Here is a 72,089-nt window from a genome sequence, read left to right as displayed (position 1 = left end):
AATACAGAGCCATCCACATTTAGCGAAGCCAATGCCCAAGAATTGTGGAGAGCGACCATGGACAAAGAACTTGCTGCTTTAAAAAAGAATGAGACATGGAAAGTCGTTCCTCTACCTCCAGGCAAAAAACTTATGGGATGTCATGGACCTACAAAATCAAGTATCGCAGCGAAAGAACGATTGAACGGTACAATGCGAGACTAGTCACAAAAGGGTACACCTAGGTGGAAGAAACTGACTATCACGAGACATTTGCTCTTATTGTCAAAATGAATTCCATCAGGATTTTCGTGTCCATTGTTTCCAATCAAAGATGGCTTCTATACCAACTTGATGTCAAGAATGCATTCCTACACGAAGATCTCGAGGAAGAAGTATACATGAAGCTACCCCTAAGATACCCTGGTATGGGCAACAAGAGCCTCGCCTGCCGACTAAAGAAAGCCCTCTACAGACTCAAACAGTCGTCCCATGCATGGTTTGCCAAACTTAGTGATGCATTCACAGAGTCTGGATTTCAAATAAGTGCATTTGAGTACTCTATGTTCAGTAAAAAGAGCACCACAGGTACTGTCATCATTCTCATCTATGTCGACGATATCATCATAATGAGAAACCATCACAGGTTAATTAATGATGTGAAGTACTACCTACGTCAAAATTTTAAAATTAAAGACCTCAAAAAACTCTTCTATTTCCTTGGTATAGAAGTTACCCAGTCAGATAAAGGAATATTCTTGTGTCAAAGGATATGTCATGGATTTAGTCAAAGAGGCTTGTATGTTGGGAGTAAAGCTCGTCACTACGCCGATTGACCAAAACCATAAGGTCACCAAGAATGAGGGAGAACCCATACGTGACATTGACAGCTTTCAAAGACTCGTGGGATGCCTAATCTACCTCATTGTCACGAGACCTGACATTACATATGCGGTCAATCTCATCAGTCAGTTCATGCATGATCCAAGGTTCCCTCACCTAGCCATCACACACTGGATCTTAAGATACATCAAGTCATCACCAGGAAAGGGAATCCTCATGCACAGATACAGTCATACCAAAGTTATAGGATACTCTGAAGCTGACTGAGCAGAAGATCCAAACGATAGAAGGTCTACATCAGGGTACTACACATTTATGGGAGAAAACTTGGTTACGTGGAGAAGCAAAAAACAAAACATTGTGGACACATCTAGTACAAAAGTTGAGTATTGAGCAATGGCCACTGCATTCTGCGAACTTATATGGATCAAAGCTCTCCTACGCGATATGGAATTTTCCAACAACAAACCTATAAAACTAAGGTGTGATAATCAAGTGGCCATCCATATCAAGGCAAATCCAGTCTTTCATGAACAGACAAAACACATGAAAGTCGACTATCATTTTGTAAGGGAGAAAATTCATGCAAGGATCATCTTCACTCCGCATGTTAGAAGTGGAGATTAGTTGGCCGATATTCTCACTAAAGCCATCAAAAATGACAAACTTAAAGACATTGAGACCAAGTTGAGGCTAGTCAATATCGAATCCTAACTTGAGGGGGAGTGTTGAAAACACATAAATGACCACGACGTGATCACCCTACGCAAACACATCATGATCCTTAGGGTTCTGTTGCGACCCTATCCCACATTTGTCGCAAGCTTCCAAAAACTACCTCTTATCCATTATCTTTTGAGTTCCCACTTGTATCTCCTTTCCCCTGTTAGTTTTCTTCTTTATCTTTGTGCCTGCTAGATTATCCTTAATTATCCAAGATAATCGCTATCGTCTTACCTCCTTCTTATATTTACGTGTCATGTACCCTGCGATTGTGTGTAAATAACATAATATGTGATGTGTTTTCCTCCCGTGGATGTAAGCTCAATACTGAACCACGTTAATCCTTGTCTTTATTTTCTCCTCTCTGCTCTCCCTTTGTTTTATCAAAAACCCAACACCCTCGTTCGATTGGAGGTCAACACTACCACCCCGATCTAGATCAGACTATCGAATATCTTCCCTAAGTTGTGATCAGTCTACGTGTTCACTGGCATTGCAGACTCCTTTGGTGGTATTTTTTCGGCGTGGATGCCTTCACCAAATTGAAGGAACGAAGGCAGTTTGCAAGGCTCAAGATTGAAGTTCTGTTGGATTTTCATCCGACACCAAAAGTGGAAATCACAGTGGAAGAGGGCATGACATATCATAAAGAGATTTTCTATAAAAATACTATTCAGTACTATGCCTCATGTGGATCCATCACACACACGACCAATAGCTGTGGAATCAAATCGAAAACCCATAAGACAATATACCCACTGACTACTTAGGGTTAGACCCAAGTGAAAATCTCTCACCAACACCAACAATGACCGAAGAACATGTCCAACTCGACTACCAAGAATCACTTTGGAGTTCTTCAACTGCAGGCAACGGAGGATACCCCCACATAGTTGCAACACCAGCCAAAGATGGATGGCAGTAACACCCCAACCACTCCACACTATCGTCCTCCCTGATCCTCATGATCACTAGCGGGTTTGTCGACAGTGGCTTAGATCAACCACCTCCTGACTACAACCTCTCCATGTGATGTAATGAACCCAGATGGTGCAGGCATTTTTTTCAGACAGTGACAACATCTTGAAAGTGCCCCAATCTGGTGAGGAAGGCTGGGACATGGTAATGTAGGCCACGATGGCCCAGTCAACATCGTTCTCTCGGTCCTGCATGCATCTAGAGGGGAGGGTAGTGTGTGTTCTCTCTGAAACACAAATTTGTGTGTTCCTGTGTGTATGGAGGAATATCTTGGGACCCATGATAATTCATATGCCAATGTTGCCCACGATGACTTTATAATAAAATAACATATAAAAAAGGTAGATATGCTTTTGACAAAAATGTCCTCTGATAAGATAGATATGTGTTGGATGAAAATGTCCTGCTCCATGTAAATAGATTTGCACGTTTCACCTTTGTTTTTAGCTTGTGTTACAACACATGACCGCCTTCTCATTTATGCCTGATGAGTTGTGGAGCTTAATTCAAAGTTTTTGCCCTTGTAGAAAGGGGAGTCCAGAGGCTCCCTCGGTGTGGGTCCCAGGGGGCTCCCTTGGTAGGGGGTCATGGGGGGCAGCGCCCCCCAGAAGAATTTTTTTTGGGCTTATGTTTGATACTCAGTTTCTTATGGATCAGACCCAACTTATTTAGGTTTAGGGTTGTCGCTCTTGCCTTAACTGTTGAAAAGAGCAATAGGATTTTTTCTGAGCGGCCATGGTTTTTTTAATTCTCTCTCTGTTGAAAAAAGTGATTTGTAGTAGAAATCAAATTAGAGAGTAGCAATTTACAGTAAAAATTAAATCAGAGAGTAGCGATTTACAATAAAAATCAAATATAAGAGTAGCGATTTATAATAAAAATCAGATAAGAGAGTAGTGATTTACAGTAGAAATTAAATCAAAGAGTAGTGATTTACAGTAGAAATCAGATCAGAGAGTAGCGATTCACAGTAGAAATCAAATCAAAGAATAGCGATTTACAGTAAAAATTTGATTTCAACTGTAAATCATTATTCTCTGATTTGATTTCTACTGTAAATCTCTATTCTTTGGTCTGATTTCTACTGTAAATCGTTACTCTCTTATCTGATTTTTATTGTAAATCGTTATTCTCTGATTTGATTTCTACTGTAAATCGCTACTCTCTTATCTGATTTTTACTATAAATCGCTACTCTTTGATTTGATCTATTGTAAATCGGTACTCGCTTATCTTGTTTTTATTGTAAATCGTTACTCTCTTATCTGATTTCTACTATAAATCGCTACTCTTTGATCTGATTTTTACTGTAAATCGCTACTCTCTGATTTGATTTCTATTGTAAATCGCTACTCTTTTATCTGATTTCTACTGTAAATTGCTACTCTTATCTGATTTCTATTGTAAATCGTTACTCTCTGATTTGATTTCTACTTTAAATCTCTACTTTCTTATCTAATTTCTATTGTAAATCGTTACTCTTTAATTTGATTTCTATTATAAATTATTACTCTCTTATCTAATTTCTATTATAAATCGCTACACTACTCAGTTTGACGTTGCCATCATTATCTCTGTTGTAAATCGTTATTCTCTGTCTACTCAGTTCGATGTTTGCACCCTCGTATCTTGATGAACAATAGACAGAATGCTGATTTTTCTGGTAGTTCTACTATTTTCCACGAACAGACGACAACAAAGGGTGTTCCGGTGATAATAGACGATGACGACGGCAAAGGGTGCTCCGACGATAGCAAGCAGCAACAAAGGGTGCTTCAGCGACAGCAGACGACGGCAAAGGGTGTGTCGTCAATCAGAGCTCCTATTACAGCAGATGGTGCATCGCCAAAAGGTGATCCAGAACGTTTAGGACGACATATTGCGATGAGCTCCTGTTAAAGTAGAGGAGTTTAATCTTTAGGGAGAAAATGATGATGATTTTAACCCTTTCTGGTGGGAGGACATTTTTGTCTTTTACTCAAAATATCATTTTATGGCACTAATGGTAAGAAAGGGTACTTAAGTCTTTGCAAACACACCAGACTTCGATGCTAAGTGATGCTGACATACATGGAGAAATGAGCCCCACGTGCTTACATACATGGCACTCATTCAGACCTGAGAACATGCACTTGCGTGGTTGTAGGGGGGCATATAACCTGCTTCGCATCTAGAGATCTCCCTCACTAATGTTACAAGTGGTAGACAGCTCATGTTATAAGAACATGTTGGCCTTGTCCTTTCCCAAAAGCCTGCAAGTGTACCCAAAGAGGCTTTCATTGGCCACTCTAACCAAGGCACTTTTATAGAGGTACCCCTACCATCTTGGGTTTCATGAAACCAAGGAAAGGCATTTGGTTGTTCCCAAAGAAGCTCTCATTGGCCACTTTAACCAAGGCAGCACCTTTGTAGAGATACCCTACCATCTTGCTTTACATGAAACCAAGGAATGGCACCAGGTTGAGAATGAATCGGACGCCCCCCAAGCTTCTTTTTCTAATTCATGGGACATCTCCCCTCCAAAACAAACTCTCGTCGAGAATACCGGTCCAATTCAGGAATCCGCACATTCTCACATAACCGAACGTACGGGACCAATTCAGGAATCCAACCAAGGTGCCCATTAAGAGGGTGACGGCTAAAGAAAATATATTGCTAATGAGCCTACACCAGCCAAGCCAAGCTGAACACTCGCTGTTCATGTTTGGCGTGCGGAGCCTTTTTCCCGGGTACAAACAAGCTGAGCCATGAGCGGCTTGTCTCTTTTCCCAGCCCTATCTGTGCGACATTTTTTTTAGCGATATTCAAGAACCATATGCTATGCTGCATTGCACAGGGTCATAAAGCGGCATGTGTGGTTCTTGGCTTGTGTATTTATGCTGTACAGATTCCATTTGCCTTCAAAACCAAGAGAATTTCTCAGAAACAGGAACTCACCGAGTAGATGATGGTGAACAACTTGAGGTCCCATTCCCAAGACAAAACCCATGCTGACAGATTGCTTCTGATCTCGACTACAAACGCAACTATTGCAGATTGGACCGTGGCAGACATCAACATGAGGAAACTGCTGGAATATGGAGCTGGATATTCCTTGTTGATCTTCCTCGGCTTTTCCATGAAAGGTGATGAGGCCTATTTTAATTAGTCCCCTATTTTTGCTTGTCGAAAAACAGCCATTAACTTTTAATATGGGGCTAAAAGCTTGGCCATATTAAAGTTTCTTTAAAAAAACTTTAATATGGGGCAAGCTTTTAGTTCAACACTTTTGTTTGATTGCATCACCAAGTCACATGAGATGGAATCAAATGTGATTATGATTTTTTCTGATGGTGTCATTTGATGAGGACCCAACTTCGAGGCCTCAGGATAGTGACACCCTCTTAGTTCCTTTGATTATTGAAGATCACAACATGGAATGTTAGGTGTTTGGGTTACCGGTGAGCTCCTGACCAATTTTGAAACTTTTGAAGTTAAGGAAGATTTCTATTTTGTATAGTTTTATGACATTTTGTATAAAAAAAGCTGAATTCAAGTCCAACGTGATACCTAGCCAGCTTGTCAAATTGGTGAAAGAGGGAGTTCATAAATCTTGAAAGGACCATCCCTGAGTGAATCCCTTGGAGGAAAAATCACATACATGAATGAAAACTGGTAGGGATCTGCCTAACCTCAACTTGCCTTTCAAAAAAAAAATACTAAAAAGGAAGGGCCCATTTAGAACATGAACCTGATCCTCCACTCCTCTCAAAGTCCCAAGTTAGATGCATGGCTGTCATCTTTACCCAATGATTGTTTGGGCACATGCACAAATATGAGCTGATGGGTCCCCCACAAAACTTAGGCTCCCCATCTTTGGACGGTTTCGTCACTTCTTCCAAACCCAAAACCTTCATCCAAAATGATTGGACTTCACGTGGGTGGAACCCACAAGGCCATGCTCCCTTGGATGCCGTTGATCTCAAGATGGATGGAATTCAAACCAGCACGAATGAGATGTTCATCACTTGAATGGGCCCCATTCTTCGAATGGGCAGCATCGTAATAGTTTAAAATGAATCGCTCACAATGACCCTTCTTCACTGTTTGATGGGTGGTGTTCATCTTTAAGATGAAAGACATCTAAGCCACTTATGACAATAATAGTTTTTTTTTTTTTTTGAAAGGCAAGCTGGGGTTAGGCGAACCCCTCCCCTACCAGAACAACAGCTGCCCCGTGTGGCAGAGGGATTCGATCCTGGGCCTTCAGCTTGACACAGGACACCACTTACCACATGGGATACCACCTCGGTGGTACTTCTGACGATAATAGTAGGTGCTCCTTTTCTCTCCCAAATAAACATCATTGGCTGCTTACATGACATGGACACGCCAAAAAGCTCTCGTATCACATGAGCAGATACGGGTGCACGACACGAAGAAGGGTCATTGTGAGTGCCACACGGTGCGAGTGCCACACCTGCTGCTTGTTGAGATTGTACTCGTCATGCACCATATTTTTTTTTCTAGTAATCAGGAAAAAACTGCATTATTCACATAGTTCATTAGCTTCAAAGTTCAAACCCAAAAAACCAATGGGAGGCTCCGCTTGATTGGTAGGAACAGCTACTGCACGTCACCCACCTTGTATTGGGACGCTACAGGTTCAAAACCCAATGGTATTAGTTGTATAACTGGTAAGGGTCTGCCTAATCCGAGTTTGCCTTTCGAAAAAAGTTCAAACCCAAACCTCTGGATCACAACGGATTACCTGCAGCTTCAGTCTCTCGCCACAAAAGATGTGTGTCACTGGTTTCAAGCTTGTGACGTCCGTTCAATTTGATGACATTCATAAGTCGCCCTTACCAGATAAGCCGAGCCTAGTTAAGCATGTCCCTTTTTTTTTTTTGCTTAGAGCAAACAATATAAGAAGGTAGGGTAATTTGCATCTCAATGCTTAAACCATGGTCTCCAAACCAGGCCCTCCCTCTTGCTCACCACAGATTATCTGCAGCTTCAGCCTCGCAGCAAAATATGCTTTGCCATGGGTTTTGAACTCGTGACATCCGATCAATTTGATGACATTGATATGTCATCTTTACCAGCTTGTGAGCATGTTTCTTTTTTTCTTTTTTTCGCTTAGAGCAAACAATATAAAGGGTAAGGAGATTTACATGACCTAGGAATGCAAACAGTTCGGATATGAAACAGCTAAATACATAGGGGTTCGGATAGGAATCGGATCTCGAACAGCTAAAAATTGCAAAAACTCCATCCTGGATCCTATCAGTTTGCAACCCCATAATTACATCTCAATGCTTAAACCATGGCAAATTAACGTTTAAATTGATAGGATCTCATATATTTAGAATAAACTCCATAAAATTCTTCTAATAGGCCCCTAGGTTACTTTCCACTCAAACAGTAAAAAAGGTATCATTATATGTAAATTTACTTATTTCCCCTTGCATTTTTTATTTTTATACCCTACCACCAAAAGAAGTGATATATGACCCACTTAGAGCAACATAGGACAAGACTTGTAGGCCATCATTGAAGAGAAATTAGTATTTTCTTGTGAAAAAACCATAGTTTAAAAACTCACCGGGTCAACCCAGTGACTCGGTTGACTCGACCCGGATCGCCCTATCACTGAATCAAAAATGAGTACAAACTCGTTTTGTACAAAACTTGGCAATCACCCAGTTGACCCAGACGAATCATGAGCAAGTCATGCATATATATATATATATACATATATAATATACTTTATATATAATTACATATATTATATAAAATATAATATAAATATTATATATAAAAACATAGTTATACATATATTAATAAAATTATACATTAAATATATTATAAAAATATCATATAATATATATATATAATATTGATAAAATACTATAAAATATAAAGTTAGCATGACTCGGCCCAGTCACTGAGTTGACCTGGCTGAGTCACAGGTCACTCAAGACCGAGCCTAGTGACAAGTCAACGAGATTTAAAACCATGGAGAAAGCCCTATTCAGCACAATCATTCACTTGCTTTACAACAGCCAGCAAGCTAATGATGAGATTGACGGGTAACTGAGCCAATTTGGAGGGTCAGGTTTGGGTAGGTTCTTATAGACTCATTTTCTGAATCGGATCCAAGAGTAGACCTAAAGCCACCTCAATTTGATTCAGTTCTAGCCTAGGTCTGTCAGGGTCTTGCTAAAATTGTACAACCAAATTGGCTAACAGTCAATAAACCAGTCTGATCTTTAATTTACCTGTTCTGTAATCAGGTCTATAACTTAGACCAAACCTAACTCAATTTGATTTTTGACTGAGCCCAAATCTGACTGAAACTCTGGACTTATACAACTTAACGGGTTCAGATATAAATTGGGTTCTTTAATTTACCTGTTCTGTAATCAGGTCTATAACTTAGATCCAAACCTAACCCAATTTGATTTTTTGACTGAGCCTGAATCTGACTGAAACTCTGGACTTATACGACTTAACGGGTTCAGATATAAATTGGGTTCGGTCTCAAACAGACCCACTTTTAATATGCAGTATTTATCACCAGAAAGCATGTTAGATCCACATTGATAAAACACATATTTCAATAGTTATGCAAAAACAATTATTTACTGTAGGCTAAACTGAACATTATTCATCTTTGTCATCTGGTATTGTTCAGCTAGATGATAGAAATCTAGGATTGAGCAGTTACTGATGGAAGACACGGAGCTTGATATATTGCACATGGAACAAGAAAAGGCATGATAACGAAACTTGCTAAGTTATCCAATCCAAGGTTGTCTGTACCGCATCGTACCATACCTATCATTACTATATAGAAAAATGATACCATATGCACTCATATGTGTATCATATTCGTATAGTACGATAAGAACCCATATCATATCATCCGATACAGGTGTGGTGCACTTAAAAAAGGCCGAAAAATAATATTTTTATTTTTTTAGTTTTAAAAACCTCTTGAAGACCGACTCTCGTTTATGTAGAGGCATCCACACAACCTAAGACTCGTGACAGTGATTTGGAAGTCGATCCATGCACAAGGGAGAGGGTTTTTGCGAATTTATCAAGTAAGAGTGTATTTTTATCATTTTTCACTCAAGAAAGTGGTTTAAGGTAAAAAAAATCATATTTGCTTTTTATTGAGCTTTTTAGAGAAAGATATCATCAAATGATCTGGCATGACAACGGGACACTCCAATAATTAGTGAAAACCGGTTGAAATTCAGGTGCAGCTATTGTCATACTTTTATTTCAAGTGGTATCACTCGGTTGAAGCATCATTTAGCTGGAACACATAAATGTTGCAGCTTGCACACCAAGGACTCTGTCGAATGCCGTAAAATAACGATGTCAGCAATTGCTTACTAGTTTGAGAAAAAAAAAGACAAGAAAAAAAGATGAGTGAGGCAGAATTGGGGTATGTATAACCCTAAGAGGACGAAGATGAACTCCCTAACTTCTGATATACAGTCCCTAGTGTAGCATTAAATGTAGAAAGTTCTACAGTGAATGAGAAATGTGTGATTGGTGCTAATAGTAGTATCATGGGCACAAAAAAAAAAGAAGAGGAGAAAGAGTAGAAGGGAGTTCTTTGAGAGGCGGTAGAGCTAGAGGCTCTATTAAGAGTTTTTTTCCTCCTATGACTACTTATGGGATGCAACCCGATATTCGTACGGCTATGACTCATCAGCATGACAAATGTTGCGGTTGGGATATAGTTTTACGATATCTGCATTCCTTTCAATGTGGCAAATTCATTTCATTTTCAGGTCATGACAAATGACATAACCAATATTGGGCCTGGATATAGGATCCCTATCATATCATGCTTTAGAATAAAAGATTTTATATGCTAATGTGAATGAAGTGAAGGATTTTTGTGATGAGATGAGGAAGTCATGGAGAGAGATTAAGTGTAGCATCATAGCAGCTGAGTGGACAAACAAAAAATTCAGGACTTCGATAAATTTTCTTGTCTATTACCCCAAAGAAACCATGTTTTTAAAATCAATTGGTTTTTCTGATACGCCCAAAATAGCAGCTGTATTGTTGGGGGGGGGTAATAGATTGTGAAAGAAGTTCAGCCTCAAAACATTGTACAACTCTTTACTGATAATGCACAAATTATATGGCAGCAAGTAAAGAACTGGCAGAAAATTATAGGTTATTGCATAGACCTCATGCTTGAGGACATTAGCAGCATGGATGAGATATGACACACAGTTGAATATTGTCAAGAAATTATAAAATTTATTTATAATCATGCATGAATTTTAAACCTAACGAGAAAGTATACTAACAGTGATGAGTTGATTCGTAGCGCAAGTACTAGATTGTATACAAATTTTTTAACAGTGCAGAGTCTTGTAAAGAATAAAAGTACAATTAAAAAAATATTTTCTTCATATCAGTGGAATGTATATCCCCATTCCAAAAAAAAACAAGAGATTGTAAATATTGTATTCAAAAGTCAATTATAGGACTCATGCATGAAGTTGTTGAGAATCATTATACCTTTGGTAATGATACTTCGATTGGTTGACAATGAAGATAGATCAGCTACGAGATATCTCTATGAAGCCATGGATAAAGCAAAAGAAGTTATTAAAGATCATTTAAATGAAAAGAAAAAAATTTATTTGCTTATATAGAACATCATTGACCATAGGTGGACTGAGCAACTTCATCAACATCTTCATATTGCAGCGTATTATTTAAATCTTGTATTTAAATACTCTCCTAAATTTAAGATGGACAGGAAAGTCAATAAGGGTCTTTTGGATTGCATTGAAAGGTTGAACCCTGATTATTAATTCAAAAACAAATTAATAAGAAAAGTATTATATGGAGAGACATGCAACAATGTGAAATTGTACCACGATGCGCCTAGGTATTTTATTTGTCTATTTCAATTTTAATTTCATATTGTTATTTAGTTATGATGTTTTGTATGATTGTATGATTTGTATCGGTTATTGTCTTATTGTTTTCTCATTTTCTTGTTTTTTTGAGACATGTGGTGGACTAGGTTTGGAAGTGATGTTCCAAATCTAAGAGCTTTTGTTATTCGCATCTTAAGTCAAACATACAGTACAAGTGGATGCAAAAGAAATTAGAGTATTTTTAGCATATTCATATAAAGAGAATAAACAAATTATAACACAAAAGGCTCAATGACCTACATTCGCTATCACCTACAATTGAGGCAAAGGTAATTTTAAAATTATAAAGTTTATTTGTCATACTTATGTGTTATTTAATATTTTTTATACATACAAAACTCAACTAATTTTAAATTTTCATGTTATCTTTTTAAGCAAATACAAAAGTTGTCATCAAGGAGGCACAACGAACGGTTTGATCTTATTAGTTTAGATGAATAGATTAAAAAAGAAACAGACCTCCTGGATAAAGAGGACATTCAATGGATAAACATAGAAGGAGATCATGACATAGATGACGAGACCCCACATATATTGGAGATGATTTGAATGTTGAAAGAAGAGAAGAAGAAAAAGAAAATAGAGAATACGATAATGATGATAACGATTGTTGATGGTATACTTCTTAAAAACTTCGTTATGTATTATAATTTGTAACTGTTAAGTATTCAAAACTTGGTTTTTTTGCTTTTTGATGAATCTTGTGGCATAAGATATTACTATTTTGCATTGTTCTTGTGAGATTTGATGATGTAATATGTAGCTCATAGAAACATAAATGTTTCACATGTGATTTTATGGTTGCATTTTGTGCATTTCATCATTGTTTTGTATGTTGCAAATTTTTTAGAATTTTTGACAATTTTTCTGATTTTTTTATGATTTGTTTTTAGAATTTTAAAGTTTTTTTCAAAATTTATGATTTTTTATGATACAATACATATCTTATTTTAGGCCCAAATGACTTGATCCAATCTATGGTTCTTAGTGACAGTTAAAATATAAAGATAATTATACACAGTTCAAGTGACCCACCATAGAAACTCACCCAGAGAGCATAGACAAAGTCAAATTAAATGCATTAACACTATGTGGATGTAAATTGATGCAACACACTAAGTAAACGCTTCATAAGTTCACAGTCGAACATCCAATGAAATTTCCATTTTCAACAGGTTTACAAAATTCCCAATATGTAAGCCTTTACATGGATCTTTTTTTGTGATAAACATAGTACACATGAAACTTTCGTCATAATTTATAAAGCTTAATGAATTGCGCTTCTCTTGAATGCTACAGAACATTTTTTATAATGTTTGGTGTTGTGGTGTTCCTTCGATGTCTTCAAGGTAAAAGATAAAATTTTCATTTGCTTTAACAGCAGCTTACAACATAAAGCAGGAAAGTAGCAATTGAAACAGAAATGTAACATAATTTGCTACCAAAATTCCTATAAACATAATCAGCTGCTAATGTACAAAAATGAAACTCTAATCCAGTAGCACGTCAGAATTATGACCTGGAAGAAAATAATTCAAAGTGAAAGAGCTTTATGTGTGTTAAATGATGATAATCTCCTCTTGCAAAAGAGAGAAGCTTTGCTGCTCTAACAATTGCGTTGCTAATTACCATGTGCCATGACTCATGAGTTATGGTGTCCTTTTGATATTATTGGTTGCAAAATTTTTGTATTTCTAAAGTCTTCTGGAAGTATAATGCACCCATCCTTAATAATGACCTTTATGTGGCCGGAAAACCAATAATCTCCTCTGCAAAGGCAAGTTGTTAGTTTTGCACCTCCAACGTTTGGGTTGCTAACCAACAAGCACAATGAACTATGGCATCCTTTTAGTATTATGTGTTGGCACACTTAGATAAAATTTTGTATTACTGAAGTCCTCCAGAAGTGGATTGTACCCATCCTTCGTTCTTGTTTTTGACGGAAGTCCAAACTCTTCCATAAAAGCAGCAGAGTCAAGCTACAAAACAGAATGCCAAATCTGAGCTAAAATCTACATATCATGACAGGTATGGGAAGTCCATCATTCAAATCTGAAATCAATGACCAATGAACCCTAGGGTGGCCCACTAATATAAAGCAATCATTTGCAATGTTAAGAAAATAGAAAAAGTAGACATGAGAGGATATAACAAATATAAAAAAAAACTTAACATAAAAATTAGGAGGATGTAACATCTCTCTCTCTCTCTCTCTCTCTCTCTCTCTCTCTCTCTCTCTCTCTCTCTCTCTCTCTCTCTCTCTCCACACACACACACACACATACACACACAAGCATAATGGCCCTTTAAATGGTCTCATCAGGTTGAGCCAATGAATAGCAAAGCTTGTGCATAAAACAAATTGAGGTCGGTCAATTTGTTTTATGTCAAACCCTATGAGCTTGAAGATAATGGATGAGAAATTACTAAAATTGTAAAACATGAACTTACTATAATTGTGCGCCTTTGTTTTGTTTTTTTAGCTGAATCAGCTCCAGCCTGTTGGCCATGAGCACAATGATGATCAATGAGTTCCAACAGCCAAAAATCTGTGGGAAAGAAAATATCTGCATACCCCTGCTTATGGCAAAGAAAAATCAGTGTATGCAAAGTTGCAAACTTACAGAAAAGACACCTGAATTTCTGCTTAATACATGATCTTCCTGGAAGATAAACTAAAAATTATTGATAAAATGCCTCGGCTACAACCAAACTTTTCAACCATAGAAACCAAGTGAGAAGACAAAAAAAATGGACAATTGCAATCTTCATGATACCTTCACTTAAGGGGAAAAAAAAAAAGATATGCCAAAATGGCCAATTCTCATAAACAATCAACAACTTCTTGGAATCACAAACAACAACCATAAAGTGGTTTTTTTTTTGTTATGCCATAAGTTCAATGTAAGGGTAGGAACATGCATCATGAAAGGCTTCACACATGGTTGTACGTATTGTATCGTACCATATACGTATCATTACTTTTGTGTTTTGTGATACGATACACACTTATATCGTGATATGAGTGTGTATCGTATCCGTATCGGGTGTATCGTACGATAGTCGACGCACTTAAAAAAGGCCGAAAATTATCTTTTTTTCATTTTGGGTTTTAAAGTCCTCTTGAGGGCCGAGTTCTTCATATGTCTAGAGTTCATTAGAAGGAAACCCACGCACCCTAAGTTTCGTGAGATCGATTTGGGGAACGATTTGTGCGTAAGAGAGAGAGATTTTGCGATTTTATCAATTAAGAGTGTATTTTCACTATTTTTTCACTCAAGAAAGTGAGTTAAGGTACAAAATCTCTATTATTTCCTTCTTATTGAATGTTTTTTGGGAAATGTGTGTTTGGTGCTTCTTATTTTTTGCTTCTTATTGAGTTTTTAATTGGTTTTGTTTTACTTTAGATCCTCCGATATCGACTTCACGTTCATGTCATATTAGAGATGATCCTGCATGGCAATACTGCAGAAGCATTGATGATGTACCATGACTAGGGTTACTTTTAAATTTGAGATGTTTGTTTTGTGGTGCTATTGTTAGAGGTGGGCTGCATAGATTTAACATCATATTGCAAGTCAAGATCAAAATATATGTCCATGTCATTCTCCATCTATTCCTGCAACTTTTCGTGTTGATGTTATTGCTGAAATAGAAAAAATTTAAAGAAGAATTTTGCAAAAATGCAAAGATAAAACTTTCAACTATTGTTTCAGATTCTGAAAATGATGATGATGACCCACTTGCCAAAAAAATGGCTCAACATAAAAAGATCATCGAGCGACAGTTGGATGCAGAACTGAGGAAATACTATCCTAATGTTTGACAATAAACTCTAGAAGATAGTTTAGTTTTAGGATCTTTATAGTCTAACTTTAGAGATTTAGAACTTTAGAGATGAAGATTGGCATGTAAGACGGTTAAATGTAAGTTTTTAGTTATCATGAACTCTTATTGGTTAAATGTAAGGCTTTAATTGTTTAAAATTTAAATTATGTAGTTGTCTTTTATTTATATTGTCAGTTATCACTTATCAGTTGCATGGTTTGTTATTAATTTAAATTATATAGTTACCTTCATATGTGAATTTATGGTTGTATTTTGTGCAATTCAGCATTGTTTTATGTGATGATTTTTTTATAATTTATGCTAATTTTTTCTGATTTTTCTAGATTTTTTTGAAATTTTTAGAATTTTTTATTAAAAATTTACAATACGTTTACGATACGATACAGTGTTACTTTGGGCCCGACCGATACGCGTAACGATAAGATACTTACAACCTTGGCTTCACAAATAGGTAATATCATCATTTATGCAATAAAATCTATTAGACCAGGTATACCTAGATGGGATTATTTAACACACTTTTAAGTTTTAAGGACTGGATGCATCAATTTTCAGAACAGAAGCATGCATACAAGCAATCATCCAAAGAAGTATGATCAAAAGCTTCTCTTTCTTTTCTATGCCTTGTGTTTCTTCTAACCTGATCAACTAAGAAAGCCGATATTTTTCCTCTCATAGCAATAAATATTCAGAAACAGTTGCATGTGATGCTGTAGTAGACCCCTCATATATAAATTTATGCAAGTTCAATCAAGATCAACCTATTATTTCATACTAATATCTCGATACATAATCATGTTAGAACAGTTTATTTCTAATCACTGATGCTGCAGCAGATATAGCCATTTTTACGGAAAGAGATTATAATTCAACTAATTGGTGTAACAATAGATCATGCCTTAGAATTTTAAATGCAATCTCACTTAGGGACTAGGGACTATGTTTTCAAAATTTCAAATGCTGCCATACAATTATAACCTATCTTTGCTCAGTGAATAAAACATCCATGCTTTAGCATCTGGTGCACACAAGCATCGGCTGACTCGAGGGTTGGACTTAGAGGCACAAGAAGACAAAATAACTGTGCTATCCAAGTCATATGTTATGACAGTTTTTCTAATAGCTACAAGTGTGACTGATTACCTTGGATATGAGATCTGAGGATCAGATTTGGCATGGGTTCCATGCCAAATCCATGGTTTTTGCAAACATAGGATCAGAAAATACCCCTGATTCATGAATTTATGACCCAGTGGGGGGAAGGTCAGGCCAAAACATCAGACTGGATCCTAGGATCTGACATCACCTCATATATGAGATCCAAGATAATCAAACTCAGCCTATATTTCAGAAATACAAAAGTGTTCTCAAATATCAATACCACACATATAATGAACCACAATAAATCCACCAAGTTGGCATCATGAATTTTGAGAATTTATGTTAGTTTTGCCTGCCAATGCCTTTAAAAGAAAAAGAGCTGAGCATTCACTTGAAAGACAAACATGCTATTATAAGGATTTGCACCAAATTCAAATCAGTGGAAAGAACATACCGTTGCATCTAAGTAGCTGCTACAGTCTGTAGTGCGACCATCTTTCTGTAGGTAGTAAGAGTGAGATATCAAATAAAAATAAGCTCACTTTTATCATAAGTACAATGTAAAGGAATAACACAATATAAATGGCAAAAATCAAATATGTATCTCATGTATATCTTCATCCATCATATCTATGCACAATTTGTACCTGGATATCTGATACAGAATCCACCAATAGATGTAATAAAAACTACCTAAAATGACCCAGTGACCCATGACCATGTGATTTAAATAAGTGCCCATGATACTCCAAAGTATGCAGATCTCACTCGCTCGCTCGCTCACACACACACACACACACACACACACAAAGAAAAGTGCATGTACAAGTGCGCACATAAAGAACATGAAACTGAACCATCCTTTAAGGACCCTTGGAAATCCTTGTAAGAAAACAGAAAGGAAACATAGAGATTGCATTGGATTTTCCAAAGAAAGATAGGCCCAGTATGTTGAACACCAGAAAATTAATAAGGTAACTTTTGTGCTGGAAAAAAATTATGCAGCACCACAATCAAAACAACTAATGCCCAGAACTTTTTTAGTTTAAATACCAAAAATAATAACAGCTATTTTAAAATAGTTTCTGAATGCATTTCTTTGGTTTGCATTCAACTGCATCTTTGCCTATTAAATGTATAATAACCTGATTATGTCAAGTGGGCTTCACACGATATACCTTAGCAACATTTCATGATATAGTAGGGATTTTCAAAGTAATTAAAAGAGCTTCAAAAATATTTCTCCATTTAAGCATTTTTTATAAAATTTAAATCTATGTCCCCTTGATGAGTTGAATTAGCACATGATGCCAAAAAAGCTCAAATCCCAACTCACTCTCCCTATCCACATCCCCTTCCCCCCTCCCACTCCCCCTGCAACACAAAAAGAAGGAAAACATAACCAAAAAATTCGAATAGGGGAAGGATAAAAGAGGAAAAGGAAAACTAATATAGTTCTTTAGCCATTCACATCTCCACATGCAAGAGAAAAAGAAAGGAGATGCAATTTACCACTAGATAATAAGGCACCGATGACATGACCAAATATTATCTATGGCATACTTCACAGTTTATCCTTCCTAGGTACATCTCTTTTATTTGATCATGAATCTATTCTAAAGAATCCACAAGCACCGATTATGCTGAAGATTCAGGCTATGTTTCTTCTTTTTTCATTAGTTTACATTGATTATATATTGCAAATTATTGTTCAATTCAAATTGAATAATAGTTAGCAAAATATATATTTATTATAGTCATAATTTTTTAGTCAGTTTAGTTATAATAAATAATAAGATGAAGATTAGAAATCTGAAATAAGGAATAAGGTGTCGTCTATAAAAAAAAGGAATGTGTAGTTCCATTGAAAGTTTAAATGGACATCAACTTCTAGTAGCCAAAAGGATTATTCTGGATAGGCACTTCATGACAATGACAAACTAGTATGGAGACATCATTTCCCTGCCTATGCTAGATTACCTTAGAGTGAGGAATTATCAAGAAAGAAGAAATTGTCCATGCATGGTCTTAATGGCTTAGTTGTCAAAAGCAGCGCCTAGGCAGGCTAGCCACACTGCCTAGGATTATGGGTCTAGGCAGCACCTAGGCTATCCCCACCTAGGCCGTAGGAATATGGTTATCATTTTTTTTGTCTCCTTCCTTTATTTTTTTTTCTTCTTCCTCCTTCCCCAAAAGCTTCCTTTTTTTGTTCTCTCCCTTTTTTCTTCTTCCTTTGCTTTTCTTTTTTACCATTGTTTTTCTTCTCTTTTTCTTCTTCCTCTTCCTTTCACCCCTCCGACTTTTCTTTTTCTTCCTCTTCTTATTTCCCTTTTCTTTTCTTTTCTTTTCTTTTCATTTCTTTTCTTTTTCTTTTTTTCTCCTTATTTTTTTCTTTTCTTCTTCTTCTTCCTCCTCCTCTCGCCCCTCCACTCTTTTCTTTTTTCTTCATTTTTCTCCTTTTTTTTGTTCTTTTTTATTTTTGTTGTTTACATGTATGCCAATGTTTTTTACTCAAACACACACACGCGCACGCACACATATAATATATATATATATATATATATATATATATATATATATATATATATGAGAATGGGGTTCATCCTGTCCCCTTTTTCTTTGCATCACCGTTAAGACCCTCCAAATATCAAAGTTTTAGGTGTTTTATGCTCAATTTGAACCATGAGATGCGTTTATCAATATTTATTTATTATGAAACAATCTTTGTTTCAAATTGATTTGATGTAAAAAATTGAACATTTTATCATGAAATTTTAGTATGACATCAATCGGTGATTTTTTTTACCTCTTTAAAATATACATCTGTGCATAAAGATGCTTAATCAATTACACGTTCTCTATTCAACAACAATCACAAACACATCTAACAGCTCAAATCAAACATAAAACATCTAAAAACTATGATTTTTGGAAGGTCCTAACAGTGATATGACGAAACAAGGGCAGGATAATCCTCTCTCTCTCTCTCTCTCTCTCTCTCTCTCTCTCTCTCTCTCTCTCTCTCTCTCTCTCTCTATATATATATATATATATATATATATATATATATATATATATATATATCAGTGTTGTGAAAAGCGTTGAGGCGTAGCGAGGCGCTCCACCAAAATCTGAGGCGAGGCGTAAGCCTCGAGGCGCAAAGCGTAAGCCTCAAAAAAAAAATTTAAACTTAAAAAAAACTATAAAAATGATCTAAAATTATAAATAAATAAGAAATGCTTTATTGATGTCAAGGAATAATTTAAACATCAATCTTTTGTCGGATTTTTGTAATTAAGAAGCAATTTTCTAAAATTGATGCATTGTTCAAACTTATTTAAATTGCCACCGACCAGCACATGCACGATGATAAGAAAAGTGAGTTGAAAATATGACAGTTGAAAATGTAGTGTACAGCACAAGGTCATAAGCACGATATAATCAATCACCTGCATATATATGGATTCATGAATTTCTTCTATTACTAATATTCTTGGAATTAAGCCCCACCCCATGGGGCCATGGCTGAGGCAAAACTTGTTTGGGAGCCCATGTTGGAGTGGAAATGAAGACGCAGTTGGTCATGACATGTAGTTTTAACAGCGTTTCACCACTCAAAAATAATGAGAATGTAACTGCCCAAAAAAGAACAGGAAGTTCCCCCAAACCATTTCATTTTGACGACATGAGTGCTGATGCACTGAGCTCAGATCATCAGATGCCCTTTTCTTGTTAGGCAATCAGATCATCATGCGATGATATGATCATCAGACCCATTGAATCGATCGGTAGATCTTCACTGTCCAGATAAACGGTCCCCACAAAAATCCATCTTTTTTTCGGTTTGAGTTCAGGGTTGGGAATCGGTGAGGGCGGAGGACTTGGCCATCACGCACGCGAACTCGGGGAAGCTGATGACAATGTCGCCGTCGGAGTCGGCCTCCCGGATCATCTCGGTGAGCTCCCGCAGGGTGAGCGCGTGGCCCATCTTGGCCATCGACCGAGCCAGCTCGGCAACGATGATGTAGCCGTTGTCGTCCTGGTCGAAGGCCCTGAAGAGTCGGAGCAACTCGTCCTGCCTGCCTAGCTCGGGCGCGATGGCGTCGACCAGCTCCTGGAACTTGACATCTGGTATCTCAGCAGAGGAAAGAAGAAGGTGGAAGATGCGATGATCGGCGACGGGTGGTGGCCGGCGGCGAGTGGTGGCCGGCGGCGAGTGGTGGCCGGCGATAGCAGTGGCGGTGGACGAGAGGGGATGGAGTGGAGAGAGAAGGGGCGAGGGCTTTTCCTCGCCCCGAAGCGCCTGTGTCTTTTTTAAAGACACAGGTTCTCGATCTTTCGAGAATACGGGCCCGGATCCGGGTCGAACTCGGGTCCGGGCCATCCGACTTTTAATGCGCGCCTCACTTTGAGGCGCGCCTCGCCTCAAGGCGTACGCCTCAAGGCGCATGAGGCGTACGCCTTGAGGCTGTTGCGCTTTTTAAGTGCGCCTCAAGGCGAAAAGGGCCTCGCCTCGAGGCGAGGCGCGCTTTTTGCGCCTTGAGGCGCGTTTTTAACAACACTGATATATATATATATATATATATATATATATATATATATATATATATATATATATATAAGAACTGAACATATTAGGCCCTCTTTTCTCGTTCTGCCCCGTTAGGCCCTATAGTTTGAAGTGTTTTATGATAGATCTGAACCGTTAGATGTGTTTAGCATGCTCAATTTAGTGGGAATCGACTCTTGGATCATGTTCTTTTGACAAAAAATGGTATTTTTATGAGCCGGTAAAAATTGATGCCTTCATAGCCATTGATTTTGGATCATTGAAAAAACCAGTACACAGGTCAGATTTTGGTGATCAAAAAGCTCGTTCTCATTAAACAAAACCTATAGATCGCATCTGTGGTGTTAGATGTGAGAAAAAATACTAAAAACAATGAATTTTGAATGGGCCTAACAGGGCAAAACGAGAAAACTGGGCAGAACTAGTGCATTACTAATATATATATATATATAGAGAGAGAGAGAGAGAGCATAGTCACAAATATTGGTATCGGTTATATCTCGGCGAGGTATAATATCGGGATATAATAGGTTTTCCAATAAATCTTGAGATTTAAAAAAAAAATAGATGTAAAGCAAAGGAGCCACTGAGACCCTTCTTTCTTTTCTTCTTTTCTTCTTTTCTTCTTTTCTTCTTTTCTTCCTTCCCTTCCGCTTTCTTTCCTTCCTTCCTTATTTCCCATCTTCTCTTCTTTCCTTCCTTCTTTCTTCCCCTGTAACAGGGCAGCAACTAAGACCCCCCTTCCTCTTTCTTTCCTTATTTTCTTTTTTTCCTTCTTTTATTCCCTTCTTTTATTCCCTTCTTTTCTTCCCTTCTTCTCTTCCTTCCCACATTCCTTCTTTCTTCCACTGTTGCAGAGCGACCACTGAGACCCCCTTCCTCCTTCTTTGCTTCCTTTTTCCTTCTTTCCCTTCCTCTTTCTTTCCTTCTTTTCTTCCTTCTCTTCACTCATTATGCATGGCGTCCACAAGACTCATAATTTCAAATTATCTTTAATGGCTTTTTTTGCCTTATTCATGGCCTCATAAAGATAACCCATAGTTGATATGTCTTCACTGTCAACCAATCTAAGCACCTTCACCAAAGGTATAGCGACTCTCAACAACTTTATGCATGAATCCGCAAAAAAGATGGAACATGACCAACGGACCCAATTCCTTTAGTGATGTCATAGAAGTGGTCACTACTCTTAGTGAGGAGCGGCAAATATCGAAGGACAACAAGTCCAGTGGTAAGGGTGGAATCTGTAGGCCACCATTCACCAGAGGAAAGGGGCAACCTCCCTACAAGAAGCAGAAACAACAGCGAGGGAACCGCCCACCACCGATGTAGAACCAGTCGTGTTCTATCCAGGACAATCGTGTCCCCGTAACACGAGCACTTGTCACTATTGCGAGAAAGTCGGTCATTACGCTTGAAATTGACAGAAGAGGATAGTGGCAGACCACTGGAGGAAGGCAGCAACAACCGCAGTAACACCAACAACAACAACAGGTCGCCCAAAAGAAGGTTCAGGGGCAAGTTTATGCTACTACCGCTGAACAACTAAAGAAAGGCGACTTGGTGCAAGGTTGGACAAGCGACACTTGCTTTATTTGATTACGGTGCAACACATTCTTTTATCTCATTCAACTTTACAAAACTTAGGGTATATATAGAACCACTGAATCATGCTCTGGATGTATATAACTGTATAAGTTTTAATTCGATGTGATAAATCTGCAAAAGACCTCTCACTTATGCATGAATCAACACCCAAATTGCTAACGCCTCTTAGGGTGTGTGGGTTCTCCTCTAAAGGCCTCTACACAAAAAGCGCATTTCAAGTGTTTTTCACTTAATCTGAAGTTCTGGACCCAATGTGTTTATCCTTGCTTATTTACTAAACCACATGCTCTAGATCAAATTAATATAATGAAAAAACTTGGTCCTTTTTCATAAACTTCTAGTGCAATATGAGCTATTGATTTTATCTCCCTCTAAAAGCACATCTAACATGAATTGATCTTATACTCATAGTCACAGATATAGGCGATATTTAGAAAATATAGCAATAATATGGTTGTAAATTCATAAAATGAGATTAAAGGAAAAACATCATGATATTTTGAAAATATCAGAAATTTATATATGTCATGATATATCACAATAATATTACAACATGATCACAATAATAGCATGATATTATGAGTTACTTTTTACTTTTTTAATTCTTTTCTATATATTAACTATGTTTTTCTTCCTTCTTTTATATTTTTTACTTGTTTCTTTTATTATATGTGTATTTTATTATCCAAACATGTTATTTTTTTACTTATTTCTGCTATTTTATATTTTAAAAATTTTAAGCAGGGAATTTTTCCTGAGAATTATCAACTAAACCTATATTATCGTGTCTTGCCGAGATATAGCCAAGATTGATATTTGTTGTGATATTTGTCTTATACATGTTTGTTACTAAATAAAATATAGATTATAAAATCTGCAAGTTCATATTAAGCAAATGCCAGCACTATGCTTTTTGGAACCAGTTAGGGTATGATTTCAAGGACACCAATGACGTTAACAAACACAAAAAGCAAAAATTGCAATTAAAAACTCAATGGAAGAACCCCACTCAACGGTTGTAGCCCAGATCACACACATGACAATAGGAAACCAATGAAATGAAAAATAAATTAGATGACCGTCAATAACCATTTGGTGTGCAGGGAAAATTCAGTTTAGTACCTTCACTGATACCAGAGGAGCCCTCTCACCAGATATTTTCACATCTGGAAGGTAGCTAAAGTCTGAAGCAATCAGCGACATCTTTGGTAACGCCCAATGTAAAGCATCAAAGATTTTCTGAATTGACAACTTCAAAAATTAAAGTTCATGTGTTCCATGCAAAGCAACATGAGGAAAATAAGAGAACTAAATGAAAAAAGTTGCAAGATTTTTTCAGAATACCAAACAGCCAGTTGGCATCCAAGCTCTTCGGTTACTTGGAAAAAATTTTGACCAAATTCTTGCAGCTGCTGAGATGACTCTCCCTCCTAAGTTACTTGGTTCTTTGTTCATGTTTACAATATCAATGCAACGCATGATCAGTGGATCTTGCAATGGCCGAAATTGCTCCAAGAGAGAGAAGCTAGCATTTGAGGAAAAAAGGAGAGGCAATTCAGAATGATCGAAATGGAGTTCAAAAGAATGTACAGACAAGAAAGGGGTGAAATAGACACCCAGAATAAAGAAAGCAGCATAAAGAAAAAATTGTCAGCCCTAAGCTAGTATGAACAGTCAAGCTTATATCTCTAATTGTTGGAATTCTAGCATACACAAGATACTGAGTGCATCTGAGGGAAAACCTGTCTTGTTGCTTTTCAAGCCAGACTTCCATCCAGGGGGAAATTTGGTCCTTCGAATATATAAGATCATGTGGAAGATTGTCAAGCACCTGTAAGGATAATGAATAGCATAGGCATGATCTACTCCATAATGAAACTAAATTATCAGCTGGCAACAACTATATAGTTTACAAAAACAATGAAAAGAACAAAACAGTGTGCACATGTGCACGTCTGTGCATGCATGCACACATGCATTTCATGTACTGAATACAAGTGGTCCAAGTAGATTTTGAGGTAAAATAGGAGCAGCAAATATGAAGTAAAAACAACATGAGTGGAAAAGCAAAGTGAGTTTGAAGATTCAGTCAACAAATAACATGTAAACTCATGCATCTGCAATTCCAAGATATGCAAGTATTGTACTCGATGGATGGCTTATATAAGCACATGGAATCACTCTGAATGTTTGTTTTTCTTTTTCATAAGAAAAACTTCATATTCATAAAATTTAAAGAAATGACAATGAATCACACTAGGAGATATAAGATTCAAGTAATAGCATTGGCTGCTAAAATAGTCTTTGATGCGGGAGAAACCTATTTTCCCCATCAGGAGCCAAGCCAAGATAAGATCTCCATCCAGCCACCTAATGTTGGCCCTTCTACGGGATTTCATAGTGAATTCAAGCATAAAGAAAGAGACAAGTTCTCAGGAACATCGTTGAAGATAAGATTATTCCTTTCCCATCAAAATGGCCCATTAAAATCACAAGAGCAAAATAGACAAAGTGGCCTACCACACCTTCCCCCTGGACTGCATCATCTAAAAATAACTTGCAACTTAGCCGTGCATACGATAACATCATTAAGTACATGGCAACTAAATCAAAGAGTTGAACAAACAATGGGCAATGTACAAAAATGTGAGGAAACATTTCCTTGTTCAAAAGGCAAAGAGTGCATCTTAAACTAAAGATAGGTGCATCGTTTGAAGCTTGTTGATGGTAAGAGATTTGATGCCAAGTAACCAACCAAACCAAAGACCATGGCTATAGGCAATCAACTGCATTCCCATATATGTGGATTAGGATGATTAAAGTGGACAGGTTTCCAGCTCAGCATGTACTTGGAAATATCAAATTAATAGAAGGGTCAAAAGATAAAGAGATCAGAGGTTGAGAGGCCCTAATGAGGAGATTGAGCATGTCTTGTTACATTCTGTGGAGGGCACAAATATGAGTTGGATGAAGGGAAGGGCACTAGTTGGTCAGTTGTCTTATGCCTCATTAATTGGACTGCTGGCTTTTACTGTGGAGCAAAACCCCTTTTTTTTTTTTTTTGGGGGGGGGGGGGGGGGGGGGGGGGGCAGTGACAGTGCACTTGATTCTTGCTTGCACGTGTGTGTGTGCAGGCACCTGCATATATATATATATATATATAGAGAGAGAGAGAGAGAGGATCCGTGCTAAATATGGCATGGTGCTAAATGAAACATTTTATTGGATTTTTTGTGGTTTTTCGAAATTCTGACCGTGTTCAGCATGATTGATTTACTAGAAATCGACACTTGGATCATGCATTTTTTATGGAAAAAATGGTGTATTTGAAGCCTCAAAAATTTATAAAATTGTAGGCCATTGATTTTGTAAACCTTATAAAAACATATCCATGCATCGGAATCAAATGCTCCAAGAACTGATTCCTATAAAAACAAACATATAGATCACAACTGTATGGTCAGAATTTCGAAAAAGCACCAGAAATCCAATAAAATGTTTCATTTAGCATGGATCCAGTATCCTATATATATAAAGAGTAAAGAGTAAAAGTCAGCAGTCCAATTAATGAGGCATAAGACAACTGACCAACTAGTGTCCTTCCCTTCATCCAACTCATATTTGTACCCTCCACAGAAGTAACAACACATGCTCAATGTCCTCATTAGGGCCTCTCAACCTCTGATCTCTTTATCTGTTGAACCTTTTCTTCTATTAATTTGATCCTTCCAAGTACATGCTGAGCTGGAAACCTGTCCATTTTAATCATCCTAATCCACCACTTCTTTCTTAGTAAGTAACCATTATCATTTGGAAAACATACACCAAAGCATGAGGCTGCTCTTCTAATGTGTCAGACCTTTGTTAGTGTAAAGAGTGACTACATTCTAGTTGGTCAAATTAACTCCTTCACGAATATTAACACCTTTCCAAAAAATATAGAACTTGAGTGTTTGCGATTAACTAAATTATTGTCTCTCAAAATCCTAACCAACATGAGGTAAAAAATACAGCATCACCTTCAACCAGATTGGGTTCATATATATTGCAAGCCAGCTAGATATAAGGACATCAAGGAACAGGAAAATCAGCTCTCTAAAAATGTTCACTGAACATAAAGAAATAGGAAATTTCTTTTACTTTTTAAAGGTTGTTTCTTCTTCTTTTACTTTTTAAAGATTAACCTGCATAAATATATCACAGTTGCAAGCCACTGGAGATAAGAGGAGAGCTTCTTCTGACAGAATTAGATGTACTTGTCAGCCACTATTCACAATACATGCAAAGCAGGACAAAGTCGATTCACAAGCAGGATCCTATTTAAGAAATACATAATATGAACAGGGAAAGAACATCAGTTTCCACCACCATCATTAAAGAAATATAGTCAACAATCCGCAGATGATTTTATCCAAATGATATGTCTTATAGAAGAATAAGACTATAAGTGTGAACTAAATTATATGATTTAGATTTAACTTTAAACAAGAGTGAGTGACATTCATTAGAGAACTACCTCAAGCATTATAACCCAACAAGGTTGAGGGTCCACGTTTCCTGCATTGTGCAAACAAGTTTAGTAGCATAGGTGAAACTATAGACATGCAAACCACATTTGCAGAGAAACAAGAAAAGTATCATGCAGAAAATCAATAAACACAAATCATAAAAAGTTACAAGATCATAGAACTGAAAATGTCAAACAAGAATATATATACATGAACTATCTACATTACAATCAAAGCCCTACTTGGGAATATGCACTAGGATATACCTCACATGACACACTGGCCATGTCTCAAGATAATAGAAAGTGCAATCTGAGGCATATGCTAGCTGTGCTCCACAGATTGGTGGCATCTACATCAAAAAATTCTTTTGCAAAAGTTCATTTTTACCTTTTCCCATTAAAACTACCAAAGAGGAAACTCTATTAAATGGATCAAATGATAAATACTACATAACAATCAAGATGCAAATAAAGCGAAAAACAAGCCAAAGTAGTGCAAAGTTTGACACCAAGCTTTGTCTTCCCATCATGGGAGGGGAATGACCGTGCTAGTTATGGACAAAGGTTTCGACCTTCGACTACAAATTCTCATTTCCCTATGCCAGTTGTATGTTTAATGTTTATTTATGCTTATAGGTTCAAGTGCATGTGCACATGCATGAACACCGTTGTACATGTGAATGCATGCGCTTTCAGTGGAAGCATAGAGGTAAAGATGATCTAATATAGAAATGGAAACTAACATGATTTCAGATGCAAAGCACAAACCAGGGAGACAAAAGTATAGAACAGCAAAATCGATCAGATACTAATAGAATAATTGCTCAAAACTAAAAATTATATACATAATACAAGAAGTAAAGGGAACCCATAATGCCCTTAAGGATTCACAAGGACATATATAATGTACACTACTATCCTGTTCAAATTCAAGATGTGATCAAGCATTTTGAAGTCATGAATGAGGAACTTGACAAAGAAACGAGCCATAGTTTCAAGTGGTTATGCTCTCAAATAAGTAGCAAGTAGCATTTGAGCTTAACACATTTGCTTGCGCATGGAGATTAGCTGCAATGATGATGATCCTCTTATTTCTGAAAGAATGGACTGAACATTGAAAGAGAAAGACTGATAAAGGGAAAAAGATAAACAACATAAGAAAGTAAAAATCATGGCCCAGTGTTGGCTTTGGTTACTGCAGGTAATAATTTCAAATACTATAATATGATAGAATAGTCAAAAAGGTATAATAACTAGTACTAGACCATCGATCAATAACATAGACACTGCAATCATGCCAATATAAATAATTGATGCATGTGAGTGCAAGCTTTCATGCACGCATCTGCATCTGCCATTATGACCAGAACTGTCACAAAGTGGCACGAAACCCAAGATGCAAAAAAGTAAAAAATTATACTAAATCCTATGAGGAAATGAAATCCAAATGCCATAGCATAACGCATTTGGATATAAACACCAAATAGACAAAAGTTGGAATCAAGAGTAAAAAATAAATAATTTTATTAATCAAAAAATATACAAAATACATTTTATCCTCACTACGAACACACTCATACACACACCTAAACTACCCATCACTATCTCACGTTTACAAAGCACACACTCACCAATATATAAGAGAGGAAGAGGCAGAAAAAGGATGGACTAGCACAACAGCTAGTTGGGAGAGATCCGACGGCTAGTTGGAAGAGCAGTTGGACCTCTTCCAACTAGCAGTTGGGACTAGTCCAATGGCTAAATTGGTCAACATATTTTGACCAACAAAAAATTAAAAAAAGGAACAAAAAAATCATTTAAAAATGACTAAAAAATAAATAAAGTAAAATTTTTATTCTACCACTAATGGACCGGTATACATTAAGTATACTCAATCTATAAAATACCTAGGCTAATGACCAATCATTTGATTAGTATTGTTAAAATGTAGTGTATCTTTTATATATTTCATATATATATATATATATATATATATATATACATATATATATATATAAAGATACATATATATATCAAACCTGATAAGGGTATTTATGTAAATTCACATATTTTACGCATATTCTCATTTGAGAATATGTTGTATTTTGTTTTCTTAATTTTCTTTTTGTATTTTGTTTTTTGTTTTTTGTCATTTAATACAACAAACAAACAACAACAACAACTACGCCTTCATCCCAAAACAATTGGGGTCAGCGATATGAACCAAAAAAGAAATTCATTTTGGGTCTTCCACATGAATCCTTTTCCTCCAATCATTTCTATCCAACGCCATGTCCTCGGTGAGGTTCAAAGCATTCATATCCTTTCCTATCATCTCCATCCAAGTCTTCCTAGGCCTACCCCTACCTCTTTTAACTAATATATTTTCCCATTTCTCCAACCTTCTAACTGGAGCATCATTAGGCCTTCGCCGAATATGTCCAAACCACCGTAAACGATTCTCTCGCATCTTATTCTCAATGGGTGCAACACCTACCTTCTTACGTATCTCTTCGTTCCGAATCTTATCTTTTATTGTATTTCCACACATCCATCTAAGCATCCGCATCTCAGCTACACTCATTTTTTGAATATGATGTCTCTTGGCAGCCCAACATTCCGTACCATATAGTAAAGCGGGTCTAATAGTCGTCCTATAAAACTTTCCCTTCAACCGCAATGGCATTCTACGATCGCACAGCACTCCAGTAGCACTTTTCCATTTCATCCACCCAACCTTTATCCTATGATTTACATCTCCATCAATTTCTCCATACTTTTGAATGATGGATCCCAAATATTTGAAATAATCATTCACCGGTATATCTTGCTCACCAAGCTTCCCTACACTCCCATCACTACTTCGTTGCTTACTAAACCGACATTCCATATATTCAGTCTTACTCTTACTCAACTTAAAACCTCTAGCTTCCAATGTCTGTCTCCATAATTCTAACTTAGCATTAACCTCAGCTCTAGACTCATCAATCAAAACAATATCATCAGCAAACAACATACACCACGGTACATTTTCTTGAATTGATCTCGTAAGCTCATCCATCACTATCGCAAATAGGAAAGGGCTTAAAGCAGATCCTTGATGTAACCCAACCGTTATCGGAAAATTGGTTGTCACCCCTCCACAAGTGCGGACATTGGTTACTACTCCTTCATACATATCTTTAATTATACTAATGTACTTGAGAGAAACACCTTTCTTCATCATTGTCCACCAGAGAACGTCCCTAGGTACTCTATCGTATGCCTTCTCTAAATCAATAAAAACCATATGCAAATCTTTGTTCCTCTCTCTATATCTTTCAATAAGTTGTCTAAGAAGATGTATAGCTTCCATAGTTGATCTTCCAGGCATAAAACCAAATTGATTCTCCGATATCATGACAACCTTCCTCAACCTAGACTCAATCACCCTCTCCCAAAGTTTCATAGTATGACTCATGAGTTTTATACCACGATAGTTTGTGCAATCTTGTATATCACCCTTATTCTTATATAAAGGCACCAAAGTACTCTTCCTCCACTCATTAGGCATCTTATTTGTTCGCCAAATCAAGTTAAAAAGATTTGTCAACCATTCTAAACCTTTCTCTCCCAAGCATTTCCAAGCCTCGATAGGTATACCATCTGGGCCAACTGCCCTTCTTGACTTCATTTTCTTCAAAGCCTCTGCAATTTCTTTCTTTTGAATCTTGCGCATGAAGTCACGATTTATCTCATGAAAAGGAATGGAGAAGTCTCCAAGATCTTGAGCATGACTATCATTAAATAGCTTATCAAAATAATCTTTCCATCTCTCCTTAATCTCCTCATCTTTGACTAAAACCCTTTGCGTTTCATCTTTGATACATCTAACCATACCCAAATCCTTCGATTTCCTATCTCTCATCTTTGCAAGCCTATAAATATCCTTCTCGCCTTCTTTGGTATCCAACTTGTCATAAACCTCCTTATATACCTTAGCCCTCGCGTTTCGAACAACTTTTTTAGCTTCCTTCTTTGCTATCATATACTTCTCCAAATTCTCATTATCACGACTCTTACTTAGATTTCTATAACACTCTCTTTTAACCTTAATAGCTAATTTGACATCCTCGTTCCACCATGATGTATCCTTACCTAGTGGTGCACCGCCTTTAGACTCACCCAATACCTCCTTAGCTACTTTTCTCATACCACCCGCTATCTTATTCCACATTGATTCTGAATCCTCCTCGAGACACCAATCAACTTCCTTAACTACCTGCTCTACAAACATTCCTTGTTTAGCTCCTTTCAGTGCCCACCACTTAATTCTAGGATCTATCCTATGTCTATCCCTTTTGCGGCATTGTCTAATTCTAAGATCTAAAATTAAGACTCTATGTTGTGTAGCTACACTTTCTCCTGGTATAACCTTACAATCGATGCAACAACCCCTATCTCTCTTTCTAAGTAGGAAAAAATCTATCTGACTCGTATTAACCCCACTTTTAAATGTTACTAGGTGAGACTCCCTCTTCCTAAACCAAGTGTTTGCTAAGATCATATCATAGGACAAACAAAAATCTAAAATCCTTTCTCCACTTTCATTTCTTTCTCCTATACCATAGCCTCCATGGATATTCTCAAATCCATCCCTACTAATGCCTACATGTCCATTAAGGTCACCGCCGATGAAAAGCTTTTCTCCATAAGATGTCTCTTGTACTACTCCATCTAAATCTTCCCAAAATTGATGCTTAATGGAATCATCTAAACCTACTTGAGGTGCATAAACACTAATAATATTAATAATATCCGTACCTAATACTAATTTAATAAGTAAAATTCTATCACCCTTCCTACGGACCTCAACTACATTATCTATAAACTGACGACTCATAACAATCCCTACTCCATTCCTATTCCTATTTATTCCTGTATACCAAATCTTATATCCCCAAGGTTCTATCACTTTAGCTTTCTCACCTACCCATTTGGTCTCTTGAAGACATAAAATATCAATATTTCTCCTACACATAACATCTACTAACTCTACCAACTTACCAGTTAAAGACCCTATATTCCAAGTGGCTAACCTAATTTTATGGTCTTGGACTAACTTCTTTACCCCCACCCGTCCAACAAAGTGAGGGAACCCTTGCCTATTTGACACCACACCCGGGCGCCGGTGTGACGCGTCGCTTCTGGGCGACGACCTAGCAACCCTTGCACATTTATCACTGCCTCCGGGCCTAGAGAGTACAGCGCGTCGCTCAGTAGGGAACGCCCCAACGAAATTCTCATATTGGTTCATTTTCATAGGATATGACAAAGTTTTTATGCTGGCTGTCACAGGCCTACCGCAACCCTCCTCCTTTATCCGGGCTTGGGACCGGCAGTGTATAACTACACAGGCGGAGTTTTTTTTGTCATTTAATAATGATGTAAAATGGGGGGGCCCAATACATAGGTTGGGGCACCCTCCAACGGTTACATTTCTAACCGTTGGAGGGGCTCCAACGTATGTATTGGAGCCCCCCCATGACTCCATGGTCTTATAAATAGGGGTGATCCCCTTTAGGTTTTGTATGCTTTTGTAAAGCCCCTCTTGGGACTCAATATATTGAAGTTGATATTTTTTTATTCTCTTGTGCATGTGTATCCGTGCCTTTGTGCACTTATGAGAGTTCTCCTTTGTGCCTTTGTGCATACTTCGTGTTTCTAGCATTGTGTTTATACACAAAATCTCTTTTTATAGAGATTTTCACATGGTATCAGAGCAAGGTCACTTGGAGACAGAAATTGGTGTGGTTCTTCACAATATTGAGTGCCTTAGAAATCGTGCCTTCAACTTTTTGGTAAATGGCGTGAAGACTCTTCTTCATCCAATATTTTAGAAGATTACTACAACAAGACTTAAAATCTTATTGTGGTACGTACTCTTTTATCTCATCTTATCTCTCTAATGGGTGAAAAAGACTCCCATTTTTCTCTTGGATTCAAGCTATGTCACATGGGTGCGGGTGCGGGTGCGGGGATTCGGCACTTCCAAAAAACCTGGGTGCGGCAGGGGCAAAAATGCAAAAAAAAAAAATGTATATATATATATATAAGGAGGGGTCCGGGGGTTCCCCCCGCAGCCCATTTCATAAGGAAAATTTAAAAAAAAAATCCAAAAAAATGGACCAAAATGACCCTGGATGCGGTCAACGCACCCAGAGTCGGGTTGACCGCACCCGATGCCGCACCCGCGTCGACGCGGGTGCAGCACCCTGCTAGCCGAATCCCTGTTACATAGATTTCAAGCTAAATGACTCCAATTATCACGTGTGGGCCAGAAATATGAAAGCTCACATTAAAAAAAAAGAGTTTGAGGGTTATGTTCAAGGCTCGATTCCGGAACCGGAGCCTAAAATTACTTTGATTAAAGAAAGAAAAATCAAAATTCTTGAGGGAGATGAAAGAACTAAGGCTCTTGAGGAGTATAGTAGAAAACATGAGTGAAAAATGAAGAACTTCAAGATCTTGTCTTGAATCTTTTCCTCCATTGAGACTAGAATCAACGCCAACATTATAAAATTTTAAAAAGTTTCTCAAGCGTGGGAGTACCTTAAGAAGATGTACACTTCCAGGCTATGTCACAGAGATTCGGCTAGCAGGATGCCGCACCCGCGTCGAGGCGGGTGCGGGTGCGGGTGCGGCACCGAGTGCGGTCAACCCGATCATGGGTGCGTTGACCGCACCCAAGGTCATTTCGGTCCATTTTTGTTTGGATTTTTTTAAAAAAAAAAATTGCCCTACGAAATGGGTTGTAGAATTAAAAAAAAAAAAATTGGACAGTTGCTTGTTGTTGCTGCTCTTGTTTTATAAAGGGCACTTGTGTCCACAACATCTGACGAGCTTTGTTGGCATCCCATGCTATTCCTGCCTCCAAACAATTAATTCACAGCATTGGAAAACATACTGTTAACTTGGAAATGATGATCCACCTTCCTCAAAAACTAAAACCAAAATTCAAGAGCCTTTTGAAGTCTTTATGCTTCAACCAACCAGATCATTTTTCGTCAAGGATTTTCTCTCTCCATAATAAATGATAATGGTGGTGGTAGAGCCTTGGTGGCTATTAGTATTCACTTTTCTCCTGACGAGATGGGTGCTCTAGCCGTAGCCTTGTAGACCTCTCTTTTCCACATGTCAAATCCAATAAATTTCTTTTAGCTGTCATCTGTGTGCAACTATATATAAAATGAAATTTGAAGAACCCTAGGCAGTGGCGTGGCAGTGGCGCCGTAGGCCTCGTGAAGACTCTCCAACAAACCACATCAAACCTTTCGCTTATATTTTTTTTCATAAAGACCAGGGAGTTTCAGACATGATTGAATCATGACAGTCAGCAGAACGCAGCAGGCTCGGTCGATCAGATTGCCAATCCTTTTGGTTCATCAATTTTGTCTTGTTGAGCTAAAACACAACAAGCAGAACGTGGGTAACAAGTCTTCAAACAAACACCCCAGCAAAAAACCGAACCCTGACCCGCGCCGGGGGAACCCCCACCCCCTTTTCTCTCTCTCTCTCTCTCTCTCTCTCTCTCTCTCTCTCTCTCTCTCTCTCTCTCTCTCTCTCTCTCTCTCTCTCTATATATATATATATATATATATATATATATATATATATATATATATATATTACATTTTTGCCCCTGCCGCACCCCTGCACCCGGGTTTTTTGGAAGTGTTGAATCCCCGCACCTGCACCCATGTGACATAGATTCCAGGGACTTGTCGCATAAGTATTACCTACAAAAGAGGGCGCTAACCCTTTTTTTAATGGGAGATGACTATAAGGGAGTACTTTTATGAATTCTCCTCCATTTGGGATGAACTTGTTATGCTCGAACCCAAGTGGAGTGGTGAAGCCATAGAGCTTCGTCATACACAATTAGAAGAAGATTGATTTTTTAACTTTTTGAATGGGCTAAGGCCCGAGTTTGAACAAATAAGATCTTCTCTACTATCCTCCTTCACATCTCCCTCTCTTGAAGATGTCATTACTGAAAAGGAGTTGTCATATTTATGCAGGACCCGCAACCCGACCCGTTTTGCATATTGGATCGGATCCAAATCCAATCAGCGTGTAATGTAAAATTAATGTGGTATTAAGTGGTACTTCTGTACCCTAGTAATTGTATGTTTACATATTAATAGAATGAGATGCGTAGCCACAATCGACTAACGCACTCTCTCTCTCTCTCTCTCTCTCTCTCTCTCTCTCTCTCTCTCTCTCTCTCTCTCTCTCTCTCTCTCTCTCTCTCTCTCTCTCGTGACAGGCCAATACAGAGATCGGGTACCTCTTTCTTTCATGGTATCAAAGCAGCGTGACGACTGGGAGTGAAGAGCTGCCTCGGTTTCACGGTGACAGATCTCAATCTCCTATTCACGGTGACATACGATCTCAGCTTTACGGTGATAGACCTCTTAGACCTCGACCTCGGTTTCACGGTGACAGACGACCTCTTGCTGGCTCGATTACTGTGGTTTTCTTCCTTTTTGAATCACGATCACGGATCCTCTGCTGTTTCTTGGGTTCTGAAAATATTTCACGGTGACCTCTTATCCTCTGCTGTGTCCTCTGTTGTTTCGTGGGTTCTGAAAATCTTTCACGGTGACCTCTTATCCTCTATTGTACCCTTTGTTGTTTCGTGGGTTCTGAAAATATTTCACGGTGACAGACAACTGTTGTTTCGTGGGTTCTGAAAATATTTCACGGTGACAGACGACCTCTTTTCTTCTGCTGATTCAATACATCTCTGCTGTTTCGTGGGCTCTGAAACTATTTTCTCTGCTGTTTAGTGTGTTTTTTCTTGGCTCGATTATTGTGATTCAATACATTATTCTCTGTTTTTTTTTTCTGATTTTCTGTTAGCCGCGGAGTGCCCTATTCGCCGAGCCCTCTACCTTTACCTCTCATACCTAAGTGTCAGTTCAGTTTTTTTTATGGATTTTACTCATGTGCAGTCATGCCTGTCCTCAAGCTTTCTCAGTCAACTAGTCTCTGAGAAACAGAATAACTCAAATTTTTTAACCTGGAAAAGACAGATCATCCCATTTATAAAGAGTCAGGACCTCTCCGGTCATCTGGATGGATCGGTTCCTCCGCCTCCAGAATACATTTCACAAGAAAAAACGGATGGTAAAGGAGAACAGTTTATTGTTCTTCACAGGAATCCAGAATATGTTACTTGGATGAAGAGAGATCAATCGCTAGTGGCATACATTACTTCAACCCTCGCACAGGAAGTTCTTGTTGCCCTTCCTGATGATTGTTCGGCCAAGGAGTTGTGGGATAAGTTAGTTCAAACATATTCACAAATTTCTGAGGCAAGAATTATGTTTCTTAAGCGAGAGTTTCAAATGATGAAGAAAGATTCCATGTCTATTATGGAATACCTGAACAAAATGAAAGGCATCACAGATCAGCTGGTTGTTGTTGGATGTCTTGTCAGTGAAAAAGATAAGGTGCAACAAACCTTGAGCGGATTGGGGCCAGAATATCATGTCATGACAACAACCCTACTGTGTTTACCAGAACTCTCAAAGTTTGAAGATCTTCGTGGGAAATTATTGCATTATGACATGACTCTGAAAGAATCTTCTGAAGATTCTCATGGACATTCAGGAATCCAAGATGTACTAGCTACGGGAATGAGTTATGGTCGAGGACGAGGAAGTTTTTTTCGAGGAAAGGGCGGCCAAGAGAGAAATACCTATGGAGGTCGTGGTATACTTCCAACACCCAATGTGCAAGGACAGAGACCCATCCCTACCTGTTTTCTATGCAACAAGAAAGGGCACATTAAAGCAAATTGTTGGTTTAATCCTCAAAACAAAGGGAAAGCCCCACAAGCAGAGGCTAGGAAGGATGGAGAAGTTAAGGACTTGCTGCTAGCAGCCTTGGCAGGATTGAACATGAAGCAAAATGACAAAGGCATTTGGTATGTCGACTCTGGAGCAGCTACTCATGTCACAGGTGATGCAGGTAAACTCTTGACTCTTACACCTTATGTCGGTAAAAATAGCATAGTCACAGGAGAGGGATCTCATCACTCAATCTCACATATTGGAAATGCCATTATACCCATGTCAAAGTCCTCTCTTAAACTTTCAAGTTACATTCATGCACCTAACATTCAAAAGAACATTGTTTCTGTCTCAAAACTCGTTGATGATGCTAATGCTTCAGTTGAATTTACTCTTGCTTTTGTTTATGTCAAGGATCTTCGCACGAGGAAGACATTCGCTGAAGAAAAACGATGGGGCAACATGTACATCTTCCAAGAAGATCCTCCTTCCTCCATTCATTCCAACTATTCATCCTTGAAGCCTCACCAACGTCAATTTTTTGATCCTGATTTTATATTTACTATTTCTGAGTATAATAAGCCAAGACTTTGGCATAGTCGTCTTGGCCATTGTGGTCGCCATTTTATTGAAAAACTTGTCTTGAATAATCTCATTCCCAAGTCCAGTCTAAGTTCAGAAGTCGTTGATACAAAGTGTTATAGTTGTCATTTATGTAAGAGTCATATTTTACCATTCGCTTCCATTAATAAAAGAGCTTCAAGGCCATTTGAGGTCATTTGTTCTAATGTCTGGGGTCATGCCCCAATTACTTCTCTTTCTGGCAGTAAATACTATCTTATTTTCATTGATAGTTACTCGCGCTATACTTGGATATTTTTTATGAAGCACAAATCAGAAGTCTTTGGATTGTTCCAGAGATTTCATTCTTTTGTTCACAATCATTTCTCTGCCAACATTCTCAATTTCCAGTGTGATGGAGGAGGTGAATTCTCCTCGAGTGACTTTGTTAGTTACCTTCATCATAATGGGATAAAGAGAAGAGTGTATTGCCCGCATACACCTCAACAAAATGGGATTGCTGAAAGGAAGCATCGACATATTGTTGAGACTGCAATGAGCATGATGCACGGGAGCAATCTCCCTGTATCATTATGGATTGAGGCTTTTCACTCCACAGTTCATGTGATAAATCGGTTGCCCATGAATATCTTAGAGAATAAGTCACCATATTTTTCTCTATTTGGCACACAACCTGATTATCATGAATTACATGTGTTTGGGTCTGTTTGTTATGTTCACATTGACAGCTCACAAAGGCACAAGTTCTAGGATAAAGCCTTAAAATGTAGGTTTATAGGATATGCAGAAGACTACAAAGGGTACAGGTGCTATGATCCCTTTAGCAAGCGTGTCAAAATATTAAGGAATGTAGTTTTCGATGAAATGAATTTTGATGATCAGACTGCTAATTCAACCCTTCACACTGATAACTCAAGCCCCAGCGTTGAGGTATACTACCCATGGTTAAATTCAGAACTCTTTTCCAATAGTAAAGTAGATTGTTCGGCAAATTGCTGTCAGAAGGAAACACATGAGGAATCAACCAATGAAACTCAAACGGAAGAGACTCTTACACATGACTTGGAACCAACAAGATATAAGGGTATTGTGTACACCCGGCGAGAGAAAGAGCCCCCATTAATTTCTTATACAAGTACGAACCCATCTGATCCCGCTTCACAGATGATGGATACCAGAAGATCCTCACGGATTCGACATCCGCTTGACAGGTGGGTTATAAAAAAATTTCATTGGATTTTCAGTTGTTTTTTACCGCCATAAGTAAAGAGGATGAGCCCCTCATGTTCTATCAAGTTGCGGGCTCTAGAAGATGGGTAGAAGCAATGAATGAAGAAATGGAGGCATTACATGAATGTGAGACATGGGAGATTGTACCTAGACCACTAAACAGAAATGTTGTTGGGTCAAAATGGGTGTACAAGATAAAGTATAAGCCAGATGGGAGCATCGAAAGGTACAAGGCTAGACTTGTAGCCAAGGGATTCACACGAGGAAGGACAAGACTTCGATGAAACTTTCAGTCCTGTAGTTAAAATGGGGACCATTCGCGTTGTGTTTAGTCTAGTCATTCAACATGGATGGGCATTGAGTCAGCTGGATGTTAAAAATGCATTTCTACACGGGAAGTTAAAGGAGGAGGTATACATGGAACAACCCACTGGATATGCAGAACAATACGCCAAAAAATATGTATGCAAGTTAAAGAGAGCACTTTATGGTTTGAAACAAGCTTCTCGTTCATGGTTCGACAGTTTTTTGCTAGAGATACAAAGGCATGGCTTCTCTCGGTCCCTTCTAGATCACTCATTATTTATTCACAATGAACACGGTGTCACTACCCTTCTACTAATATATGTAGATGACATCATCATCACAGGGAACTGTAAAAATCACATTGAGTGGGTGAAGAAGTTATTAAATCAGAGATTTAAGATGAAAGATTTAGGAGAGCTGCGATATTTTCTTGGAGTAGAAGTTAATAAAAGAAATGATACACTCACCCTTACTCAACACAAATACACATTGGACATTCTCAGCAGAGCGAGCATGACAGATTGTAAGTCGTTGACAACTCCAAGTGTCATCCATCAGAAACTGAGTTCAAAGGAAGGGGATATATATGAAGATTCCACCAAGTATCGCAGCTTAGTTGGCATGTTGCAATACCTGACTTTTACTAGACTTGATATAGTATACTCGGTTAACCAGGTATCCCAGTTTATGCATGAACCTCGTATGTCACACATGGAAGCAGTCAAATGTATACTTCGTTACCTGAAGGGTACAGTTGGTGATGGACTGGTATACAAGAAAAGAGAATTAGATCCAGGCGAGGGCCATGAGGTCGTTGTTTATGTTGATGCTGATTGGGCGGGTGATCCAGATGAACGACGATCAGTATCCGGTTATTGCAGCTTTATTGGTCCAAACTTAGTATCCTGGAGCAGTAGAAAACAAAAGGTGGTTGCTAGGTCAAGCACTGAGGTTGAATACAGATCGATGGTTGTTGCCACGGCTGAGGCTACGTGGATAAGACATCTCTTGACAGAAATGGGAGAACTGATTGCTCGGTCGCTGCTATTGTGTGACAATCAAAGTGCCATCAACATGTCCTTTAATCCCATCCACCACAGTCGAGCAAAGCATATTGAAATAGATCAACACTTTATTCGGAAAAAGGTTGAAGATAAAGAGATTGAACACATGTATGTGCCGACTGAAGAACAAGTTGCTGACATTCTTACTAAAGGGTTGACAAAGGACAGATTTTGGTTTCTGAAAGACAAGTTGTTCATGGTTCAGGACCATGCACAACTTGAGGGAGGCTGAAAAGGAGTCATCATATTTATGCAGGACCCGCAACCCGACCCGTTTTGCATATTGGATCGGATCCAGATCCAATCAGCGTGTAATGTAAAATTAACGTGTTATTAAGGGGTACTTCTGTACCCTAGTAATTGTATGTTTACATATTAATAGAATGAGATGCGTAGCCACAATCGACTAACGCACTTTCTATGGAATCTCTCTCTCTCTCTCTCTCTCTCTCTCTCTCTCTCTCTCTCTCTCTCTCTCTCTCGTGACAGGCCAATACAGAGATCGGGTACCCCTTTCTTTCAATTACCAAATTAAGTGGAGAGGAAACTCGTATGAGCATTAGCAAGCAAAATCCAAGTGTTCGTGCAATGCCTACAAATCAAGAAGAATGTGATGGAGCAAATGTTGTTTCTAGGCCCGACAACAACTTGAGGACATATAAACCTCCTCATTTTAAAAACCAAAATCAAGGATCCAATGGTGGTCAAGGCACAAGAAGGGACTATAGCAAAATTGTGTGTCACTTTTGCAAGGAACCGGGTCATATCAAACCGGTTTGTCCTAAATGAAAGAAATTACTAGCAATGGCAACTACATCACAACCACAAAAAGAGGAATCTACGTTGGAGCCCTTTCTTTATTCCTAAAATTAGATTTATACTAAAATTGAATTTAAACTTACTTTCCGTCTCTCAACTCTCGAACCTTGGATGTGACATTTAATTCTCATCTAATAAATGTTTAATACAGGATTACCGGTCCGGGAGGTTGATTGGGAAAAGCTCTAGGAAGGAAGACTTGTACTATATGGACTCTCTTCAAATTCCTAAAACCACCTTTTGTAATGCAACCCAACATAAAAACATAAATGTTTGGCACAAAAGACTTGGTCATCCCAACATTACCATGTTGTCCTATTTGCATTTTGTCAAGAATCTTTGTAAAAGTATTTTCTCTTGTAAAGATTGCATTCTTGGAAAAATGAGAAGCATGCCTTTTGAACAAAGATCTATGTTAAACACTAAACCTTTTGAAATTATTCATTCGGATGTTTGGGGACCGGCACATGTCATATCCAATGGAGGTTTCACCTATTATGTGATTTTTGTGGATGATTTTTCACGATATTGTTGGATATATTTTCTCAAACATAAGCATGAAGTTTTTTCATGTTTTAAATCATATCATATGATGATCAAAAATCAGTTTAATAGTAATTTAAAGATATTTAAGACTGATTTCAGAGGTGAATATCTCTCTAATGAGTTTAAAAAATATCTTGAAGATTATGGAATTGTCCATCAAAGATCGTGTCCTAAGATCCCACAACAAAATGGTTTGGCCAAAATGAAGCATAGGCATATCATTGAAACCACTAGAACCTATGTCACATGGGTGCGGGTGCGGGTGCGGGTGCGACACGGGTGCGGCGCAATTCCAAAAAATTTGGACACGGGGACTCGGCTATATATATATATATATATATATATATATATATATATATATATATATATATATATATATATATATATATATATATATATATATATATATATATATATATATTAAAAAATATATATTATAAATATATATTTTTTAAATATTATAATTATATATATAACAATAAATTAACACATAAAGATTGTAAATTTTAAAGCAAAAAAAAAAGCAATTCTTAACAACACAAACTTACCAAAATATAACACATAAAGAAGCTTGTGAGTGTGATAAACAACAAAACTTATCATAAATCTGCCTCATCGTCTGAATTAGAAGGAAGAACAGGATCAAGGTAGTCCATGTTGAGAGTATGTAAATTATGTTCTCCCTCCAAGTCAAAATCTTCTGGATTTACATCCCAATTCTTGGATGGTCCACAACTGCATCAAAAAATCACTATATTAGTATCTAATTTAAAACTTTGAATACAAATATGAAATATTTAAATACAAACTTTGAATACAAAGAAAAAAAAGTACCTATACTCTTCTTTGATCCGGCGAGAAATTAATCGTAGATTTGAGTGAACATATACCAAATCCTCTGCTCTTTTACTGGTGAGTTTGTTTCTTTTAATGTTGTGAATTTGAGCATATGTACTCCAATTTCTTTCACAACAAGATGATGTAGCAGGTTGGGATAACAACTTCATTGCAAGACGTTGCAGATTTGGTGTCTCTGATCCATATGTTGCCCACCAATTAAGGGGATCTTCCTCGTCCATTGCCACAAGTGCTGCTAAAGAATCAAATCTTCCAGTAGAAAACTTGTCAAACTCACTATTTACAACCTTAAACATGTGAGGATCATTAAAAACTCTTCTCAAATATATCATTCTATTTCTTGATATCTCAGGATCTTCATTTGGAGAAACACGACCAACACCTGCTGTCAACCATTTTTTTGCATAGTATTTTGGATTGAGAGAGTGTGCCATGCAATGCAAAGGTGTATTGCTTTTATCCCATCTTCTCACTAAAACTGAATGTACATGATTGTAAAATTCTGAATCATCAAGTGCAATATCTTTCTTCTCATGTTTAAAAATGATACTTTGAACTTTTTCAATCATATTGTCCCACATTTCATAAATTCTATGAAGCATGGGTACATCTCTGTCAACTTCTCTCAGCATTTCCCAAATAGGCTCTGTAAATTCAACAAAATATGTAATTTTATCCCACCAAAAATCATCACAGATGCATTTTTTGATAGCTTGAGCCTTGACATCATCTTCAGTACGATAAAAATCCCAATCTTGATCAGCCACCATCATCATCAATGCATTCTTGAGTTGCTTAATTCTTTTTATCATAACAATTAGAGAAGCAAAACGAGTTTCAGCAACTTTCAGTAACTTGAGATCAGAATGCCTATTAAATATAGAAAGGGCATGATGATGGTTTACAACAAAATTTCTAATATTTCGAACATCATGCTCTATTTCCTCAATCCATAAGCACATTTCATGTGCATGTGCATCATCTTTTGATGGATTGCATATACTCTTAAGTGCCAAATTTAAACTGTGTGCTGCACAAGGAGTCCAAAAAATATGTGAATATGTATCTTCACTTGCCAAATTCATTCATGCACGACTGCAAACTGGAGCATTGTCAGTAATGATTTGCACCACACTTTCTTCACCCACTTCTTTTATCACTTCAACAAATAATCTCTTTAAATATTCAGCATCTTTATACTCTCCAGATGCATCAACAGTCTTCAAAAAGATTGGCCCATTAAGTGAGTAAACAATGAAGTTTATCAGTAGTCGCCTTTGTATATCAGTCCACCCATCAGAAACAATCGACACTCCATGTCGTTTTCATGCAAATTTTTGGGTCTCTAGCAAGTCTTCAATTCTATTTTTTTCCTCTGCAAGAATGACTGTTCTTAGTTTTTCTGAACTAGGAGGTACATAACCACTCAAATTGCAATTAGCCAAAGATGTAATCATATCTTTCCAGTATGGACTTCTAGCTACATTAAAAGGAATTGAGCTTGAGTAAAAGAATCGACCAATCTTTTTATCAATTTCTGCTCTTGCCATGTTTTTGAATGACGCTTGTATTGTTTTATTGCTTGCCATCTTTCTTTTCTTTAAAAGCTCTTCTTGTATATCACTAGCAGTAGGAAAAGACAAATTAATCGAATCGCTTTTCATCTCTGCAATTTTCTTCTTTTCAGCTTCCTCTTCATCTTTTTTTAATTGCTTTAACATGTCTTTGTCAACCCCAGAACATGCCCTAATTCCTTAACAACGAATATGCAAAAGATGTGCTTTCACACGCGTATAAGAACCTGTGAAAACAGTCTTACATAGATTACAATGAAACTGCACATTCCCACCACCACCACTACTAGCTTTTATCCCTTTTGTCACAAGCCTCCAAAGTGGTTGAGAAACTTCTAATTCGGAGTTAGAACTTGAACCAAATGTATTGACACTACCGCTAGAACTCGCCATTATATCTGAAAAGTGAAAACTGAAAAGAAAATAATTAAATAAGTAAATAAAATAAAGTTAATAAAACAGGGAATATTGGAGGGGCCGAGCCCCTCTTCTGCGAGCAGAGGGTGCAGGGAGGGGGGTCGAGCCCCTCCTCTGCGAGCAGAGGGTGCAAGGAGGGGCCGAGCCCCTCCCCTGCGAGCAGAGGGTGCAGGGAGGGGGGCTGAGCCCCTCTTCTGCGAGCAGAGGGTGCAGGGAGGGGGGCCGAGCCCCTCCTCTGCAAGCAGAGGGTGCAGGGAGGGGGGCCGAGCCCCTCCCCTGCGAGCAGAGGGTGCAGGGAGGGGGGCCGAGCCCCTCCCCTACGAGCAGAGGGTGCAGGGAGGGGGGCCGAGCCCCTCCTCTGCGAGCAAAGGGTGCAGGGAGGGGGGCCGAGCACCTCTTCTGCGAGCAGAGGGTGCAGGGAGGGGGGCCGAGCCCCTCCTCTGCGAGCAGAGGGTGCAGGGAGGGGGGCCGAGCCCCTCCCCTGCGAGCAGAGGGTGCAGGGAGGGGGGCTGAGCCCCTCTTCTGCGTGCAAAGGGTGCAGGGAGGGGGGCCGAGCCCCTCCTCTGCGAGCAGAGGGTGCAGGGAGGGGCTGAGCCCCTCCCCTGCGAGCAGAGGGTGCAGGGAGGGGGGCCGAGCCCCTCTTCTGCGTGCAAAGGGTGCAAGGAGGGAGGCTACGAGCAGAGGGTGCAGGAGGGTCGACATACCTGACGGAGGGGGAGACGATGGTTGCCTGTCGCCAGAGTTCGGATCGCCGGCGTGGGTGCAGGAGAAAGCTGCAGGGGCTGAGGGGGAGAGGCAAAATCGAGAGGGTAAGCCCCTCTCCCTGTCGATAAACCCCTTTTAGGGTTCGGCTGCCAAAAAAAATTGGATTTGGGTCGGGTTTGGACCCGACCCGACCCGGATCCAAAACATAATTTAAAACTCGAAATGGACAATTTTGGACTCGGTCAATGTTGACCAAGTCCAAAATGTGGATGGACTCCGCCCGGACTCGTTGACCGAGTCCGACTCGGCGTTGACTGAGTCCGGGCCGAGTCCGAGTCCGCACCCGAGTCCGTGCGTGTCGACGCGGGTGCGGCAAACCTTTAGCCGAGTTCGTGTGACATAGACTAGAACCCTTCTTATTTCCCAAAGTATTCCAAAAAAAATTTGGGCCGAGGTGACTCTTGCTTCCGTTTATCTTATTAACTGCCTTCCATCCAAAAATCTAGATAAAGTCTCTCCTTTTGAGATTCTATATGAAAAAGAACCCGATTATAATAAGTTGAGAGTTTTGGGTTGTAAGTGCTTTGTCCTTACAGATAAAAATGATAAATTCTCACCAAAAGCTATTCCTTGTGCTTTTCTTGGCTATTCTGAAATCCAAAAAGGATTTTGATGTTATGATACTAAGAATGATAAGTTATATCTCTCAAGGAATGTAACGTTTTTTGGAAAATGATAGTGGTTTTGAAAAAAAATGAATCTCATTTAGAAAATGTCGACTATTCCTTTCTTTTTGATTTATTATCTAGGGATGATGATATCTCTAGTGATGATGAATCAACATATAACAGTGACAATGAAGTGGTTGTGATCAACAATAATTCTAACCCCACTAAACCTCAAGAAGAATATCAACCGGCAGACTTCTTCACTAAGGCGTTGTGCTCTCCAAGATTTAACTTCCTTGTTAGCAAACTTTCGGTTGTGTCACCCTAAGTTTGAGGAGTGGTATTAAAATGTAGTGTATCTTTTATATATATTTATATATATATAGAAAGATACATATACATATATATATATATATGTATCTATCTAAGTATATATATAAATATATATCTCAAACCCAATAAGGGTATTTATGCAAATTTACATATTTTACGCATATTCTCATTTGAGAATATGTTGTATTTTGTTTTCTTAATTTTCTTTTTGTATTTCCTTTTTTATTTTTTGTCATTTCATAATGATGTAAAATGGAGGGGCTCAATACATAGGTTGGAGCACCCTCCAACGGTTACATTTCTAACCGTTGGAGGGGCTCCAACGTATGTATTGGAGCCCCCTCATGACTCCATGGTCTTATAAATAGGGGTGATCCCCTTTAGGTTTTGTATGCTTTTGTAAAACCCCTCTTGGGACCCAATATATTTAAGTTGATACTTTTTCATGCTCTTGTGCATGTGTATCTGTGCCTTTGTGCACTTGTGAGAGTTCTCCTTTGTGCCTTTGTGCATACTTCGTGTTTCTAGCATTGTGTTTATACACAAAATCTCTTTTTATAGAGATTTTCACAAGTATATCAAAGATATACCTAGAATACAAAATAAAATTCAAAAGATATACGAAGGGAAAAAGTATATACAAGTACACTTAGGTATACTTTGGTATGAAAATACATACCCAACAATACATATATCTTAACAAAAACATCCCTAAATAGTAGTATAATTAGTCACCTGAAACAAAATAGCATGAACAAATGACTTCTAGAGAGAAGAGCCAACATAACACAGACATACCAACAACTGTTTGTATATTATAGTGAAAGAAAGAGATGCAACTAAACACATAATGGACTAAGAAGATATAAGTGAGTATCAAATCACTGCATACCCCATCCATTTCTATCAGCAGCATCCCGGCATTCAACTCGGAAATGTGATAAATGACTCCTCACTTCACCAATAGTTTCAATCTGTTTCTCTGCAAGTGCTGGACTAATCTCCACAGATCTGCAAATTTCAGATGCTGTGAATGATATCAAAAGTGTATCATACAAAATGCCACATCATTAAAAGGGAAATACGATAACTTATACTAAGCAAATAAATAAAAGAGAGCAACTCAATAAATAACACATTTGGTGCTTGTCAAGAATTGTTCAGTGCTACTAGTATTTAAAAAGCTTTTAGTCACACTACAAACTAAGGCAACACAACTTTTTTTTTCACAAGGTGATTATGGACGGAAAATGTTCCCAAGAAACAATAGATGAAAGAAGCACATCAGACAGATTGAAATTTGATTATTAAGGTCATTTCTTTAGACCAAAGAAAGGAAATTGAAAAAGAAAAGAACTAGTTCTCTGCCAAAAAGTAAATTGATACTAAAATGTATGCATAGCTGATCAACCGTACAATTAAATCATGATGTCTAATCATGTAGACATGCACACACACGCAGTGTGTGTTAATTTATCTTTGTACCAATTCATATCTGATCAAGTCGAAAATGTTACGGCTTTTATAGACAGGCATGTCTTAATACTATACTTATGACCTACTGTCTTTGATTGGATCTATCAGGAAAAAAAATAGATAAAGCCTGATATACCTTGTTAAAATGTATGAAAGGCTAGATATAAGTTTTGAACAATAAATTTACAAAAACAATGTGCATGATAAGGTATCTCGTACTACAATAGATTACATACATACATGCACGTGCATGTACAATGTGCATGATAAGGTATCTCGTACTACAATAGATTACATACATACATGCACGTGCATGTACACATACCTACACATATAGTCAAGAGGCGGAAATATTCCTTCTTACCATTGGTCAAAAACGAAAGCAATCACACAACACAAAATGTGTTTCAACATTCTAGTGACACAAAAGTATTTCAATTTAGTATTGAATGCAACATATGAACCACAGAAAGACTATATTCAGTTCCATGATAAAGACTTGCATGTAATTTTGTGAGAGAAAAGGTAAGACTCACATGTAATTCATATTCCTGTAAACTTTTGAAGGGGCGTTCAACATCATGTAGTCCATGATACACTTTGCGCATGTTCCTGATCCACCACCAATTTCATATATCTGAATTGCATGCTAAAAGCATCAACTTTTGATCTATTCTAACAAGATGACAAAGTTTAAAACAAAAATAGACTGCATAATAAATGAAATACCATGAAGCAAAAGTGCCAATCCATCAAATCTATGTCACAGGGACATTCCATTTTGCCCTCCGTACTTGTGTCGACATGCGTTGACACCTGGACATGCCATTTTACCCGCCATACATACAAGTTTGTATTCAATTTATAATTTATAATTATATTTTCAGTATATAATATATATTTTAGATATAGCATATATATTTAGATTATATTCAGTTTATTTTGTATTTATGTGATATTTAATATATATAGCCATGTCCCCGTACCCACATTTTTTGGAATTCCCATGTTGTACCCTCTGTACCCGCACCCGTACTCAGGTGACATAGCATCAAATTTATGAATAATGAACAAAAATAAAATTGACAGCATAGAAAAGTGAGTCTCATAGGATACCGAAAGCCCTTCCCTTCAATGGCACTCAATAAATTATTAAAAGTTGCATTCGTTCAAGCACAAAGGGATGTAACTGTTAGGTAGTTTAATTTAACTCTTAGTGGTCTACCACAAAAATTTTGACTCAAAGACAATAATAATATCTCAACATTCAAGTCTACTCCCACAAATATTACAGTAGAAAGTATCAGTTGTTAAATGAGGCCATTTGTACTTGTGAAGTTTCAGTCCCTCTAAAGCAAGATCAGAAAAATGCTGGAACAAACAAGCAAGATAAACAACAATATTAATGTTTAGAGAGACATTGCCAGTTGTTCCCTTCAAACTCTGACAGCCTTTCGCTTCTTTCAGAAGTCAACTTTGCAGTCACCCAAGTGCAATACCAATTCTTGCAACTAGGGCTGGTAAACGTGCTGAACGAACCGAACACAGCTTGTTCGGGATTGGCTAGTTTACCAGTGAACCCAGCTCAGGCTCAGGCTCGGGTTAGACGATCAGAGATCAAGCTCAAGCCGAGCCCGAACCAAGCGAACTGAACCCGAGCCAGATCTTTTTAAAAAAATAATCACTTTTTAAGGAAAGTGTCAATAACAAAACTTGAGCCCCGATCTTTTATAACACAGCCATGCAACCCAATCACCTACCCTAACGCACTTTTTATGACAAGTTCTACATGCATATTATATAAATTTTCTTTCTACGAGCCTAAACGAGCCAAACCGAGATGAACACCCATTGCTCGTACTTGGCTCATTTATATCATGTGAGCTGCTCGCCTCGCCTAGCTCATTTGATGAACATGAACGAGCTATAGGCAACCCAACTGAGCCAAACTGCGAGCTGCTCGGTTCATTTACCAGCCCTACTTGCAACCATATGGATGCACTAAGTATAGCAGTGCAAGCTCAGGATGAATCATAAACACTGGAATTTTGTCGTTTTTTAATATTAAATCTTTAAAGGTGTCCATGTCTGCAAAAAGAGAAAGAACTTTGAAAATATTTATGTTTCATCCAAATGATTGGCACAATCCCTTTAGTTGTCTTTTCTCTTTTCCTTCATTTTCCATCCAGATCTAAAAAGGGGCTTCCAAAGAATAGTTTGACGATCCGTTTTACCAAAAACTATCTCTATTTGGATTTCAAACTTGGCCTATAGAATCATCATGCCAATTTTTTATTACCCAGTTCTATCAAACTTTTAAGGAGTCAAGCAAACTAAGAAATAAATGCAGATAGAAAGAAAATATGTGCTAGTGTTTGGATTTTTGCTCATGACATGCACATGCACATGCACGGTAAATGACTGTGCATGTTCACACGCACACACGTGTGTAGGGAACTAGAACATGCAATCAAATTAATAAATCTTTAGAAAAAAAACAGGAGAACTCATCTTAAGCACTTAAAAGTGCAACGTGGCAATTTCCTGCACTTGCACAGAGTGAAACTATTTAATTATGGTAATTTAAAAACTTAAAGCAGGAAAATGGCCAAAGTGTTTAAAGGGAAATATGGTATTGAACCATCTCTAGACAGTGGAAAAGATCGATTTCCCTTGACAACTTCAGCTTACACTTGATCGTATTTTAAATGCTAAATGCAGATTATCAAAGCATAAGACTTGGTTGACAACTTTGAAAACAAGAGGAAAGAATTTGAAATAACACCATATATGCCTTGATAAGAAGAATTATCTTACTTTTAAGGGAACTGAAAGGTCAGCAGTGCGCAATATGGCTTCAGCAATGCCATGAGCATACCAAGGCTGCAGAAGTGAAGAATTTATTCAAGACCTGCTGAAGCAAAAGCTGATTACAACAAACACAGGTACAGTCTAAAATCAAATAGTAAAGACATAACTCTGGTAATAACCCATACAAATGAAGCTAACCGTGCACCCATCTGTCAAAAATTAATTGGATACATGTTGCTTGTTAAAATGTAACATGTAATATATATAATATATATATATATATATATATTAATATAATAATAATATTATAATAATATTTCCTTTTCTTTCTTTCTTTATTTTTCCTATTTTTTATCTAGTTCATTTTGAACTAGAATTAAATATCTAGTCAAGTTCCAATTAGAACTTGACTAGGTTTATAGTCGTTGGACCTAGTCCAATGGCTATAATTAGAGCCGTTGAAGAACTAGGTCCAACGACTCCAAGGGAGAGCTCTCCTCTACTCTCTTTTCTCTTGTATAAATAGGGGTGATCCCCTATCATGTAAATCAATGCTTTTTAAACATTTCTTGTGATGAAATAAAGATTTATTATTTTTAGTGTGTTCTTCCAATTTTACCCTTTTTATGGGTTGTGTTTGAAGTATCTCCAATAGACACTCCTTGAAGATTTCTCGTGCTTTTGTGAAAGACCACAATTTCATTACTAGACCAGATATATCATACGTTGTAGACACAGCTAGCCAATTTCAACATGCTTTCACCTCTGTTCACATGGGAACAGTTTTACGTATTATTAGATACATAAAGTCCTCTCTTTCACGAGGCATTTTCTTGTTTGCTTCATCATCATTAGATTTAATTGCCTATACTAATACTGATTGGGGAGGTGATCACAATAATAGACACTCAATCATTGATTTTTGTGTTTTCTTAGGTGAATTTCGTGGAGATGCAAAAAACAGCAGAAGGTCTCTCTTTCCTCCACCGAAGCTGAATATAGAGTGATGGTCACCACGATAATAGAAGTAGTTTGGCTCAGACGTCTACTCGCTAACATGGGAGTTGAAGCAACACAAGATTCAAGAATGTGCTATGACAACAAGAGTGTGATCTATATTGCCAGTAACCGAACATTTCATGAACGCACTAACATATTGAGATAGACTGTCACTATGTCAGAGAAGAATACCTACATGGAACCATTGATCTACCATATGTTACATCAGAATATCAATTAGCAGACTTCTTCACCAAACATCTTGCTGCTCTCAGATTTCACTTCCTTTTAAACAAACTTTCGCCCATTGTACCATAAGTTTGAGGGAGAGTGTTAAAATGTAACATGTAATATATATATATATATATATATATATATATATATATATATATAATATATATATTAATAATATAATATAATAATAATAATATATATTTCTTTCTTCTTTTCTTTCTTTCTTTATTTTTCCTTTTTTTTATCTAGTTCATTTTGAACTAGAATTAAATATCTAGTCAAGTTCCAATTAGAACTTGACTATGTTTATAGTCATTGGACCTAGTCCAACAACTATAATTAGAGTCGTTGGACTAGGTCCAACGACTCCAAGGGAGAGCTCTCCTCTACTCTCTTTTCTCTTGTATAAATAGGGGTGATCCCCTTTCATGTAAATCAATGCTTTTTAAACATTTCTTGTGAAGAAATAAAGATTTATTATTTTTAGTGGGTTCTTTCAATTTTACCCTTTTTATGGGTTGTGTTTGAGGTGTCTCCAATAGACACTCCTTGAAGATTTCTCGTGCTTTTGTGGAAGACCACCATTTCATTACAGTTGCTAATGTTAGCACATTACCCTTTCATTGATTTCAACTATGTTACTCCAAAGTTGAGATTCAAGACTTGTAACGTTGCCTACTCAGTTATGTAGCATTCCAAATTTAAGTTGCACATGGATGACAAGACCATGGCAAATTACTATTTATTGCAAACCTATGCAATAACAGAAATTAACCCCTTAGCTCCTGAAGAACAAAATTTTTGGGTTAAGTTATGTGCAACTCTGTATTGCTATGAACAACAAAACAGCTAAAAACTTCCACAAAGGTTGCTGAGAGATTGTAGTCAGGAAACAAGTACACATTGAAACCTGGATGCTGAAAGTGTGAAAATGCACCTCACCATTTTGTAAAACTATCCTAGCCTATCTTGAGGACTCAAGCGACTTGTTAAAGCTATTAAGCAATCATATAGAACAATAAAGAAAAATAATTACTATAAGCATTTATAAGTTCCTTTATTTGCAATAAAAATATGCACTATGCTTAGTAGAAGTAATTACATCTTAACTCGGTGTGCTCTAGCTTGCGTAGGAAAGTGAAATGCCTTTCGATGTGAAAATTATCAGTGCACATGCTATATTTATTCTGATGTCTTAAAATTGGAAACTACACAAAATCTTGCTGAAGTTTCGACGGTAATCGACCTATAGGCATATGCTCAATGTATCTTTATAATTTACAAGTTTCACTTTGAACTGAAAATGAATACATATCCTCATGTAGTTGGAGATCAGTGACCACAAACCAGAAGCTTGTTCATTTACTAACTTCAAAACCTAACAGCATAGGCTCAAGCATAAATAAGCATACAATAAAACAAATGTAGAACATCTAAGCTCAAACAGAGGTGATGTTCATTAAAATAGAGAAATGGAAAGCAAGGTTGTTACAGATCCCAATGGATTCTCAAAAGTTAGCATCATTCATCTTTTGTTTTACTTTTACATGTTACATTGTAATGAAATGGTGATCTTCCACAAAAACACAAAAGCTCACAATGGGTGTCTATTGGAGACACTACAAGCATAACCCACAAAAGGGTATAAATGGGAAAACACAATATAAAAATAATACATTTTTATTTCTCATGAGAAATGCTTAAGAAGCATTGAATTACAAAGGAGGGGATCACCCCTATTTATACAAGAAAAGGAAGTAGAAATAAGAGCTCTTCTTAAGAGTCGACTATAAACTAGTCAAGATCAAATGTGATCTTGACTAGATTAAGTCTCTAGTTCAAATTGAACTAGATGAAAAATAAAAATAAAGAAAGAAAAGAATAAAAATAAATAACTCTTATATTAGTATATTATATATATATATATATTATTTTTAGATTTTTAACACTCCCCCTCAAACTTACGGTATAATGAGTGAAAGTTTGTTTAAGAGGAAATGATATCCAGGAGCAGCGAGAGGTTCGGTGAAGAAGTCCGCTAATTGATATTCTAATGCAACATATGGCAGATCAATGGTTCTATGTAGATATTTCTCTCTGACATAGTGAGAGTTCATCTCAATATGTTTGGTGCGTCCATGAAATGTTCGGTTGCTGGCAATATAGATTGCACTCTTGTTGTCACAACACATGCGTGAAGCTTGTTGTCACAACACATGCGTGAATCTTGTGTCACTTCAACTCCCATGTCAGCTAACAGACGTCTGAGCTAAACTAATTTCATTGTCGTAGTAGTCATGCCTCGGTATTCAGCTTCGGTGGATGAAAGAGATACCTTATGTTGCTTTTTGCACCGCCACAAAATCATGGACTCACCTAAGAAAATACAAAAACCAATGGTTGAGTGCCTATTATTGGGATCACCTCCCTAATCAGTGTCAGTATAAGCAATTAAATCAAATGAAGATGAAGCATACAAGAAGATGCCTCGTGAAATGGAGGACTTTATGTATCTAACAATACGCAAAACGGCTCCCATGTGACTGAAGTAGGAACGTGCTAAAATTGGCTAGTTGTGTGTATAGCGTGTGCTATATCAGGTATAATAATGGAAAGACATGAAAGAGATTCAATAAGTTGTCTGTAAGGAGTGGGATCATCAAGAGGTTCTCCATTATCGATTTTCATTTTGATGTTGACAACTTCTAGAGTATCCAATTTCTTATCATCTGTAATTTCAGACCTAGAAATAATATCAAAAGCAAATTTAGATTGAGATAATAAATACCCACGAGGGGAACAAGCAACTTCAATTCATAAGAAATATCTCAATAAATCTAAAGCAGTAATTTTAAAATGAGTTTTAAGAAACTTTTTAATGTTTTCAACTCCATGTTTGTCGCCTCCGGTGATGATCATGTCATCCACGTAGAGAAGAAGAACAATAATCCTTTCATCAAAATTCTTAATAAACAAAGCAGTGTCAGTCAAACAAGATCGAAAACCAATATCAAACATAACATGACTAAACTTGTCATACCAGGCTTTTAGTGCATGTTTAATACCATAAAGGGCCTTTTCTAAACGAAGAGTTTTACCTTTAAGGATACGAATACCAGGTGGGGCTTCCATATAAACTTCCTCAAACTATATTTTTATTGAGAAAAGCATTTTTGACATCCATTTGAAATATGGGTCATTTTCTGATAGAGGCTAAAGCTATTAATGTCCTAACAGTAGTCATTCGGGCAACTAAAGCAAAAGTTTCTTCGTAATCGATGTCATACTCTTAGGCATACCCCTTGGTCACTAATCTGGCTTTATACCTTTCAAGAGTTCCATCACGCTTGGTTTTAACTTTATAAACGTATCGATAGCTTATAGGTTTCTTGCCTAAAGGGATATCTTGAATAGTCCAAGTGCTAGCATTTTCTAATGCTTCCAATTCTACCTTCATGGCTTCCACCCATTGTTTTTAGCTTGTGAATAGGATAACATATATGATTGTATCAATGCAATAAATGTCTTATATGTAAGTGAAAAAGATTCGTAGGACACAAATTTTCTAGGTCTAGAAATTCTAGATGATCTTCTGGTTTGTACTTCGGAGTATTTCTTTAATGCACATAGAAGATTAGATTCTCTACGTTTTAAATATTGTAGACTAACATCCCTATGAGTTTGTTCTTCATTATCAACATTATGTTCAGAATCAATAGTACCTCGATCATTGTCTGAATCTTATTCATTACCACATTCATTAGATTTTGAAGTCAAATCTATCAAAAAGAAATATTTGGTTACTTGCTTGAGCTTTTCAAATTCAAAGAAACTTTCTTTTTCCAAGAAGAATATTCATACATACAATTTTTCATTTTGAAAATCAAAACACCTATAGCCTCTTTGGTTATTTGCATAACCTAAGAAGGCACAAGGAATGGCACGGGGTAAGAGTTTATCATTCTTGTTGGTGAAAACAAAACATTTGCATCCAAAGACTCTTAATCTAGAGTAATCAGGAGATAAGTTAACAAGTTTCTCAATTGAAGTTATATTTTTCAAAGAAGACGATGGCATTCGATTAATGAGATAGGCAGCACTTAGGGCAGCTTCTACCCAAAAACATTTTGGAACTTGATTTGCTATTAATAAAGTCTTTGTTGTTTCGATAATGTGTCGATTTTTTCATTCGGCTAGGCCATTTTTTTGTGGTGTGTGTGGACAAGATCTTTGATGTGTGATGCCATGTAAATTAAGATAGTCATTAAATTCTATAGTCATTAAATTCTTTGGATAAATTTTCCCCTTGAATCAGTGCAAAAAATGAAAATAGCATTTTGAAATTTTTTTTTAGTCATTTTATGAAATGTTTGAAAGTATGAAAAAACTTCAGATTTATGCTTAAGGAAGTAAATTCAAGTATGCCTAAAAAAAGGCGTCGACAAAAATTACATAATATGCATATCCACCTTTTGATATGACTGGTGTAGGACCCCAAAAATCCGAATGTATTAAATCAAGTGGTCTAGAAGAAGCAAAAGTTCTATCATGAAAAGGTAACATTTTCATTTTGCCAAGAACACAATCTTTACAAGTAAAACTTTCAGAATTACAAAATTTTCCTAAACTTGGAAAATGTTGGATTTTAGACATATGAGGATGACCAAGTCTTTTGTGCTATAGATCCAATTCTAGTTTTTTAACATTATAACATAAAGCATTCTTAGGCAATTCCAAAAAATCCATATAATAGAATCCTTCTTCTCTATTGCCTTTCCAAATCAACTTTCCTGACTGGTGATCATGTACTCAACAACCATGAAAAGATAAAGACATATAACAGCCGTAATGAGATATTTGAGAAATAGATAAAAGATTTAAATTTAGTTTAAGAATATATCGAACTTTTGGAATAAAGAATTTTTTGGATTTTTGAAGATTTTCAAAATTTCTTATTTCTTTAATTTCAAGAGATGTTCCATCGGCCGTGAAAACTTTTGACATACTTATTATTAAGACATCGGACAAACTATTGATATTTGGGGTCATATGAAAAGAAGCTCCAAAGTCAATAAGCTAAGAAAAGTTACATGTATCAGAGAAGAATGAAACAGTTGCTCCGGTTGAGGCTTCAATTAAAGGATCTCCATTAATTGAGTCATAGATACAGATGCATCTTGATTGATTTGATCTTTTGGTTCCGAACCAACAGATGCAACTTTCTTTTATTTTCTTCTCTTTAACTTAGGGCATTGAGGCCTATAGTGCTCCGGTTCATGACAATGGTGGCAAATAACTTTTTTCTTGTCAAAATCACCATTTTGTCTACCAAAATGAGGTGGCTTATAAGTACGTACATAATTTTTTGGTCTAAATACGGCTAGAACGGAATCGCCTTCATGCTTTGAAGTATTCTTTTTTAGTATATTTTCCTCCATAGTTAGTTTCTCTATAGTATCAATGATAGAAGAAACCTTTCCTCGATGTAAGACAGTTGATTTGGTTGTTTCAAATTTTGGCCTTAAACCATTTACAAATTGATAAAAGTGTTCCATATCGAGTTGCTTTTGGCGAAGCTCGATGTCTTCGGAACAGTTCCATTTTGGCTCAAGAAGAATCAACTCTTTCCAAAGCTCGGATAACTTATTGTAATATTCCCTAATACTTTTGTCTTTTTTAGTCATGGTCCAAACTTTGTGTTGCAAATTGCACACATGTGCAATATCTTCAAGGGAATACATATTTCTAAGGTATTCTCATGCTTTATCGACATGCTCAAATTTAGTTAGACTAGAGCATTTCTTAATGTCGACGCTATTAATTAGCCATGACATAATTTTGGCATGCCCTATCCTCCACTTTTTCCATTTTTTCTCATAGGTCGACAAAGCCTTATTCTTCTCTCCTTCCATGAGAGGTACTTCTTTGTCATTCAAAATTTTTGTAAGAACTAGTTTTGGTTCTGAATCGAAACCATCCACTATACCCCACAACCCTTTTCCCCAAATATGGTGCTTCATGATTGAAGCCCACATTACATAGTTGGTGTCATTTAATTTCATGGGCATGATGGTGACTATCATTGTCATCCATCTTTTACAAGGGTGAGAAAAAGAAAGAAAGATAAATAGGATAAAAAAAGAAAAAGAAGATAGAAAAAAGAGAGATAAAAGAGGGAAGGAGAGAGCACAATCACAACTTTGGGTAGCCAATCTATCCTCCAAACGCCTTTGTTCTTCAATGAGAGTGGCACAAAAGTCACTTGAATCATGAACAAGAGGATGAATCGTCTTTTGCTAAGGAGGCAAGGGAAATGAGGTGGAGATTCTCCAAGATCTAGAAGCCTCTAAGCTTTGATACCATGTAATGAAATGGTGATCTTCCACAAAAACACAAAAGCTCACAATGGGTGTCTATTGGAAACACTAGAAGCATAACCCACAAAAGGGCATAAATGAAAGAACACAATATAAAAATAATACACTTTTATTTCTCATGAGAAATGCTTAAGAAGCATCGAATTACAAAGGATGGGATCACCCCTATTTATACAAGAAAAGGAAGTAGAAAGAAGAGCTATTCTTAAGAGTGTCCAACGGCTCTATTTATAGCTGTTGGACTAGGTCCAACGACTATAAACTAGTCAAGATCAAATGTGATCTTGACTAGATTAAGTCTCTAGTTCAAATTGAACTAGATGAAAAATAAAAATAAAGAAAGAAAAGAAAAAAGAATAAAAATAAATAATTATTATATTATATTTGTATATTTTTAACATACATATGCTTATTTTCCAATTAACAATAAGGTAGTCCAGTTAGGCAGTTGTTTTTTTATCACACGTGAGATACATGAAATCATATGTGTGCGACAATATTTTCGACCTTTCTAACTACTTCAAGTATTTTCTAGGATAAGAACTGCTGACTAACACTTCTTTTGGCATAGTTAAAGTATCAAATAATCATTCCTTTACTATGTTCATGCCTAAGTCGTTTGATACCCATGAAGTTTCATGTATGTCATTTATTTTGTGCATTATATGCTCAATTGATTCAATTAAAAGAAAAGTACAGGTATTTCCATGATTTAGTTTTGTAATCATATGCTCATATCATTACATAGGTAATCAATAAAATAATGAATACCAAATGCTAGTACTGTATTGCCTTTTAGATGCATACACATTGCATTACTAGCCTGATATCTTCTCCATGAAAAGTACGATCAGGCCTCTTATCCTTTCAGTTGCATCAAATTTTAGACAGCAAAATATTTGTCTTGCATACGTGAGTCAGGTACTTATGTGGTTCTTTTTTTTCATTTTTTATAGGAAAGTGGAGAGATGATCCCCTTGGGAATTGAAACCCGAGAGCCCTCGGTTAAGATAGTTCAACCCAACATCCAGCTATCTCATTCGACCCCAGTTACATCCTTCATTGGATATGGATAATATGTAGTTATGATCTTGTATGTAGATTGAAACCTACAATGATCATAGAGAAAACAATAACCACGACCGCTACCACTAAAAGCACGCCTCAACACCAAATCAACGTGTTATCATAAGCAGTATAATATTGATTATATAGGTGATCATAAGAAATGACAAGCTTTGTAATTAGATATTGTAGGCAACAAAAACAAGCTAAAGTTACGTGTTTTCTCTTTAAGCACTTGAGATTCTTAGCATTAATTAAGTTCTCTTAATAATATGCTGAAAAAATCAATCAATTTTACAACACCACCTTTGATCAGAACAAATTATGTCAGGAAACGCTGATATGAAAGTTCCAAAATCCATAAAAATTTACGCTATCAACTTCGACGTGTACAATATGCCTTATAGAATGATCCACCAAAGAAATTCATAAGCTAAACGTTCATGACCATCACCAGCTCAAAGAGGGAACAAAAATAAAAAGTCCTATAACCTTGAAAAGTTCTACAGGAGTGAACCAAGCAATGCCATTCTGCTTGTAAAGAGCATCGAGGAGCTTCAAATAACCACTCCGACCTGAACGACCACAATGAGAAACACGGTGGGGATCGTAATCATATATGGAAATCCATGCGATCAACGAAAATGGGAGAATCGAGGGTACCCTCCAATTGGTTGAACTTGATGCTCTTGGACATCAATCCGACGGAACCAGACCTTTTGGAGAAGTAACCGTGCTCCGGATCGTACAATGCTGATCGAATGTAGTCCCGAACCTTCTCCCAAACGCAAAAGAACGACAAGATGATTAAAGAAGAACCCAAACAAGAGAGAGGAAGAGAGAGAGAGAGAGAGAGACCAGAATAGGTGTGTCTCCAACGATATGAGTCGAGAATAGAGCAGTTCGATGGTGGGTAGTCGGAAGCTTCGGAGTGGACACTGCAAAAGAACAAACGGAAGGCGATATGAGTGAAGGATTACTTGGTTCTTTCTTCTACAGATAGAGAGAGAGAGAGAGACGAGGAGTTGAGTTCATACTTATCCCTCTGAAACGCGCATCGTGAAGAAGAAGATGGAGAAGTTCTCTTCTGAGAGCGCCCATCTCTCCCTCTCTCCCTTTAGGTCCGAGAGTCTACGCAGTGGGGAGGGAGGCCCTATTTCTTAAATGGGTGAAACAAAACATGAGAAGTATGGGGTGGGATTCGCATAACACATGAGAAAAGAAGCATCTTTCTTATCACGATAGGTTCACACTTTCCCGTGGGGAAGTACTTTCCCCCGTAAGCTTCTTCCTATAGAAAGTGGCTTCTCTAGTTCTCTTTGCTGATGGTGTAACCAATGTAACAAGCCCCTCGGGTATGCAAACCTTATGATAACCGCCTAATCTCTCAAATATTCGAAATAAACGGCCTTTGTTTCATCAGATGCCTTAAAATAAGTGTTCTTATCTACCAGCAATGTAACAAATTTCAAAATGTCTTGATATTTATATAAATATTGTTAGATCCGTAGTAAGGATCCAATATGGCTATATGGTCTTACATTAGAATTCAAAGAGCCACACAATGGTGGGCTAGTAACTCACATGAATGAGATTAAAAACTCCATTAAAGGCTGAAAAAATGACTACCCAAGGAAGGATTATAAATCTTCAGCTACTACACACTGCATGCTATGACGGTCATAAAAATTCAATCTCTTTCACTGCGCACACCAAGGTCCCAAAAATACAATAGTGGTATCAAAGCAACGATTTACCGTTTGTGCAAACGTTCTATATCGATCATTACTCAGAGTCACTGATCGGGGCAACCCTTGGAAGAAGTTGTAGAGGAAGGTAGAGTTGCTGGATACCGGCATTGCTGCCGACATCAGGGGTAGCAGAAAACCCCCTCTATCAAGAGGTCGGAGAAATCTAGCGACCCCTACTGTCAATGACAAAGGAGGCGGGGGAGAACCCCTTCACCCTTGGGAGGTAATTTGCCGACATCAGGGGGAGAACCCTTTTTAAGGGTGAAGTTTTAAAAGAAAAAAATGTAGGTCATTTTTTAGTAATTTTATGAAATTACCCTTGATCTTTTTAGTTTGTTCCTTATGTGTCCTTTTGCTTTTTTAAACAAGTTCTGGAAAATTTCAAAATCAATCTTGTTTCTCTGAAAAATATAAGAGATGCAGTTTGAGCATTTTTCTCAGAAGTGCTCTCAAAAAATTTTGAAATTACAGAAAAACACCCAAGACAGGGTTATAGTTTCTGCTTTGTTCGAAACAACCCTTGGACTTTCTGAAATTATAGAAAACCACTTGAATTTTTTTGTTTAACTCAAAAAGTTTTGAAAATTATGGTTTAGTGTTATGGTTTATTTTTTGTTTTGGACCAGAACTTTTGATTTTTCTGATTTTACAGAAAGGCAGTTCTCGTTTGTGGAATACCTCCCAGAGCTTTATCCAGAACATATTTGGTTGTAGATTATATCAAGTTGATATAGATAGTTTCTTATAAACTTGGTTGGATTCAGTAAAAAAAATTTGAACCCAGTTATGATCTATTTTAAATCTCTACCCTAATATAGGAGATGTTAGATTTTTAACATGCATTTATTTTTGGATCCCGAAATATTGTGTGTTTACATATTATTTTTTTATATGCTTTATATTTTGTTCATATTTGGATTAGATTACATTTGGATCTGATATGACTTCACATTGATTTAGTTTTTTTTATGGATCAAAATTAATTGAACTAGGATCCATTAAATATGATATTTTGATGTTTGGATTTAGTAAGGTGACATAGACCTGGTTGGATCCGATAAAACATTTTGGATTTAATTGAACCTGCATGGATCTGAGTAAATCCAATTGAATATTTTTTATTCCAAAAAATATTTTTGAACCTGCTTGACCTATTATTATACTTGAACGAGTCATTTTATGAATTTTTTAGGTTATTTGAATATTGAGCAAGCAACTCAACATGGATTAAGTATTGAGATCCAATTTGAAAGTGTTTTTGACTTTAAACACATGGTATGATATGAACTTAGTCATGGTTTAAATGGAATCTGTATATGAATGTATTCAAATTTATTTAACTTGGTTATGTGAAACTATTTATGGTTTGATGCATGTATAATTTGGATAATTCCTTAATTGAGTTTTTTTTGTTGGACGAATCTAGTATTGGATCCAAACAGTATAATGCTCAGATATAGGATATGGATCTAAATTTTGTTCAAGTTTTATGATGGATCCGAATAGTATCAAGTCAGATATTGAACCTAATAATATATTCTATATGGCTCCTAGCTTGACAAAGATAAATCCAGATAAGTATAATGTTGGGTGTATGGTGTGGATCCATTTAAAATTTTAATATGGATCATGTTGGACTTGATGATAACATCTTAAGTCGGATTTGGATATGAACTCAAATAAATTCAATAGATTTCGATATACACTTTTTATGTGAATCTGATAATAGATATAAATTTACATGTTCAAAAGCTTGTGGTTTGATTATTTATTATTATAAAATTAAAGTCTTGCAATTGACTTATCATGTTTGACATATTCAAATGGTAGTTGGGTAACTCTCAATTAATATGGATCTGGTGTATATCTAAATTAGACTTGAATATGAGAACTTAAGTTTTATTACTTGTTCATATTGCTTTTAGTGTGTGATGACTTAATGCACATATTACTTAAATGCAATGCATTGAAAAAGTGAGAGCTGAATTATAATTTTACACATGCATGTAGATATATTTTATTTGCATGTGATCATAAATATTTATCACAAATCATGCTCCTTATGATTTGTTTGTATGAATGGATGTTTTCATATGTTGGAAGCTTTGTGCATGAAATACAAGTGTGGTATTTATAGTTTTTTATGTCTATTTAGATATGGATATATATATATCGATACAAAATAATTAGGTGGTGGTTAAACTGATGAGAATTTTAAGCATGTGATGATGATGCACATGAATAATGAGATTATGGACTGTGGTAAAATTTTGAAAAGTGAGAGTATTTGCTATGTTTAGCAAATCATATTTTATCATGAATCCATAAATTAATAAAAATCTACAGTACTACTCTAGTGTGCATGTGGACATGATGACGTCATATGATATGGCCATAAAAGAGCCATAAGAACCCAATAACTAACTTAGAAAGTGAGACCCTAATATTATGTATTGGTTTAAATATAGTACTCTACATTAAGGGTTACATTTTGAACTATGTCATAATGGGAAACCTATATGGTTATATGAAATTAGTCATGCAAGAAAAATGTCATGGTTAAACTCATATCATATGTGGAAAGTATCATAATTCATATGATGATAAAAATACCACATAACTATGTGATAAATAACCTATAGCATTTGTGAAAAATATCATACTTAAAAATGAAAGAAAGTGCATATAGCTATGTGAGAAATAACCCATAGCATGTGTGAAAACCTCACACACATACCTGAATATGAATGATGAAAAGATCTATGACTATGTGAGAAATAACTCATAGCATATGTGAAAACCTCGTACATGAAGATTGAATGATGAAAAAGTTCACATGATTATGTGAGAAATAACCCGTAACATGTGAGAAAAACATCATTGATATAACCCCCAAAATTATGCATGATTATTTGGTGCATGTTTTACCATGAAGTGTTATATGCGATACATGATGAACTTGTTATGATATAATATGGTTGTTCGCCTCATATAGCCAAGTGATGAATGTTTGATCTGAATAAAGGATCCAATGTGACCATACAGTCTCACACTGAAATCCAAAGAGCCACCTCGTAACTCACATAATGTGTGAGTTTAAACTTCATTATAACCTAATGAATGAGATTAAAAACCTCATTCAAGGTTGAGAAAATGGTTACTCCTTTAGCCCTTGTGCACTTCAGGCTATTACTCAGAAAGACCCCCCCTAAAGCAAGCCTTAAAAAATCAATCTTCCTCAATGTGCACACCAAGGTCCCAAAAACCCAACAAAATACTTTTTTTTATAATTCAAAAAAAAAAACCTCCATCACCCACCACACAATACCCACCACACAATGGTTGGCTTCTGATTCTGGTTGGTAAAACCCTTGAGGGCCCTCCTGCCTTTAAAGGAATATTAGAGTTTATTTGTCACCGCTATTGATTAAAATGTGATAATTTAGAAAGATAAAATATTAGCTGCACCCATGGCTTCTCAATAGCCCCAAAGGGATTTGGTGCATTGGGATGGGGGCCTAGGCTGCTAGGTGGGGTGGTCTAGGTTTAAATCCCATGAGTGTCTCCCCCCAAAACAAATTTTTTTTTAAAGCCTAGTCCTAGCCCAGCCCAACCCTGATTCCATATGAAATAGATTTTTATCCATTTTTGTAGCTGAGTCCTAGCCCAGCCTAGCCCAGCCCCGACTGCAGCAAATAGTTTGATTTGTCCATACGAAATAGATTTTTATTAATAATTGCAGTCATTTTTTATTTTATCTCAAAAACAAAATTTTTTGGGGCACTGCCCTCGAACCCCCGACTATCACACCAAATAAAATTTTTTTCCTACACCCCAGTTGTCCCCCCCCCTCACATGAATCCCAGCTACGCCGCTGATGGTGACTACTCCTCAAGGACAGAGGGGTAAGCCATATGAGTTTTACACTACCAGGATAGTAATAGTAAGCATGGCAGGGAAATATAAGCTAACACGACTAGGTCTATGATCCTCCTGGGTTGGTTTCTCCACAACAACAACAACTACGCCTTCATCCCAAAACAATTGAGGTCAGCGATATGAACCAAAAAAGAAATTCATTTTGGGTCTTCCACATGAATCCTTTTCCTCCAATCATTTCTATCCAATGCCATGTCCTCGGTGAGGTTCAAAGCATTCATATCCTTTCCTATCATCTCCATCCAAGTCTTCCTAGGCCTACCCCGACCTCTTTTAACTAATATATTTTCCCATTTCTCCAACCTTCTAACTGAAGCATCATTAGGCCTTCGCCGAATATGTCCAAACCACCGTAAACGATTCTCTCGCATCTCATTTTCAATGGGTGCAACACCTACCTTCTTACGTATCTCCTCGTTCCGAATCTTATCTTTTATTGTATTTCCACACATCCATCTAAGCATCTGCATCTCAACTACACTCATTTTTTGAATATGATGTCTCTTGGCAGCCCAACATTCCGTACCATATAGTAAAGCGGGTTTAATAGTCGTCCTATAAAACTTTCCCTTCAACCGCAATGGCATTCTACGATCGCACAACACTCCAGTTGCACTTTTCCATTTCATCCACCCAACCTTTATCCTATGATTAACATCTTCATCAATTTCTCCATACTTTTGAATGATGGATCTCAAATATTTGAAATAATCATTCACCGGTATTTCTTGCTCACCAAGCTTCACTACACTCCCATCACTACTTCGTTGCTTACTAAACTGATATTCCATATATTCAGTCTTACTCTTACTCAACTTAAAACCTCTAGCTTCCAATGTTTGTCTCCATAATTCTAACTTAGCATTAACCCCAGCTCTAGACTCATCAATCAAAACAATATCATCAGCAAACAACATACACCACGGTACATTTTCCTGGGTTGGTTTCTCTGAGTAAAAAAAATATGAGCTCTGAATCCTTTATTTAAAACTGATAGGAGCAGGTCATGTTGGTCAAATACGACATGGATGTATTCAGCCTGGTAAAAAATAGTCGGAATGAGTCTTAATGTAAAAATATGACTTTTGAAGGGTAAATTTAACATAGTATGGGCAGTAAATTTTTTCAATTCTCGAAAAACCCAATTTTACATGTCAAAAGATTATGATCCTGTTATCATCGCAAAATTTTTAGCTTTTGCAAATCAAACTGACCTTTGAAAAAGTTTTTGAAAATAACTCGCCTCCGTTTTAAAATGCGGGAAAATTCCATAGAATGGGACTCGCCTGTCGGTACGAGGTTCAACCGTTCCTGCCACCTTTAACAGGGGTAATCGAACCAAGAATCAATCTTATGCTCTACTCTATTCAACTTGTCTAAATCATATTCTAATTTCTAAATGCACATAGAATCAGGCATGTGCTATGAATTTTTAGAAATGCACATTTGAAAACATGATGTTTGCTTTGAATGATTGAAATATAAAATGTAAATCTTGGAAAATCGTGAATTGGGATTTCAAATATACTTCTGAGAGAAATAAAAATCGATTTTGAGGAATCCTTGACATTTGGTGAAAATCGATTCTGAGAGACTTGGTTTCTCTGAATTCAAACTTGGAAATTGAAATTCTAACTTAGAAAATTTGAATTTGGAACTTGGGAAATATTTGAAATATTCTTTGACAAATCCATATTCTTCTGAATAAGACTTAGAAAAATTCTAACTTCAAACTTTGAAATTGACTGCATAACTTTGGAAAATTGAGTTTATGAACTTGAGAAACACTTGAAATATTCTTTGAAATTCAATGTTTTTGGGAAAATCGATTTTGCTATAAGACTTGGGAGATTTTGAGAAAATGAACTTCTTTGAATTGAGATTGGAATTGGCAAATGCATGAAATGAATGAATATGGATTTGAGGAATTGAGAAATACTTTTTGTATTTTTGAGAAATGCAGTGCATTTTGAAGTTAGCCTAAGAGTGTAGGCTGAATGTGGCTAATGTGAAGATCATAAATCTAAGTATCATTCGTATTCTGACTATGGCCATAAATACAAATTCCACCAAGTTTATAAACTTCATAAAAGCTAGTGCATGTGCCATTCGTGTAGACCATGGTGAATTTGTAAAAATATGCATGAATCATCATCCATCACACATTAACATTATTAAAAAAAATATAAGCTATATGCAATGCAACCTAAGCTAAGCAGGAAATGTAAATTCTTATTCCAAAGTTTAATTACAAATTACATCACTATTGAAATTTAAATACATGAAAAATAAAGTCTTTAATGTACCTGCAAAACTAGAAAACTTGTTAATGAATATATGTTGGCTTTTCTAGATTTATCCAACAATATCAGGAAATTGTGGGATTTTGCTAGATATAAGCCTTTTTGCCATGATTCCCTTAAATCAAAATGATAAAGTATGAAATAAAATTGAATAAATAAAGAAGAGAAGATATGAAATTTCGAAATTGGGGTCAAAATGACCAAAATACCCCTAATAACAAGACTATGGCCTTGAAATTAGGGTTTTTAGAAAGATATTTTGATAAAATGCAAATTTTGAAATTTGAATGGAATAAACTCAAACCAAATATGCTATGACATGATTAAAAATATGAAATTAGGGTTAGGGATTTCGAAATTTAGGTCAAATGACCAAATTGCCCCCGATAGCAAGACTATGGCCTTAAAATCAGGGTTTTTAGAAATAGATTTTGGTAAAAACTTAAGTTTTATGCACTAAATGAAATCAAATGAGCACAAAATTAAACCTAAAGCATCCTAATATGATTATGAACATGATTAAACCCTAAAAATATATGCTTATGCACGAAAATCCAACAATATCACAAAAACTGTGATTTTAGCAGTGTTTTTGGATCTTTTAGGAACCCGGTTTTGCAATTTGCTTAATTCAGCCATCAAATGGATTCCAAAATCCATAAAAATTGGTACTTGCACTTGTTATAACCCTAATGTCGAATTAGAATTATAACAATAATTTTTTGACATTGAATTAATCCGAAAATTGCATTAAACCCTAAAAATATGCTATTTTTGACCTAATTCACCAACCAGTCTCAGTCCAAGACCTGAATCAGGGGTCAAATCTCCATGGAAATTTATGAGATTTTACAGAGACTAACTAGGAAGAAAAACAGAGATTTCCCAATTTACAGATTGGAAAAATCATCTTCGGTTAGGGAGAAACCCTTCCGGCAATCTGAGCTAAAATATATCACTCTTAACAGGGATTAAAACAGCTATTCCAGATTGAAAATACAGACATAAATAGCAATTCTAAACAAAAATCTCTGAAATTGTAACGGTGAATAGTAGACAGAAAAATAACAATACTCACTTTTTACAGATCTAAAATCGGATCTGTGGTTTGGGATTTATGACTAACACAAGTTTGATTAGGGTTTTGGTAAACCCTAACGAGTTTTAAATTTAAAAACAGATTCTCTGAAAGGGGAAAAATACTAAACAGTGGTCAAAAAATCCGACAATTTAACAGCAGACAGATCTATTCAATGTGAATCCATAGCACTTTACAGATCTAAAATCGGATATAATATGAGAGAAATATCATCACAGCAAGTTACCTTCTTGATTTTAACCACGATTTTAAAGTTTTAAAAACCCGATTTGATGTCTGATTTGTTTGACAGGGTTCCCGAGATCCAAAACCTCTGCTTTTTCTACAGTAACTCAATAACTCATGCATGCATCACATATAAAAAAATCAGAAATAAACCATGAGTTCTTCAATCCGAAATAACACCATCTTTACTGTTCTAAACCTAGAACACACAGAAATTTAAGAAACTTGAAAAACCATGCATTAACTAATGTAAATAAAAATAATAAACCATAAAATAGTAAATAAAAATTATTTTTATGCTGTAGAACGTAAAACAAACATAAATAAACCATGAAAATAAAATAAAAATAGGGAATCAATGGCTGGAATTCGATATCACCTTTAAAACATAGATTTAACCCATTAAAAAGGGTAAATCATATATTTTATTGGTTAATAATGCAAAGAATCATGTTAAAATCAATTCTAATGGATTAAAATCTCTGTAAATCATCCAAAACAGGGTTAGATCACCTTCTTGGATTGTTCTTGCTGATTCTTGATGGTTCTTGAGGTTGAATCCATGGTTTAATCCATGAAGGGGATGACACCAATGGCTAAAATTGATTTAAAACATGAAAAAGTATTAAATAAAACTAAAAAATATTAAAAATATTACCTTGGTGCTTGCAGCTGCAATGGAGGAAGGTGGAGGTGCTGGAGAGGAGAGAGAGGCCACGAAAATTTGAGAGAAAAGAGCCCCCCTTTTGGCCCCCCTTAGGTCCCTTTTTATAGTTTTTCAAAAGTCACTTAATTAGGGTTAATTAAGAGGTTTTTCATTTTTTTAGGACTCTTTCTAATAAATCCACTAAAGGCAACGATTTTTTGTGGTTTTCTAACATAGGTGAGACTCTAATTAATCCCTAATTAGCCCCTAACTAAACCTAGAAAACCCCCAAATGTGATGCCACTTGGCATCTTTCACATTTGGGTTTTTAAAACACCTTTAAAAACATTTAAAAACACTAGTTTTAAAAACTAATTTTCAAAATGAGTTTTCAAAATGGTTTTGACTCTTCTAAACCTCTAACACTAACCAAGACATCAACTAACCCTAGTCTAGCCCTGACTTACTCGAATATGGCGCCACCCCGAGTGGGCCCTACTTGAGTTTTTCAAAAAGTGATTTTAAAACTTGAAATTGAAGGAGTTTTCAAAAGATTTTCAAAAGTAAACTTAAAATTAGGATTTTTGAATTGGCATAAGGTCCTAACTGAGTTAGAATTCCTCTGGATATGATGCCAACTGAGTGGGCCCACATCGAATTTTGAACATTTTTGAAATAAACACTGAAAATGGCTTTGAAAAGGGGTTAAAATCAGTATTTGAAATTCAAGATCTTTGAAAATAGGGTCTCAAGCGAACTGGAACTCCGGGTTAGAGTCCTGAACTCTTAGGACTCTGAGATTTTAGATTTTAAAAGCCAAATGAAAGAATTTTCAAAAGATTTTATCAAGAAATGATGAAATAAGTCAGAAAACACAGTCAGGGTTAGACTCCCAACTCGACCGAACTCTAAAATAGAGTCCTGAACTAACTGGACTCTGTGAAATGACCTAGATTTCGAAAACAAACGAAAAAGATTGAGAATGGAAGTAAAACAGACTTAAAAACCAGACTTCTGACCGAATTAGGACTCTGACACAGAGTCCTGATCGGACTGAAACTTTCAAAAATTTGAGAAATTTGATGAATAGAGGCATTCATAAGCGACACCATCTAAATGGGTCTCATCTGTGAATTGAAATCGATTAAAGTTTGAATTTGAAAGGAATCCAGATTGTTTTCTGAGAAAATATTTCGAAATACAAAGTCCTGGGGTTGGAAAATGACAGAGTATTGAATAAAAACCCAGGTTTTGAAATTGATTTTGAAATAAAGCTTTAAAATTCAAATCTGGATTGAATGTTTTGAAATAGGAGTGCTGGATCTCGAAAATGAGATACAATGTCATACAATGCTATGCAGAATACGTGCAATGACATGCAATGATCTGTGATGACTTATGAAATGAACAAACACTGGATGAAGGTAAAAATTTGGTGTGTTTACAGATCCAAAAGCCAATTTTTACTAGATCACATATAGATGGTTAGATGTAAAAAAAATTTATATATATATATATATAATATAAATATATAAAATGTTTCACTTGTGGGTTTGGAAGCCACGAGTGCCACACTCCTCCAATATTTTCGTTTTTAAAAATAAGTGATATTTTAAAATATTGCATTTTGTCGGTATTATAACAGCCTATAAAAATATCACCACTAGATCAACATAGCTTCTAACGGCTTCCATCCACTAAAACTGTTATGACCACAGCTGGGTTTTCTTTCGATGAACAAAAAATAATAATAAAAACCACAGCTGGTTAATTAAATCAATAACAAAATTTTCAAGAAAAATAAAGCAAATAACGAACTTGCCAACATTTTCTTCAAATTTCATGATACCCACTAACCAAACCCTCGTGAACCTCTTTTTCCAACTCCATTTTCTCACCATCATCACCAACAACCGTTAATTAGTCCTCTTTTCACCCGTTTGATTTATCCAATTTTATGAAAAAAATTGTCAATTTTCATATGAAAATGCGTGATTTTGTACGATGGGTGAAACAAACACCTTTCCTATGAGATTGGGTGGGGGCCAGGATCATATTTTCGTACGAAAACCCTTTTGTACGCCCCCACCCCCCACAAGAAAGCAGTTTCCCATGGAGCCTATGTTTTCATTGGAAGGGTGTTTCTTTCGTATGAATGGCACTTCCCTTCCAACCTGATGAAACAAACATGTCACCAGACTCACCACCACTGCCACTTTTTTACCCTTTTCTCACGACCACTGGACTCCTATTTCTTCTCTCGTAGCCCCACTTCAATGTTTTTTTGCCATTACCTGCCACCACCTATATCACAGTGACACTCTACTTCGGGGCATGTCATTCATGGGTGACACGAGTCAAACACGCCAACACATACGGACATTATTTTAATAAAAAATACAATAAAATAATATTTATTAAAATATAAAAATGTGTCGTCATACCCTATTTTTTAAAAAAATTCACACACATGTCCAACTCAAGCTAACGTATCACATGGGCACGTTTGAAATCAAGAAAAACTCTCATAGAAAAAGAAAATTTTGCCTAAAAAGTTTTGATGTGACAAGTTTTCTAAATGAAAAGTTTTCTCTAGTTCTTGTAGTGTGAGAAATAAAATGAAAATTTTCATGAAAGCCACCACCGCCACGATATGTGAAAGATGAAGCATAAACAAAGAAGAGTTTAATGGAGCAACACAAAAGAGTCTCTCTCTTCTGAACGCATTGAGGAGCATAAGGAGGTGAGTAAAATCACCAAAAACATTGATCAGGGCATGCTGACTCTCATATGATCTTCAGCCTAAACGCATTCAGCCTGGTCGACTCCCAGATGATCCTCAGTCCCCTGATCAGGGTCTGCTCATTGGGCTTCCTCAAGATTGTGGAGGTCGAGGTCCAGGCCGACACCGATGTGACTGAAGCGCTGCAGGGAGGCCGAGCCCTCACCCCTACCCACACCAGCTCCGGCCTTGAGGCGGCCAAAATCTGGGTTCTTGAGCTCGATGCCGTTGGGCATGCATGGGATGAAAGTGAGGCGGGCGGCGAGAGAGAGAGAGTAAAAATTTTCTTGGAAACTTTCCTCCACCTCCTTGAGGAAT

The 72,089-nt window shown here is 36.8% G+C and overlaps 1 protein-coding gene across 1 annotated transcript; it reads right to left on the bottom strand.

Moving 5' to 3' along the window:
- Window positions 1-12,881: 12,881 nt before the first annotated feature.
- On the bottom strand, window positions 12,882-60,885 carry LOC149833165 (NADH dehydrogenase ubiquinone complex I, assembly factor-like protein (DUF185)). Its single transcript, XM_090013380.1, has 13 exons — window positions 60,784-60,885; window positions 59,690-59,801; window positions 59,519-59,601; window positions 50,358-50,423; window positions 48,077-48,177; window positions 46,957-47,075; window positions 27,130-27,170; window positions 24,356-24,444; window positions 23,958-24,138; window positions 23,736-23,852; window positions 16,890-16,934; window positions 13,937-14,062; window positions 12,882-13,464 (listed from the first exon to the last, which is right to left on the bottom strand). The coding sequence occupies exons 1-13, from the start codon at window positions 60,883-60,885 to the stop codon at window positions 13,321-13,323; spliced, it is 1,326 nt and encodes a 441-aa protein (XP_089869506.1). The 3' UTR covers window positions 12,882-13,320.
- Window positions 60,886-72,089: the final 11,204 nt, after the last annotated feature.

Source organism: Nuphar pumila, chromosome 7, assembly GCF_984573655.1.
Source record: "Nuphar pumila chromosome 7, dmNupPumi1.hap1.1, whole genome shotgun sequence".
NCBI classification, from domain to species: Eukaryota; Viridiplantae; Streptophyta; class Magnoliopsida; order Nymphaeales; family Nymphaeaceae; genus Nuphar; species Nuphar pumila.
Note: the sequence above shows the minus strand (reverse complement) of the source record. Positions and strands in the feature narration are given on the sequence as shown.

Bases quoted from the DNA above. Each gene is read 5' to 3' on its own strand.
- LOC149833165 (XM_090013380.1), bottom strand. From the start codon at position 60,885: ATGCCGGTATCCAGCAACTCTACCTTCCTCTACAACTTCTTCCAAGGG. The intron at 24,139-24,355 runs GTTTTCCCTCAG...CTCAAATGCTAG, and splicing joins CTTGAAAAGCAACAAGACAG to CTTCTCTCTCTTGGAGCAAT. The intron at 23,853-23,957 runs GTATTCTGAAAA...TTGTCAATTCAG, and splicing joins GGATGCCAACTGGCTGTTTG to AAAATCTTTGATGCTTTACA.